The following is a 68,924-nucleotide window of genomic DNA, read 5'->3' on the forward strand; positions in this document are numbered from 1 at the left end:
GTGCCCCCGAAGTTATTTTTGTCTATCACGATCCCGTCGCTATGACCTAGATTTGACATGAGGATCCTTCCTCATCGAGAATAGACTTTTCTCAATCCTGATGGCTCTTGATTAGACTGACGACCATGCCACATAAGTGCAAGTACCATTCTTTGACATTTCGGTCACTCTATCATTTTAGCAGTGGACGTAGTAGGCTGATTGATCTAAACTTGCTCATTTTGTGCCTTAGAGACCGACCAGAGCCGAGCTCGTTGGTGTTTGTGCAATTTCAAGATGATGCAAGTGTGGCTCACTCATTCCGAATCCGGATCGCCTTGCTTGGTAGATGTTCGGAACGCCCAGATCGACCAGCAGCGCTGCAAGTAAACATGATGGATGCGACTGTGTATTTCTTCTCTTCCTCTTCCAATGCAGTCGAGACCACGGTGTTTTCGATGAAAGGGTCGCTGAGTGATTCATTAAGGGAGGAAGCATTGACGCCAGCAGAAATGATATCTACCCTTCGTATTAGAGATAGCTGATTGCAATTTGAATAGTAATTGAAAAATTATATGTGAGCATTATATTTTCTTGTGTGTGATCAAGTGCAGGATTGAACACTGAAAGGTAATGCTGATTTCTATTGAAGATTTACTCGAGGACGAGCAAGGTTTAAGAATTGGGGAATTGTTGATGCTATATTGACATACTTTTACACCTATTTACCTATAATAATGATATTAATTTAATACTTAAACTTTTGATTACACCTAATAAACTGGTCATTTTCACATATGCAACATATTTTTGAGGATGTTCTCTTTCCAGGGAATTCGACCAAAAAGTATATTTTTGGATAAAATACTAAATGAGCATTGAACCAAACAAAGACGGAGGCCAACGGGCCAAGGAAGGGCCCAGGCCGATCGGCCCATAGGACCCCAGGCCGATCGGCCTAGGGTCTTCTGGAGGCTTCCGATGCCCATCTTTGGCAAGCAATCCTTCGAGATGACTTAAGGGTTAAGTTTGTGAAGATATCGTAAGTGATGAGAACATCACATGCTTGGATACAACCATATTGGCAACTTTTGATTCACAGGTGAAATAATTCTTTATCATGATTGTATTTGATACATTTCATGAATTGATGCTGCACCATGATGTGTGTTCATTGTCATTTTCAGAAATACATACGTGGATCAAAAAGAGTGTTAAACATACATGGAAGGTATGGAGGACCAAAGAAGTTGATTGGGGCCTAATTCCAAGTATTCCCAATGTCCTCCATGAGGCCACTACGTCACTTTTGGTCCAAGAAAAGAAAGAGATCAAATCCAACACGTTTTGGGGCTGGATTCGGACTACAGCACTGCGCTAAGTTGTGACAGCCGCCATGACCTCATCCAGACTCCGTTTTGGACGTTCAAGTACTCCTTGAAATTCTTATGAAGTCTATTTTCATATGGATCCATACTCATATACATATCTTCCCTAAGTCAGTTGAATGATCAAATTACTACCAAGAGGTTTTTCTATCAAAGGTGTTGCTTCGCCTTATTTTGGCCCGATGGGTCTTATATCAAGTTGGGTCTGAGAACGGCACCAGGACCCCCCTATTCGTCCTCCTAGGTATTATAAGGATTAGATCCACCACAAATAGATTGGATTTTATTTAGATTAAGTTTAGCTTTTGCTACTTGCTTGTAAGCGCGCGTGCTGGATCAGCTGCCCGTCTTCTTATCTTCGAAACCCCATCATTATTGAGATTGAGTTTGAAACTTTCATCTTCACCTCTTGTTTGGCTTGTTAAGAAGATGTAAGAACTTGAATGAACAGGTTTGAGTGAAAACAACAATCTTCCACCACCTATTTTCTTTAGTTGGTAGGCAACTTCTTGTGAATTTTTCTGCTGTTCGCTAACAATGGTAGACCCGATGATACATGTGGGAGCTGGGAGCCTGCACCATGAGTGTTCACATCCTCGACAATATATGGGAGCAAGGTACATGATGATGTTCTAACTGAGGTCAGTAATACTCTACCTTCTTTTGAGGGAAATTTTGACCCTCGTGCATACATTAATTGGGAGCTTAAGGTAGATGTTGAATTTGATAATTTTGACTTGTCTGAACATCAAATAATTTTAGCTGCTGCAAGTGTTAACGAAATATGCTTTGACTAAATGGAAACATATTTGTAGGCACAACAAAGTTCCACCAACTTGGAAAGATTTTAAAATTCTTTTTTGAGATGAATATATTCCCTCATATTATGTTGATCATTTGCTTAGCAAACTGGACAAACTAAAATAGGGTAGTAAGACTGTGAAAGAATACCACCATGATTTTAATATTTGCATCGTATTTGGTGGATTAGATGATTGCATGGAAGATGTTACGAGTAGGTTCATGAGAGGGCTCAATTCTGAAATTCGAACCTTGTTGATTAGCAAATCGTACAGACATATTAGTCAATTGTTTTGTCTTGCTCTCAAATGTTGAAAAGGATATTCTATTATCTATGAATACTTGCAAGAATGATGTGGCCCATAATCTCCAAAATTTATCCACTCTGCATGCTAATCAAGAGCAACAAATAGCAGAACCCGCTGTTGATTTATCTTTGTCACAAGATGAATTACTTGTTGTTCCTTGTGATAAAGAGGACTTGTGTGCTGATGATTCTTTTACTCCTATGCCATAAGTAGCGAATAAGTGGGATACTTTTGATTTGGAACCATACAAATGTGCTGAAGATAAGCTTTTTCATCCTATTACTTGTGCACAAGATGAACTGACTTTGTTGTCCTCTTTAAATACTTTGGGTTATATTGAATTTGATATTCTGTGTAATCTAAATTGTCTACAAGAGAAATTTAAATTTGATTCTGGTTTGCCCAGTTTTAATCATTGTTCGATTCATGCAATTGGAAAATATGATAGCAAAGGATAATATTTGGTGTATAAAGTTTATATTTGCTCTAATTTGAAATATACTTTTGGACTACAAGATCATGATCAAATAGGGGGGTTGCACTAACACTAATAATATCTTGCAAAGTTATCCTAGTTTTTCCCATATGCAACAGGGTAAGCCCGAAGAAGGGAAGAATTGCTAGTTGTGGCCATGCAGCATAGCCATTGCTCCATATTCCAATATCAAAGCAAGCACGTTTGAATGCCATTGGAGCAAGTCGAGGATGACTTGCAGCCAAGAAGGGGAGAATGATGAGGACATCACCTGCTTGAATACAACCATATTGACATTTTTTGATTCACAGGTGAAACAATTCTTTATCATGATTGTATTTGATACATTTGATGAATTAATGCTGCACCATGATGTGTGTTTATTGTCATTTTCAGAAATACAAACGTGGATCAAAAAGAGTGTTAAACATACATGGAAGGTATGGAGGACCAAAGAAGTTGATTGGGGACCAATTATAAATATTCCCAATGTCCTCCACCAGTCCACCACGTCACTTTTGGTCCAAGTAAAGAAAGAGATCAAATCCAACATGTTTTGGGGCTGGATTCGGACTATAGTACTATGCCAAGTTGCGACGACCGCCATGATCTCATCCGGACTCCATTTTGGGCATTCAAGTACTTCTTGGAATTCTTATGAAGTCTATTTTCATATGGATTTAGACTCATATCCATATCTGAAGCGTCCCCACATAAGTAGAGACTAATATGATCCAATTATCAGTCCCAGGAGGCTGATAACATATTTATTCAACAGATAGTTCAGAAACCGTACAACTCCCGAAGGAGTGGGCGGAGGTCGGAGGTGATGATGGCGGCCGGACTTCCGGCCGGTGGCGTGCCGGAGTGGACGTCCTCGTGGATGGCGTGGTGGCTCGGTCGACGAGGAGCACAGGGAGTCCACCGAGGTGATGGCCGGCGTGACGTGCGGTGGGACGGCGGCGACCGGCGGCCGACGACGCGGCGCGTGCGGCCAGGCGCTAGGCGCCAAAGGCCGGGCGTAAGTGCGCAGGCGGGGCTGGCGAGCGGGCGGGCGCTGGAACGGGCGCTGGGCGAGCGGGCATGCTGGCGCATGCGCTCAGGTGGGCGCGTGCGGCGAGCGGCGGCCTGGCGCAGGGCGGCGAGCGAAGTGCGGGCGGCCTGGTGCGGGCAAGCGGCATGCTATGGTGGAGCGGCGGCAGGAGCCTGTGCGGGCGCTGGCACGAGCGGGCGCGTGCGGGGGGCCAGGGGCGCGCTAGCGCTGGTGCGTGCGTTGGTGGGACCGAGGCCAGGCGCCGGAGGTGACTGAGCGGGCAAGCGCACAGGGCCCGACGCCAGGTGCAATGCTGTCCGCGGTGGAGGATAAGTGCTGTGCGCGTGGGAGCCAGGAACGCTGCATGCAGGGACCAGGCAGGGCCACGTGCAGGCACGTGTGCCAAGGAGAAGCAAGCACTCGGCCAGTAAAAGGAGAGAGAAGCCTGCATGCGGAGCTAAGCGGTGCATGTGGCCAACACCAGGTTCCAAGGGAAAAGTAAAAAAAATGGTGCATGCATGCGTAGGAAAACAATAAGGTGCTGCTGGTGCATGCATGCATAGGAAGAAAAATAAGGTGCTGCTAGTGCGAGAAGCATGCATGCATGCGTAGGAAAAGATTAAGGTGCTGTTGGTGCGAGAAGGAAAAAGGAAGAAAAGAAAGAGAAGGAAAAAGAAAGAAAAAGAAAGAAGGAAAAGAAGGGAAAGAAGGAAAAAGAAATAGATGGCGGCGATTGCGGAAATGGTCGCGGGCACGCGCGGCGGTCTTCCGTCCGGCACGCGGCAAAATTTGCGGGGAACGAAAAAAGAGGGTTGACGACATCGGGTGCCGGGACGGCGGGTCCGACGGGAAGGAAGGGATATTTCGGGAGCTCAACGGTCGGAAAAAAATTTGGAATACATTTTTAACGAGTGATTTAATTTGGTAGATTTTTACGGGCGTTACAAACCTACCCCAATTAAATTGAATCTCGTCCTCGAGATTCGGCTGAATCCTGAAAAGATGGGGAAACTCCTTCTTTAACGCATCCTCGCGTTCCCAAGTAGCTTCTTCTTCACCATGTCTACTCCATTGGACTCTGCAAATCCGCACTACTGAATTCCTTGTCCTTCTGGTGACGGTGTCTAGAATCTTGACGGGTACCTCCTGATATCGCAGATCCTTCTGCAAATCTATGGTTTCCACCGGTACTTGCTCTTCTGGTACTCTCAGGAATTTTCTTAGCTGGGACACATGAAATACCCGGTGGATGTCCGACATTTCTTCGGGCAGCTGAATACGGTATGCTACAGCTCCAACTCTTTTTAACACCTGGTATGGTCCAATATACCGAGGGGCTAATTTTCCTTGCACTTGGAACCTTCGGGTACCTCGAATCGGAGAGACCTTAAGGTACACAAAGTCCCCCTCACTGAAAATCAACTCTCGTCTTCTTTTATCTGAGTAGCTTTTCTGCCTAGACTGTGCTGCTTTCAACTTCTCTCGTATTTCAGCCACTCGTTCTTCTGCTTCTTTAATAAAGGCGGGTCCCACTAGGGTGCGCTCTCCTACTTCCGACCACATCAACGGGGTCCGGCACTTTCTCCCATAGAGAGCCTCAAACGGTGACATGCCTAAGCTGGCTTGGTAACTGTTGTTATATGAGAACTCTGCATATGGTAGACTCTGTTCCCAGTCCTTGCCGTAAGTAAGGACACATGCCCTCAACATGTCTTCCATGATCTAATTTACTCTCTCTGTTTGGCCATCGGTCTGGGGGTGATAAGCTGAACTAAAATCCAGTTTGGTGCCCATAGCCTTATGCAGACTCTTCCAGAATCTAGAGGTAAATTGGGTCCCTCTATCCGAAACAATTCTGCTAGGCACACCATGCAGCTTCACTATGTTGTCCACATAGAGTCGAGCTAGCTTTTCCCCACCATAGGTGGTTCGTACGGGTAGGTAGTGGGCGACTTTAGTGAGTCGGTCCACTATCACCCATATGGAGTCATTCCCTTTTTGAGTCTTGGGCAATCCCACTAAAAAATCCATGCCAATCTCGTCCCATTTCCAAACTGGAATGGGTAGTGGTTGCAGTAAACCGGCTAGCTTCTGATGTTCGGCCTTAACCCTTTGGCAAATATCGCAATGAGCGACGAACTGGGCTATGTCCACTTTCATCCCATTCCACCAGTTTTTCTACTTTAAGTCCATGTACATCTTGGTGGATCCCGGGTGGATGGAATATGCTGAGTTATGGGCCTCATCCATGATGGTTTGCCGGAATTCACCTTCCTTGGGCACACAAATCCTATCCTTGTACCACAAGGTTCCTTTTCCATCCACTCTGAAGTCTGGGGCTTTATTCTCTCCGGTTTGCCTGCGAATCCTCACCAGGTCCTGGTCCGAACCTTGGGCCTCTCGGATCCTTTCTTCCAGGGTAGGCTGAACACTTAGCTTGCGGCTGGTATTCTGAGGGATGATGTGTACATTTAATCGGGCCATTTCCTCTTGCAAGTGGGGGTCCTTAGGTCCGATCTGCCCATAGGATTTCCTGCTTAAAGCATCCTCTACCACATTAGCCTTACCGGGGTGGTAGTGAATTTCCAGATTATAATCCTTGACCAACTCTAACCATCTTCTTTGCCTTAAATTTAGATCTGGTTGGGTGAAGATATATTTTAGGCTCTTGTGGTCTGTGTAGATCTCACACTTGTTCCCGATTAGGTAGTGCCTCCAGATCTTAAGGGCATGCACTGCGGCTGCAAATCCCAAATCATGGGTGGGGTAATTTTGTTCATGGGGCTTAAGTTGCCGGGAGGCATATGCTACTACCTTCCCATCCTGCATCAGGACACACCCTAACCCTTGTCGGGAAGCATCACAATAAATGACGAAGTCCCGTTGGATATCCGGTAGGGTTAATACTGGGGCAGTTGTCAATCTTCTTTTTAGTTCCTGAAAACTCTTCTCACATGACTCTGTCCAGTTAAATTTCTTGTCCTTCCTAAGTAGCTCTGTCATGGGTCGTGCTATCTTAGAAAATCCTTCAATAAACCTCCGATAGTATCCAGCTAACCCAAGAAAACTCCTGATTTCACTAACATTGGTGGGTTGCTGCCAGTTGGAGACGGCTTCAACCTTCTCGGGATCGACTGCCACTCCTTCTGCAGTCAAAATATGACCAAGAAATGCCACCTTCTCGAGTCAGAATTCACATTTACTGAATTTAGCATAGAGTCGGTGGGCTCTCAATTTCTCCAACACCACTCGTAGATGTTGCTCATGTTCTTGGATACTCTTGGAGTAAATAAGTATGTCGTCGATAAAGACCACGACAAACTTGTCTAACTCTTCCATAAACACCTTGTTCATGAGATTCATGAAATAAGCAGGGGCATTGGTCAGTCCAAAGGACATCACTGTAAATTCAAATTGGCCATAACGGGTGACAAAAGCTGTCTTCGGGATATCACTTTCCTTGATCTTGAGCTGGTGGTACCCTGATCTTAAATCTATTTTGGAGAAATACTTGGCTCCTTTCAACTGGTCAAATAGGTCATCTATTCTGGGAAGGGGGTATTTATTTTTGATGGTGACCTCGTTCAACGCGCGATAATCCACGCACATCCTCATGCTTCCGTCTTTCTTCTTGACAAAGAGCACTGGGGCTCCCCACGGGGATGAGCTAGGTCTGATAAAGCCACTCTGTTGCAGTTCACCTAACTGTTTCTTCAGCTCTGCTAACTTAGATGCTGCCATTCTATAGGGCCTCTTGGCTATAGGGGAGGTTCCAGGGATAAGGTCGATCACAAACTCTATATCCCTGTCCGGGGGCATTCCAGGTAGTTCTTCAGGAAAGACATCCGGGTATTCACTAACTACCGGGACTCCTTCTATGGCCTTGGCTTCCATGCTAAAAACCATTGGGTCGGGCCCACTTCCCCGGGTGTGACGGGTCACTTGTACACCATCCTGATTAACCAGGCGTACTACCTTATCAGCACACCCTATGTGTCCATCATGTAGGCTCAGCCAATCCATCCCAAGGATCACATCTATCCCCTTAGACTCAAGTACAACTAAGTTTGCTAGGAATTCTACCCCACTTAAATTGATCCTTACCCGGGAACAACCTAGTCGACACTAGATGTCGGCTCCAGGCGTCCGGGTTATTAGGGGTACCTTTAGTAGTACCGTAGGTATGTGGTGCTTATCCACAAAACTTGATGATATAAATGAATGTGATGCTCCAGAATCGAAGAGTATTGTTGCCAAGACTGAGCTGACTAGAAACTCACCGAGTACCACCCCCTGAGCTTCCTGAGCCTCTTGTGCGCTGATGTGGTTGATGCGGGCTCGTCCGAACGACTGCTGGGGCTGCCTCATCTGCTGGCTGTTGTTGTTGTTGCCGGGGTTGTTGTTGCTACGGACGGGAATACGGTTGGCTCCTGACACTGCTGCCCTTGGCCCAGTCACTGCGTTGGAGAAGGCCGATGCAGCTGGCTTGTTGGCGTAGGGGCAGTTGGCAATGAAATGCCCTGGCTCACGGCAGTTGAAGCATGCCCTGCCGTTGTTGGTGACTTGACTGGCGCTGTTCTGTGGGGCCTTGATATGGTTCTGGCTTCTGAATGGGGCATTGGTCTGATGGGAACCGGAGGCTTGAGACTGGGTCCGGTACTGCATGGGGGCTTGGGACCTGGGCATGGGGTGACCAAAGCTCCTTGGTTTCTGGAACCTGTCCTGCTGGTGGGCCTTGCTATCCAGGAACCGACGCTTGTTGTCCCTCCTTTCATCTGTCTTGGCTCTCTCAGTCAGAATGGCCATGTTCATCAGAGTGTTGAAATCGGGGTAGATCTGAGGAGTAAGCAGGGTCCTCAGTTCTGCAAACAAACCCTTCTTGAACATGTCTTGCTTATTCTCATCCTTGTCTACTTCTTCTGGAGCATAGCGGGCTAGCTCCATGAACTGATAGGTGTACTCTTCCACGGACTTGTTGCCTTGGCGCAGTTCACGGAATTCATCCGCCTTGTGCTTCATGGTAGCCGCAGGAATGTGATAGCGGTGGAACTCTGTCATGAACTCATCCCAGGTGATAGTGGAGGCATCCTGGGCGGCAGTGCAGTAGTTCTCCCACCAAGCTAAAGCAGTCCCAGTGAGCTGATGAGCAGCCAGGAGAACCTTGTCCCTGCTCTCACAGCCGAATGGCTCCAGCTTCCTTTGGATGACCCGCAGCCAGTCATCTGCGTCCAGGGGGTTGATGGACCCGCCAAAAGTGGGTGGCTTGGTCCGGAGGAAGTCTGTCAGTTTCTCATTCATGCCTTGTCCGCGGGGCCTTTGGCGAGTGATGGCATTGGCCAAAGCTTCCAGCAGAAGGGTCTGGTTGTTCATGACTTGTACCAAATCAATGACCGGTGGGGGCGGTGGCTCCTGTGCTCCCACTTGACTCTCCCCCCTGCCCTCGGGCTGGTTCACCTCTTGCTCCTCATGGTGCACTACTGGTGGGGGTCCCTGCCGTTCCAGCTGCCTTTCTGCACTAGGAGTGGCACGTGCTTGACTCGGGGAGGTCCTGGTGGCACGCTTGGGAGGCATCTGCAGATTGAGTGAACTTTCATGAGACTTGGGTTTGGATATTAAGGTGATGTTTAGTTAATTAATTCGAATTTTCGAAGAGACAGAATCCACCTCCTGTCGACAAGCACACAGACTAACAAACAACAAGCACAAATGATTTTATTATTTTGCCGGGGCGGTTACAACACTTGGGGTAGGGTCAAAACACGCACTACACGAACGGTACAACAACACAACTGGGGGTACAAATCTAGACTCGGGACAGCTTCTGGAGTACAACTCTAGGTGGGGCACTCTACTCGCGGGACGAATCTGCACACTGCGCGGAGTGGTCTTCTGGCGAAATAAGGAGGGCCAGCACCTCGTCCCTTAGGGTCCCACCTACGGGAGGGGGTTCCGAGGCTTCTCCATTGGCCACCTCAGAGTCCCTTTTCGAAGGCGGTGGTGCTGGTGGGGCATCGGGGCTCTTCCGCTTCCCGGACCCCTAGGCAACAGGGACTCCATCCAAAACTGGGGCCTCGTCGTCCTCCACGACCCGCATTTTCCTTCTCGTGCGGTTCGAGTGGTGGACTTCCTTCAATGCCCGCACGTGCTGGTCCTCGGCCTCTTTGAGGGCCTCGATGGCGAGGGCCTCATTGCTTTGGGCGGCCGCGGCTCGTGCCTCAGCTGCTGCCAATCTCACCTGGAGTCTCCTCACCATAACCTCGGCGTCCTTGGCTCTATGGATCTGCTGCTTCAAATGGGCGGCCTGCTCATCGCAGAGTTCATCCAAAGTGAGGAGATAGGCAGCCATATGGAGCACGGTGGGGTCATCCTCACGCTGTCCACGTCCTTCCAAGGTCCTCACCCGGGCCAGCCAAACCGGGCGGTTCTTCTTGACAGGCGGGTAAAACCTCATCGGTGTGCGTCCGATGTGTCTCTCATAAATTTGGCACAGGTAGCGAAGGGCTTTCCGAGCTGCCGCCTGGTAAGTGTCTTTCCGCCGGAAACTAGTGGCAGACACATTCCAGGGCTGAATGTCGGGGAAGCGGCTGCTCCTGCCCACATAGATGGTCATCTCGCACCGGAGAGTCCCACGGTCTTCATACTCCCGGCTAGAGTACGCCGGACGCTCGTAAATCCCGAGGCGGTCCATGCAGGCGAACAACAACCTGGGAAAACCGGGCTCCTCCAGGCAATGGCTGTTGATCCAACCTTCTTCGGCCATCTGGAAAGAATCGGGGTGTAAATCAGTTTTGCAATTGAGCAGAGGAAGTAAGAAATTTTGTAAATCATTTAATTTGGTCAAAAACGCTTTTCCGGTCCTAATGGTTACGTCCTACGGCCAACGACGGCTCTGACACCACCTGAAGCGTCCCCACATAAGTAGAGACTAAATGTGATCCAATTATCAATCCCAGGAGGCTGATAACACATTTATTCAACAGATAGTTCAGAAACCGTACAACTCCCGAAGGAGCGGGCGGAGGTCGGAGGTGATGATGGCGGACGGACTTCCAGCCGGTGGCGTGCCGGAGTGGACGTCCTTGTGGATGGTGTGGTGGCTCAGTCGACGAGGAGCACAGGGAGTCCACCGAGGTGATGGCCGGCGTGACGTGCGGTGGGACGACGGCGACCGGCAGCCGGCGACGTGGCGCGTGCGGCAATGCGCTAGGCGCCAAAGGCCGGGTGTGCGGTGCGCAGGCGGGCACTAGCAAGCGGGCGGGCGCGGGGCGAGCAGGCGCGCTAGCGCATGCGCTCGGGCGGGCGCGTGTGGCGAGCGGCGGCCTGGCGCAGGGCGGCGAGCGGAGTGCGGGCGGCCTGGTGCGGGCAAGCGGCGTGCTATGGTGGAGCGGCGGCAGGAGCCTGCGCGGGCGCTTGGACGAGCGGGCGCGTGCAGGGGGCTAGGGGCGCGCTAGCGCTGGTACGTGCGCTGGTGCGTGCGCTGGTGGGACCGAGGCCTCGCGCCGAAGGTGACTGAGCGGGCAGGCGCACAGGGCCCGACGCCAGGTGCAGTGCTGTCCGCGGTGGAGGATAAGTGTTGTGCGCGTGGGAGCCAGGAACGCTGCATGCAGGGACCAGGCAGGGCCACGTGCAGGCACGTGTGCCAAGGAGAAGCAAGCACTCGGCCAGTAAAAGGAGAGAGAAGCCTGCATGCGGAGCTAAGCGGTGCATGCGGCCAGCACCAGGTTCCAAGGGAAAAGTAAAAAAAATGGTGCATGCATGCAAGCATGCATGCGTAGGAAAACAATAAGGTGCTGCTGGTGCATGCATGTGTAGGAAGAAAAATAAGGTGCTGCTGGTGCGAGAAGCATGCATGCATGCGTAGGAAAAGATTAAGGTGCTGCTGGTGCGAGAAGGAAAAAGGAAGAAAAGAAAGAGAAGGACAAAGAAAGAAAAAGAAAGAAGGAAAAGAAGGGAAAGAAGGAAAAAGAAATAGATGGCGGTGATTGCGGAAATGGTTGCGGGCACACGCGGCGGTCTTCCGTCCGGCACGTGGCGAAATTTGCGGGGAACGAAAAAAGAGGGTTGACGACATCGGGTGCCGGGACGGTGGGTCCGACGGGAAGGAAGGGATTTTTCGGGAGCTCAACGGTCGGAAAAAATTTTGGAATACATTTTTAACGAGTGATTTAATTTGGTAGATTTTTACGGGCGTTACAATATCATTCCTGAGTCGGTCGCAATGATCAAATTACTACCAAGAGGTTTTTTCTGTCAAAGGTGTTGTGTCTCCTTATTTTAGCCTGATGGGCCTTGTATCAAGTCGGGTCCAATAAGGACGTGTCCGAGGGTTAGAGCATGACACCAGGACCCTCCTAGTCATCCTCCTAGGTATTAATAAGGATTAGAGACGCCATAAACAGATTGGGTTTTGTTTAGATTAAGTTTAGCTTTTGCTACTTGCTTGTAAGCTTGCGTGCTGGATCAACCATCTGTCTTGTTGTCTTCGGAACCTCATCATTGTTGAGATTGAGTTTGAAACCTTCATCTTCATCTAGTAAATTCAGTACTTGTTATACTTGTTCTTGCTAGTTCGTTCAATTGCTTGCAGGACGAGTGCCCTAGTAGCCGGGTGATGCGCTCCACAAGATAGTGGCAGCCATTGGAGGTGGTGTATCAGTTGCTAAGGCGCAGCATCCTTGGAAGGCTGTAGTTGGGCCGTGAACGTCATCTCCATCCACCAATCGAGTTATCCCATGCCCTCTCATCGAAATATCGGGAATCAACCCTAGCGGGTTCCTATCAGCAAGGATCACATCAAGATCAAAGAGGAATAAAAAAAGATCAAGCGAAGATTTGGAAAGTCATTGAAGATCAATCTCATCCCGAAGCAACCGACGTGACAAGCCCACATGCATGTGAAAATAGGACTTCAAAGCACTGGAGGAGACTTGGAGATAAAGCAAGATGCGAGGGGCCAAAAGGAAGGCCCGAGCCGATCGGCCTGGGGGTCTCCTTTGCCCCCTCGCCATCCAATTTTTGTCACGCACTTTCTGGACTATAAATAGCATGAAAAATCCAACGAGCCCTATATTCAAGATGATGTACTCAACGTGAAGCAGCAGAGAAGCAGAAAGAGTTTGAGGGACACCTCTCCGGAGAGTCGAGGGCCATGCAGTTGTCGGAGGTTAGCGTAGGCGGACCTTTGCCGGCGTGATCACCCTGCGAGGAAGATCACAGTGGAGTTCAGGAGCTAGGGGTCATCAAGATCAAGGTAGGATCTCGGTGGTGATCTTGTGATGTACAATCATTCATGGTAAAGTAATAGATGTATCTCCTTTGATGGTTTTATGCCTTATCGGGTTTGCTTGCTTTTCAATCTATGAATCGATGATAGATGCCTAGGGTGTTTTTGTGGTCGTGGTGATCAGATTTGCATTCTTGATCTACCGATGAGTATGACATGTTCTTATGATCATGCCCTTAACCTGCTTGCGCTGATAGAGGTGATCATGACAAGATCTTTCTTGTGTAAGGTGGGGGTTTTGGGATCCAGACCAGACGTGTGGATTTAAAGATACTTTTTACTAAGATCATATATGTGTTGCTTTGCTATCCATGCTCAGAATTACAACATATGCATAGTCTAGGTTTCTCTATCTATTATTTGTCCATACATGCTTAGTAAAATGGATCTAATCTCTTACAAACACCAAGTTAATACTAACATTGCTAGTTGAAATAGATCTTTTGCTATAAGTTCCACAGATTGATAAACCTTGGGGGAATACTTTGACAGAAGAGCTACAACTGATCCGTACGCTTGTGATTCACAACTTGGTGTGCTAGCAGCCGTCAACACCCTCGTATTGCTAGCCATCGAATGCTTAACATCATAACGCTACTGTCGAGAGCCGATGCATCGACTGAGTATCATCTATATCTTACAAAAGCGTGATGACATCATTGAGCCGATAGGTACACATACGAGGTCTTGCTGTCGCAAGCCTATCTGTTAAGTTAATGGGTCAAAGTTAATGTGCTCTCATTTGTGTTACCTTGTCTAAGTTCAATACACTTATCATGATATTGATTAGATCTGTTAGCTTAATCATCTTGTAAGTGGTAGGCAAGAGGTCCTTATTGTTGTGTTCTAATCTTTTAGGTTAATAGATTGATGTCAATACCCTCTCATTCATGTTACCTTGTTTAAGTTCAATTATACTTATCAAGACATTGACTAGATCTATTAGTCTATCTGATGTGCGCATGGTTAGTAAGGGCTCCCTTTATGGCTTTTGTTTTACATTGCTTCATCTTAGCCCATCAGCTCATATAGCTGATGGCACATGCCATTAATACTTTATTTATTCACACTGCAGGATTACATTGAATACCTGTCTGTTGTGGTGTTTATTCCAAGAACACCTACCCATAAGTTTGAAAGGCTTCGTCACTGATCAGCTCAACAATTTAATGTTTACCTTATCAATTTTCAGGTCAAATTGACTAGCACGCCTTGCACCACTCGCGAGCCAATTTGGAGCCTGCACTGAAGTTAAGTAGATCTCCCAGGTCCTCCATGTTGTTCAACGTAGAAGCCTGAAGTCTAGTTTTTGCGTCAACACAACTTTGTTTCCTTGGATTTGGAGCTTATAAGAGGTAAGTTGATGCTAATTCCTTGTCTTTTTGAACCTTATTGCATAGGTTTTAGGCTCAAATGTAGTTCCATATACCTCTAGACAGATCTAAATCTCCAAGGTCTGGATTAGCCATTTGAAGTTCCATTTACCTCAAACTTTTGTATGAAGTTAGGTTATTTAGGTAGGAGAACAAGATTATATAATCATTTGTACTCAACTTTGATGTTTTAGCCTTATTCATGAATGATAAATTTACTAGATAACCATGGAGGAGAGAGAAGAAGATTTGTTTTTCCTATATTGACACATGCATGATGTAATTTTCATTTTTTCCAAGATTTTGTGGGACAAAACAAGTTGACATGGATGATGAATAATTGTTTTTCATTTTTTCCAAGATTTCTATATTTTCATTTGTTTATTAGAAAATACTACATGTGTAATTATATATTTAGTACTTGTTTGTTTAACATTTATGATATTTTTAATCAAGTTAACATGGATGATATTTTCATTAGGAAATAGTACATGTGTGTAATTATATGTATATATTGTTTTTATTAGGATAAAACAAGTTAACATGGATGATATTTTCATTTTGTGTAATTTTTTTCTGTTCAGAGAGATGGGTAGGACATGATGTACCAAGGACGAAGAACAGATGCCTATTCCCATGGAGAACTTAACAAATTCATTAAAGCTATGGAGAATAATGCAATGGTCGAGAAGATAAAGATGGTGGCTTGTCCATGCAAAACCTGCAATAACATGTGAATATTTAACGAGATAACTACAATAAGATCACATGTGATGGTTTGAGGTTTCATTGAAGACTACATGATCTGGACATATCATGATGAGAAAGCACCCCCTCAGAATCCGCTCGACGAAATCATGGAAGATGTCGAGTTTGAAAAAATGTTTGATGCTTACGATTCTTTTGATGAGGGTGGAGGGGATGATGATGGTGGTGGCTCCGATGGTGATGATGGTGTTGTCGAGGGAGGCGATGGTGGTGGTGATGACAATGGTAGTTATGATAGTAGTGGTGACGACGAACTTGACGACAACAGTGATTTCCTAAGCCAGTTGTTATGTCACACCAAGCAGAACTATTGATTGGAAGCGCAAAGGGGTTAGCAAACTTTGAGATGGTGAAGAAATTAGCGGAGGAGCATGTGTACGAGCGTTCAAAGGGATGTCCAAAATACTGGACCGTGCTTCGTTTCATACTTGAGCTATTGATTTTAAAGGCTAAGCACGGCTGGTTCGACGGTAGTTTCAATGATCTGCTATATATCTTAGCTTGGTTGCTTCCAAAACCAAGTGGACGGCTATAGGCTCACAATTGTTGACTTCAACAATGTTGATTACAAAGATGACCCTTAGGTACTTGCTTCGCAGGTCGTCCAGGTTATGTATGTTATTGATCCTGCAAAAAAGACAAAACACATTGTAGTCTCTGAAAAATAAGAATATAATCAGTACAATGAAATGAATCTCTTCATAGACCTACCCCAAAAGATGATGATTTTAGAAGAAGCATAAAGAAAGATGAAATGCTCTGAGCACGCAAGGACGGATAATCAAGAATTATTACAGCATAATATATAGCTAGTTTGAGTCAATTTATCTCATGTAATATGTAGTTTGAATCAATTACCTCATATAGTTTGAATCAATTATATCATGTAACTAAATCAATTACCTAACACTTTTGAAGTTGGCATGTTTTTCATTTGAGATTGTTTAATACTTGAAAATGTTATTATAAATTCTCTAGTTTTGAAATCTACAAATTTTAAATTCTTCAAAGGACTTCGGTTATAGATAAGCACTATACGAAAATTGTAACACTCAACGAGGTCTAAATGTATATGATTATATTTAAATAAATGAGCATATGTGTGAGTACATGTTAATGTGTTTAGTGGATGTATTTTTTGAATACAAACTTTTCATGTCATCTCGGATGAATACAAACTTTATACCAAAATTGTAGAGCTCAATGAGACATTAAACTTTGTAGTTAACAACTTTTGCATTTAAGATCATTTCAGAGCTCAAAAATATATTTTAGAAAAAACAAAAATGGAGAAATGATTTCCAGGGACGGGTGTGCTAATACCACCCTATATATTGTGACTCCCACGAGGACTTGGCCAAATTTTTGGAGAAGCCCGCAGGACGCTGTCAGGCTGCCAAAATTTCCCCTTCCCTTCCCCGCTCTGGTGCCGCTCCCTTCCCGCGCGAACTCTACCACCGCAGCACCTGCCCGTGCTGCCTCCACCGCCAAGCCGCAACGCCGCGCCTCCTACCCTCCCCCATGCCGCCTTTCCCGTAGCGGCTTCTCCCTGCGCCGCCTCTCCACCGCTAGGCCCCAGCACGGGTCGCGCCTCCTCCCCACCTCCCGCGGTGCCCCACCATGCCGCCGCCACCGCTAGGGTCGGGCAGCCTCCTCCCCGAGCGCCACCTCCTCCCCACCGGGCCGCCTCCTCTCCGACGGTTGGTTTTTATTTTTCTTTTTTTTCATTTTATTTCAAGTAAATTCATTGAGGATATAAATGTTATCATATATATCATTTTTTGCTCAATGATATAAATGTTATATGATAGGGATTGTGGTAGAAATTTAAGATTGTTACCTTTCTCCATTTTTATTCCATGCAATTGCAATATGATAATAAATATGTATTGAGTTGCATGCACCAACTAGTTCATCCCAAAAGCTTAAGCTGGTAGGGAAAGGTAGGCAATTCACTTATACTCCAACACTCCCCCTCACGTGCAGGCTCCCTTAGGCCGCATGTGGAAATTGGAGTGGGCTGCAATTTTTTTATTTAATCGTGCCCGCCAGGATTCGAACTCGAGACCTTTGGTCCTGATACCATATTGAGTTGCATGCACCAATCATTTCAACCCAAAAGCTTAAGCTGATAGGAAAAGGTAGACAATTTACTTATACTCCAACAATATATTTTCATTAGTTATCGCAACGTACATGTGATCTAAACCAACAATTGTAAATTTCTTCCATTATTTTGGGTAATTTTTTATTCTTAGCATTTCGTGAATTATGATGTTTTACGGTGTAATTACTATTGAACTTGGTGGAATAATGTGTCTTATTACAATTTTATTTGGATAGTTTGGGCTAACTATGGCAAGTAGAAGTTCTTTTCGCCGTGGTGGCGGCGGAAGTAGAGGTGGCTGCCGTGGTGGTGGCAGCCGTGGAGACTACATGTTTGAGGAGCTAGTGTCTCGTCGTCCAGGAATTCACTTCCCTACTAGCATCTTTGACTTGCCACAAGGCGATCAAAGCAAAGGATCAGTTCCAAACATAGTAATATTCTTTCCTTCTTGTAATTGATTTTTTACTACACATGAATAATTTCTAAATTTACTTACATACAATGTAGCTTATCAATCTTATTAGATGGCTCAAAGATGTTGTCGAAGATATAGGTGGTACTTCTCCTTTAGTGCAAACTGAGATTGTTGGTGAACTTCATTTTCAAAGTGTACATATCTCTTTTCATGTACCTGCTCGAGAAACAGATTTCACATCGATGTCACCAGGAGATGCCATCCTGATGGTTTCAATTGCTGCATGGGGTCAAATAGCACCAAATAGGATAACTTTTGAGAAGACCGCCGTGAAGGCCTGCCTAGAGCAGCTTAAAGATCATGGTTACTTTATGCCAGACTTGTCATATTTTCGAATAAAGCAGCTCGAGGAGGGATAAAGCAATGTGATTGTCACTCCTGAGAGGCTTTGTCGGCTTAATCAACATGATATGGTATGGAACATTCTTTTAACTTTAGTTATGTTACATCTTTTAACTTTTGTCATGTTATTATCATCTTTTAGGATCTCTTTGGTACTACCAATGTGGCAATGAACTTTCGTGTGATTCTAGCTCAAGTCTTGAATGTGTTGGATTTGACTTACATGGGTGGAAACCCGATATTCACCAGAGATTGGAAGTTCCAGGCTCATCTCACACATTAGTTGACCTCTCCATTGTTCGAAATTTATGGTAGTTTATGTGACTGTACATCTGAACCAAAGGAGAGTGCACTTATCCATGCTCTAACTTTTTTTATGAAGTTCTAGGCTGGACGATTCGAGATCTTAACTATGTTCCATATTTAAGAAAGGGAGCTAGAGTAGTATGAAATATGTAACATGCATGGATGTACCCCTACCCTTTTCTTATGGATTTGAACTTGTTCTCTCTAAGACCTTAAGTAATGATGTACGAACTCTTGCACTTTTGTCAGAACTGGTTATATTGTATTGTGGCGTGGATGTACCCCTACTCTTTCCTTATTGATATAGGAACTGGTTATATATATTATATTGCATATACAGTGTTCTTTGAGTGTTGGATCTGAATGGGTTGATTGAGAACCAAATTTTAAAAATTTAGCACGAAATTGGTATAAAATTTTGGCAAAAACGACATTTCCAAGGGTAGGTGAAAATATTTTGCAGGGGCGGGTGATGAGGGCGGACCTTTTACCCGCTCATGCAAACAACTATTTGTAGCTGCGAAAGTCAGGAGCGGGTAGCGCGCCCGCCCTGAAAATGCTATTTCAACCGCCCCTGCAAACCGTTTTTTCAGGAGTGTAACTCGATCGAGACACAAAGCTCACCTTGGCGGCCGGGGGAACTAATGGACCAAATTCCCAATTGTTGGTGGCCGGTGTAGCCGTCAAAGCCTTCATCCACAACTGCAAAAACCGCAGGATAGTAGAAATGTGTTGGAGTTCAAAACTCTCAAGAAAATAGCTAAAACTGCCGCGAAAATGATCAATGACGTCCCACCGTCATGAAATTGTCGACCGACAGGATCTTGTTTCATAACAACACCAGGGAAAGTGCATCACAGAAAAATTTCCTAGCTGTCAATAACCCTTAACGAAAGTTAACTTTTTCGAATCCTTGTATTAAAGGCAACTGGGAAGATACATGCATGCTGCCACAAAAATACTGCTGATGAGCCAAGGGTAAAATGCTACTTTCATGAGAGTTCATGTCACAAAAAATAGAATGAGCACTAATCATCAAATCGACGTCGAATAGAAATACATGATAGGCGTAACTACACTACAAGAATACCCTTGACTAGTGGAATTCGTTTGCATTATATATCACGCAATATTTGTCACAAACCATGATTTTTTTAACTCTCAGAAGATGAATAATGCTCATCACTAATTAATCATCTTTAATCATATTGTGAATGAGAAAATCTAACATGATAGTTGTGACGAATTATTTCATCATAAAATATTTATAGGCTTAATTTTTGTTTGGCCCAGCCTATCTTTCCCCATCTTGGGTTGGGCCCTTTTGGCACAATTTATGTTTAGCAGAACTATTTTGGGCCCAATTGTACGTAGGCCAAGTGAATAAATTGTAATCCTTTATATTACATACAAATTATTTTTGGGTGAAGCCCATTTCAATAGGTAGTGCATTTTATTGTCCTATTACACAGATACAAATAAAAATAGATAGCCAAGCATATAGTTCGTATTGGTCATTATCAAATACCATCTCCTCAAACCAAATGCTACCATATATTGTTCATCACAAATTACAACTTCCTACACGCAAAGAACAAGCTGAATAAAGCTATAGGCATGATATGAGCATATGCTTGAAACTTTTTGGGTTATAGAATTGAAGCCTGACTGAAGGTTAGCATCAGTATACAACTTTTCCAAACTATGAATCTCATAAAACTTATTTTCAGTGTTGTTTATTATTCTTGTGCCTGCTTCTTCAAATTATCCAACTGTTGCCGTTGATCAACAATTGGTCTTTAGGGTATCCAAGTTTGCTGATAATCAACAATTTGTTGTCGAAGTTATGCTGCTCCTTATTCCCTAATCTCAAGTTCGTAGCTCTTCTAAGGAAACACGCCTCTTGAGCTCTTCTTGGAGGCTGACTACAGAACCAACTTCAACACCGGACTTTGGTTCCTGCCAATCTGGTATTGGTTAAGCCATGATTGCTTGAACAATTTCAGCCTAGTAATATAAGGATTACATCTCAGACTTGTATCTTGTACTTTCAAATTCTAGCATATTCTTTCAAATTCTAACATATTACTATACCTATCTCTCCTTATCTTGTGTTTCTTTAAAGGTGTTCTCAACTCTTACGATAATCGCAACAAGAAAAAAAGGAAATTGTGCTTATTCGCCTAATGAATGATCATAACTTACAACATTGTTTCAAGAAAGAACATGTTAAAGTAACACCAGTTTCAAGAAAGAACATGTTAAAGTAACACCATTATCATTTTATCATTCTATGTAACTACATCTTTTGCTAAATTGGCACTACATTTTACCTCGAGGTCATGCCATAGATTAGTATTCTTTCACTAAATCATTAAATTGGATAGGAAATTAACAAAATGTACCACGACAAGATTAATCAACCAAACTCAGGTGCTCTCAGGAAGCAGGAAACAAGTGATGGTGAGAGCAGTGAGAAAACAAAGAGTTCTTACTTGTTGCTCAGAAACAGTATGAAGTGGCTCATATTTTGGAGGAGCAACAAGTGCTTGTCCAATCTATCTTCTTCATGCTTGTGCAAGCATGCCGGCAGTACGCGCTTCCACCATAGCTGTGGACCAATCCTTGCTGCCCATTGTGCTTGACGCCTCCAGCCCTCCACTGAGGTCGACATCCACACAGCGTGCTTGACCTCGTCACAAAGGTCATTATAACTAGTTGAGACGGGCATGATTTTGCGGGGAAAACATGGCAGGATGTGGGTGTGATAGCTGATTTGGGATTAGAACTGAGAATTTTAAGCCCGGCCTAGCCCACGGGCCTAGCCCGAGCGATGGGTTTTTGGCCCGCCCACGCTCACTGTCGGGCCGGGCGTGGTCAGCGAAAACCAAGCCCGAAAAAATTTGGACCAGCCCGAGCCACCCCCAACACCCAAACAATTAATTTAATTTATTTTTTATAAAAAAAAAAAGAATGGGCAGCCTGAGCCAGCTGACCCGACAACGCCCATGGGATGAACGTTGGCACGAATTTTCGACCTGAAATGAACCGGGTCCTTTTTCAACCCGCCCGCAAAATGTTGTGGTGTATTTGGGATGGAGCTACCATCTTGAAATGATTTGGGGGAGGAGGGGCTAGCGCTATTATGGGACTTTGGCACATGATGTTTGTCAGCAAAGATATATGTGCCACCTAATTTAATAAAACTGTCACCTATAAGATGCCCTATATGGCGATTTGTTGATGAATTTTCTCAGCCTCTTGTATGACTGACCTAGCTTGGGCCAGTTTGCTACCTAGTTTAAGGCTGTTTAACACGTTTAAAGTTTGTCATATTTGGTTCTAAGCCTGAATATCACATTTTTCCACACAAACAATGCATTAAACATGTGCCACAATTTAGCATGCCGGATATTGGGGTTTTTTAATTATGTGTGGTGCATAAGAGTCCAGCTGTTAAAAAAAGAATCTCAGGAAATATAATTTTTTAAAGGATCTCCATGCAAGAAAGCTGGTAGAGAAACAATATACAGGTGCCGAAATTCACCCGTTTTGCATCATTTTTCGTTCCGGAACCGAATGCTCAAAAACACTCCCAAACATGTTCTGAAAATAGCTAGGCTCTACCTGTTTTGGGATCTCTGGATTATAAGGTGGCGGAGAGTTGATTGTGTCTATACTCTTAGAATAGTAAGGTAGAATCTAGATGGTTGGATTTTATAATTTGTATCAAGTTTCTAGAAAAATAAATTGATATCTACAGTATCTAATAAATGCACTATCAAGATATATATATATATATTTTAGAGTGTATATTTGTGCATTTTTTTTACTTGGTCAAAGTTGAATAAGTTTAACTTAAGATAAAGGTAAAATGATTTATAATTTTAAACGACAGGAGTTGTGTGATATCTAACAATCATTTTATTATGTGTAGTTAGTAGTTACTCCCTTTGTTCCAAAATGTAGCAAAATTTATATATTTAGAAAATTTAAAATGACCGATATTTTGGAGAGTACTAACTAATTTCTGTCCCTGTATATTAGGATATCAAATGGTATTGACCGAGGATGGCGTCTTATGGAATAACCGAAAATGCAATCGAGACAAGCCGCAGACACCGGCGGCCAACAAGAACCCCGGCACCCCGCCGACCCACCCCCCGAATCGACCATGCCACCACGTCCCGGTGACCCTTGCAGCTGCAGGGTTGGTCCGCCGAACAACGCTCCCTCCGGCCTAGAGCACTCCGGTCAGCTACTCTGTTTCTCTTCCACCTATGTGTGACGCACCACGCCGTGCCAGCCACGCACCGCCGCCCGGAAGGTGTTCGACGAAATGCTTGTTAGTCCTCATTGGAGTTGTTTGAACTTTTCAGGTTGCAGGTTGAGCGGGCGTTTGCTTTCCATTGTGGTGGGTGACTAAGCAAGCAATGCGAGGATGAGCCTTGAAACTGCCAAGTTGAATTCACAGGCTAGCGTGGTTGTTGGGCTTAGCTTTGCGGTGTTGCGTTGAACCCCAACAGACCTCTGCGCAAATTGCTGGTGGTGCCCAAATTTCTATGATTGCTGGCTCCTTGAATTATCACCGAGGTGTCAATCTGGTCTGCTAGTATTTGTTATAGCTATGAAGATTCGGCATTCTGGCATTTCTGTGGACGATTAAGTGGTCCCAACCTGATGACCACCTAAACGCACAAATTATGGTTATAAAGTACCTTGCTCTGAGGAAGTGACTTCATTCACCAATTAGATGATCATCTCAGAGGAAGCTGGATAGTCCATAGGCCAATGGGGTGCTTTGCCAGTGCTGCATTTGCGTGCTTGCTAACAGAAACTAATAAAATCAAGTGCGCCATACATGCTAAAATGTCATTGCCAGTTTGACACTACCACTGGGGACTAATATAATTTGTTTTACGGTTATGCTAAAGATTGTGCTTATGGAAGAAATCTGGACCTCAAGTTATACGAGGCAACTTCTTCCCTAGAGAAGATTTATTGGATACAGTAATATACTGCTCATGTAAGTACAGTTCTACACTTTTACCATGGTAGCTACAATGCATATTTGCATTACTATTTTTCACTGATTACTTATCATGCAAGTTCAAATTTATATGTGAATTTCTGAAATTATAGAAAATGGAACGTTCAATGCCTTTGTTTTCCAGTTGTAGAGTTACAGCTTCACTGGAAAATGTAACATATATCTTGCATTAAAGTTATTCTTCTGATGTCCTCTAAAACATACATCCAAATTATAAATAAGATAAGGTAAAAAAGCAATTACAAAGCCCAAGTGTGTAATATGGATTTTTTTCTGCTCATTACCGACACATTTCATCTTGGACCAGATAAGACTGATGCTGGTGGTGGAGCTGAATATATTGAATTCTTACCTTCAATAGACAATACTGGATCTGCACTGAAGAAACTGTAATCTATGCAAGCTTCTACAGTCATTGTACCTTCCAGTACCTTGACCACCGTTGACATCAAAGGTCTTCGACTGCTATCATTTTGCAAGCACCACATTGCAAGCTTCATCATTTGAATAACTTCCTCCTGGTGTACAACCATGTCATCACTTTGCTTGTCAATCATATCAATCAGCTGGTTGTTTTGAGCCTTTTCTTGTAACAACTTGATCAGCTGGATGCTTTCCTCAGGCTGAGAATTATCGATATTTTTTCTTCCACATATCACTTCCATTACAACGACCCCAAAGCTGTAGATATCAACTTTTTCAGTGATTTGTGATGTTAACCATTCAGGTGCCAGATACCCAGGTGTGCCTCTCATCACAGTCATTACCTTGCTTTGATCCCTATCTATTAGCTTGGATAGTCCAAAATCAGCCAATTTAGCATTGAAGTTCTCATCTAAGAGAATGTTTTGTGGTTTGATGTCCAAATGAGCAATTTTCCGCCGGCACTCCTCATGAAGATAGCATAGCCCCTTGGCAATATCCAGAATGATCCTACATCTGGTACCCCAATCAAGAGGTGCATTATTATGGCGATAATAGATCCACCGATCAAGGGAACCTCTAGGCATATATTCATATACTAGAAGTCTATGTGATTTCTCTGCACAGAATCCTACCAGTCTGACAAGATTAATGTGCTCAATGCTACCAATAGTCTCAACCTCTGCAAAGAATTCTTTCTTCCCTTGTCTAGCGCTTTCCAAGCGTTTTACTGCAATCCTCTCCTCATCTAGTTTTCCTTCAAAAACTGATCCAAATCCACCTTCTCCGAGCTTTTTACTGAAGTCTTCAGTGTATTCTCTCAACTTTTCATAAGAAAACCTCATTGGCATGCCCGGTAATTGATCAAAATCAAATTCTTCTTCTATCTCTTGATACTTCGCCCTCCTTCGTACATATAGAGTCACAGCAATGACAATCAATACAATAGCAATAATACTTGCAATTGTAGCGCCTATAATAACCTTCTTTGCGTTTGCAGCAGATGCAGGAGGGGAGGGGCTAAGCTGCACCTTGAGGTAAGCAGAGGAGTTGTAATGAACAATCTGAGGTTGTATTGATTGCATGGAGAAGACCTTCGTCACCCACTGGCAGTCGCCATAGGACTCGTTATCGCCATAATGCCTGAACATCACGGCTTTGCAGGAACAGTTTTTCAGGCATGCTTGCTTACAGGCATCTCTGTTTCCTGCATTTACAATGGTGTGGCTTGTATCAAAGTATGAAACATCAGTTAGTGTCAAGAGCTCATGGTGTTGCATTTCTTGACAGGAGATTGGTGTCAATGGCGTGCAACCAACATTTGGCTTCCATCCATCGATAAGCTTGAAGTAGCTTGAAGTAGAGTTACTCTGAAAAGGACAGCTGCATTGCGCTCCTCCGCATACCCCGTACTCCCCACAGAAAGTTGGGAAAGCACAGTTGTAATTGTAAGGAAATATCTTGATGACATCATCCACCACAGCCCACTTTGATTCGGACCATTCATACAGCCTCAGGTGTCCGTCAGATTCAAATCTCATGTACTGGGTCGACTTGGCTGGTGGCAATCTGATGCCTGAATCTGAATTTGTCTGCATGGACTCTACAAAGATGCTGAGGCTGCCATTCATAAAGGTAATCTGTGTTGGATGGTTTCCTGTCTTGTTTTTGTTCACCAATTGTGAGAAGTAGGGCTGTGGTGGTGTGGATTCAACATAGGCATACAATCCATTGGGTTCAACAGTCATGTACAGCTGATTCTGAGTCCAGTTTGTTGCAGATGTATTTGCAGTGAGCCTCATGCCTTCCCGCAGTGACTGACCAGGGACCAATGCATCAGTCGGATGATCAAACGACTGCCACACTGTTGCATTCTTCCGATCAGACAGCACCAGGTTGCCAAGCTCTGTGATCGCCATGCCAGCAATTGACCTGCCTGCAGTGCCGCTCGACCAGACAAGACTGCCATCAGCATCACGGAGGATCAGGTTGCCATCCCCGCTAAGCTCGACGGTGGCATTCTGCTTCACAGGGTGGAGTCGGTTGGCGGACCAAACCACCTGAGGAAGACCATTGGTTGGCATGGTGATCTTGCCACCGCTGTTGGTGTAGAGGATGAAAACGGCAAAGAGGAAAGTGCCGGAATCGCAGGGTGCAGTGGCGCAGAAGAACCCTGCGGCAAAGGACGGGCCGTAGAATGTTTTCGGTGACCGGAGGACAATGGCCCGCACGACTGAGCCGTCGTTATAGGTGACGCTGTTCTCGAGGGAGGTGTTGTTGTTGGTCCACAGGGTGGAGAGGTTAGCCGTCGGGTAGTCAAAAGGCTGCCCGGTGATCAACGGAGTTGCAGTTGCAAGCAGGAGGAAGAGGAGGAGATTGGAAGGAGCCATGGCACAGCCGCTATAATTGAAAGGAAAATGGAGAAGGTAAGAGTGAGTTGTTATCTTGACGTGAGGCCAGAAGAAGCTGGGGGCTGGGTGTTGCAGAGATGAGCTTACAGCGAAGAACTCACCTGACCACGGGCACCATAGGGCGGCTGTGGCCGCCGGAATTGCCGCTGGCAAGTGCCTGGCCCGGCCGCTGGGGCTAGCAGTCAACCAGTCTCCGTCTTCCTCTGCCTCTTCTCCGAATCAAAAAGCTGAGCGACATTGCACGCCCACGCGGTGTTTTGGTAGCTGGATCGGTTTGACTAGTTCAAAAAGGCAACACTGGCTGGCTGTGCAGGCCGAAGACTTGGTGGTGTGGCTGTACGTGGAGTCAACGTCGTCAACCAACTCCTTCCTTGATGGTTTCTTGGTGGTCGCTGAGATGCTGACCCATTGTTTTCTGTACGGTGTATATAGTTTTTGGCGTTCCGCTCGCTGTTTTGGACATATTTTAGGCCATTAGCACATTACTGTAACACTAGTCCAAGTTGTGCATCTGCATGTATACATCAAGACAAGTGTTACAAGTTGATAAAAAAAATTGATTGTGCATTTTTAAATTTTAAAAATGTGAAAATACTATACTAGTCAGTTGGAACTATGAGAAATCTGACGGATTGCATCCTTGTATGGAGGACTATATAGTTCATTGAATTCTTTTTACGGGACAATTAGTGTTATGCCCAAGTTTTACATGTTTCTTAGATAATGGAATAGAAACATTCCAGGCATAGTTTTACTTGTAGTTTATGGAGAGTGCTTCAACAATCTAAAGCATGATTCCAACTGTAGTCTCTCTCATTTTCTTAGTCTGCGACTAATGAGTTACATAGACTCTTTTTTTGTCGAAACAGACTCAATTCTTCTTCTTGGCAAGCAACACATTGAAATTCTCCTATAGTCATATTTTCCCCCGCCACAGGTTGCTATCTTTTACGCTGTCACGAATGTAGCACGATGCCGTAAGCAATAAAATATTCCTTAATTACAATTATGGTTTGTTAATTACAAGTAATTTCCACCGGAAACACGAAAAAAAAACAGCGGGCCAGTTGGGCCTTGTGTTGTGTGCTGCTGCGTGCGCTGAGGCCCATCCTTCCCTCCCCTCCCTACCCATCCGATAGAAAATCTCTCCTCCCCATTTGCTGCCGCTGCGCTCTCTGCGGCGGAGAACGGCGGCCGACGCCCCAACCGCACCCACCCGCGCCTCCGGGATGCTGGCCGCGGCGAGAATGGCGTTCGCCTCCTGCGCCCGCCTGCTCCCATCCTCTCCCTCTACGCTCACCTCCGTGAGGGCCCGCGCCGGCGCCGTCTCGTTCCTGGTTCCCCCGCCGGCGCCGTCGGCGGCCGCAAGATCCTCCCGGAACCTCGCGCTCTGCTGCTCTTCCTCGTCGCCTCCGCCGGCGGACGCCGCCGTAGCGCCGCCTCCCACGCAGACCGCGGCGGAGGAGGCGAAGCCGGCGGCGCCGGGCGGGGACGAGAAGGCGGAGCCTACCGTGGAGGAGCTGGCGGGGCTGCTGGACATCCGTGTGGGGCGGGTGGTGAAGGCGTGGAGACACCCGGAGGCCGACACTCTCTACGTCGAGGAGGTGGACGTAGGCGAGGCGGAGCCGCGCACCATCTGCAGCGGCCTCGTCAACTTCCTCCCCATTGAAGAGCTCCAGGTACAATGCGATGCGAAATGCTTCCACGTCACAGAATCTGTTTATGCTTGATTGTTATATATGTTGCTTATTATTGAGAGTGGACATTAGAGGGGAGATGGAAAACTTAGCCCAAAAATCCTGACGGCTCACGCTAGATTCGAACTCGATTATCGCAAGTTCAGACTGATCCCTCAACATTTGTCGAATTTGGGGATCAAGTTAACTTGCTCTAGCAATTAGAGCATGTAGAGTTTTTCTTGGTTACATCAATGTTATAACGTAACTTGTAATTATTACTTTTTTCATGGTGCTTAAGCCACGGCATATGATCCGTGCAGGACAGCAGTGTGATTGTTCTTGCTAACCTCAAACCAAGGAACATGCGTGGCATCAAGTCAAATGGCATGCTCATGGCAGCTTCTGATGCTTCGCATGAGAATGTCGAGCTGCTTACCCCTCCGGAAGGATCTGTTCCTGGTGAAAGAGTATGGTTTGGTTCAGAAGAAGAAAAGGATCGTCAATCAGAACCTGCATCGCCAAATCAGGTATCTCTTGATAACACAGATTTAAGTTGTTTGTCTGGGCAATTGCGTTGATGCTTCTACAAGATATGCATACTTGCACTTGATTTCATGTGGTCGTCCTTGTGCATTATTGAACTGTTCTATAGTTCTAGTAACTGTTTGTGGTGGCACTTTCTCTCCCTCCCTTAATATACTTTATATTAATTCCTTTGAAGATAACAATGTTAGCATGAAGATATTCACTGTGTGGAATTAATTCTATTAAGGGTGCGTTTGGCAGAGCTCCCAGAGCTGATTCTCTTCTGATTCTAGCAGGAGCTCCATCAAACAGTGATTCAGAGAGAAGTGATTCTCTGCTGATTCTGTGAAGTGATTCTCTGAAATGAACTAAGAGACCGGGAGCTTGAAAAAAGTAGCTTCTCCTGATTCTGTGATGTGATTCTCCATCCTGATTTTAAGAGTTTATGCTAGAGAATTAAAGAGAATCACTTTGAGTCACAGAATCACTTCTCTCAAAGAATAACTCCTATTGAGAATTAGAATCAGATGGAGCTCTACCAAACAGACCCTAAGAAATTGGATTCTTACTGCTGGAATAAATTGTGTGCAATGCAGCTAATTGCATCATTTTGGTTTGTTCAGATACAAAAGAAGAAGATTTGGGAATCTGTGCAGCCACATCTTAAAACAACGGATAACTGTGTAGCAGTTCTCGGTGAGCATCCAATGCGTACCTCTGCAGGGTCGGTTTTCTGCAAATCACTTCAGGGTGCTAGAGTGTCATAAATCTTTATCGATGGCCTTTTTGTTTCGCTGGACCTTATGCTGTGTACCATCCCTAAAAATAATTACACCAGTAGAGCAACTGTCAAAGAATTTTGTTTCCAAATTCCAAGTTTTGAGGATGATCTCATATTCAGAATTTTGAATGTTCAGCATTTTCTATAATGGAGCTATGTGGTAGTTGCGTTCTGTTGGGTGTAATCATCAGGCATTCCTTTTTGCTGAAGGATCGAGGACAGCTATGCTACGGAGCTGCTGTTGCACCATGTCTATGTGAACTGCGATGAATAACTCGGTTATCGTCTCAACAAACCAAGAGCATCTTCCAAGCTTCTAGAGGCGAGGCGAGTAGAGCTAAATCTAAAATTTAATGCCGCCATCGTAGGATCAAAGAATTGTGCGTTTGTGCCCAGCGAATCACACCAAAAAAAAAAGGTAACAAAAAAATGAGTCACTTAAAAGATAAACAGAGTCGTAGGCATTCAAAAGTCAAGATGGCCAATTTAGCTGCCAATGTGTAACTTTTGATCATTTGGGTGTCAACCAAATGGTAATCAAATTTAGACTAAATTCAGTAAATTGTGCTATCTAGCAAGACAAGCTCTTTCTCCAATGGACATCGCAGCGAACAAATCCAAACTTTCTGTACCGACCATCACATAGCTGGAGCGACATGGCTCTACAACGGATGACAGTGACTGATCCACCGGTCTACCCACAATCCTTAACAATATTTGCCTCATATCCCGAACCAGTAAGCGCTCAAGACGATACAACCTACATCCAGCGCAGCATTATGCAGCTACACAATGGTCAGATTGACAATCTTTGGTCCCAGATAGTCTTTTAATACGTGCATCAATGTCATACGGACCAAACTAAAATTTCCAATTGGCCCTAGAATGGAACTATCGACAATTTTGTACCAGCTCCCGATGCACTAACACTCAGCAAATCACCGATTCTGACATAATTAACTGGGGATGCGTTCTCATGGTCCACCACCATAAGCTACTAAGATCTTCGCGACTTGAAAATGTTCTCCTTGTAGTATTGTAGCTCCTTGATGCTTTCTCTGATATCATCCAACGCTCTATGGTTTTTCTCCTTTCTTGGAGCAGCTTTCCTTTCTGTATGCAGCCAAACATCAGCAACGTCATGTCATGTGGAATTTTGTGTTTGTGTATAATAATCAAAACTGAATTATTGGTTATGATATTGAAGAGTATATGCCCTTGGACATTTGGTGCAAAATACCAACATCTATCTAGGCTAACAACAGAGGATACGGTACTATAATCACAACACTATTCAATGATGCTTCACCAATTCATACCATGTTGTAGAAAATTGAGTTGCAGCAGATCTGAAGATGAGATGCTAATTTGAAACAATTTCACCCTCTAATGAACAGTACTATACTACTCATGCATCAGAATTCTTCTAAAAGGACAATGAATTTTTGGTCCATTCATTCCTTTTTTTCCTATTTTACTTCCATAGCACCCATCCCAATTTAAGCATTGGTTCCCAGCAGCAGAGAAAACCTTCCAACCTATACTAAATCATATTACATACCCAATTGTTTGGCAATGTTCCAAAGGCTCACCTATACTCTCCAAATGGGCAAGATGTGTTTCAAACTAAAGCCAACCACTACTTTAAAAAAAGTTGGCATATAAAGCCAGAAGCTACCACATTATCCTTAAATTAAATGCAAATAAACAAATAAAAGATACTTCAGTAAAATTGCAGTAAAGTGCTGAAGATAATTATGACTTGTTTCAGGACATTGATCGCTGCATTTTAAACTAGTGAGCGTTTTTAACTAAGTTCAAGTCATTTATAAAACATTCTTATTCAACTATATGACTCGCTACTGGACACCTAAAACGTGTCAATTTTGCTAAAAGGCACCCAAAAAAACTGATCTTTGCTGCTGGAAACTATAAGTTTGTGTATATTTGCTGCTACACATGGTTTTATCCTCCAGCAGATGTACCAAAATATTGGTCTTTGCTAGACATTCGCTCCGTGTCTAGCATCAAATATGAACACTTTTCTAGTGTCCAGAAAAAGATTAGTTTTTTTGGTGTCTTCGCTTCAGCAAAATTAACACATTTTGAGTGTCCTGTGGCAGAATTTGAATTTCCCATGATTTCATATTTTCATTATGCACACTTTATGCTAATATCTTGTGGACAGCAGTAGACTTGAAATGGGTGGAGTGCACTAAACAGTTTGCAAAATCTGGCATGCCACAGAGAAAATAAACAGCAACCTTACGTAGCCTTGCTATTGCCTTTTGGATTGTGTAAATCGCCTAATGGATTATGTAAGGAAGTAAAAACCTTTCTAGTGGAGAAGAGCCAATTTGTTCTCCTTCAGGCAAGGAAATCCTTACTCACTTTGCCCAAAAACAAGTCTAGACTACTGAAAGAAGCATGCATGCTTATCAAGTCTAGAGTCTAGACCAACGCTAGCCTTGATTGGAAGTTTAGGCGAAGAATCCAAAAGTGAAATAGGACTGATAAAGATAAGCATAGGAAGCAAACGAGAACTCGGCAATATTGTATTAGTAACGAGAAAAGTTACCTTTTGGGAACCAGCGGCTGCACAAAGCTGTTATACTGCTCACATCAACTATCACATGAGAGAATATGCCTGCAAGTTGTGGCATATACTTCTGGAAGGGTAAAAAAGAGAGAAATGTCAGGCAAAAGGACGGTAAATAAATGATGCTACTTATTCTATAATCCTATGTACTAAAGGATATACCGATGCACTAACAGTAAGAAACTGACTAGTGGATAAGCTAGTGGAAAATTATCTACTTTTTCTAACAAAACTATGCATTGTAATGAGACCTACATTATAACAGGATAGGCAGTGTGTCAGGTATTTCAGGATTCCTTCTCAGACAAATAATTTTATCAATTTCACTATCTGGACAAGATCACCTTTGTCTGTCAAACGTTATTTTTTGTACACAATATTCTCAATTGAATCACCTTCTACTTAATAATAAGCTATATACATGTATAGAAACTCTGATATTCTCATTGACAAAGAGACATTGAATAAACCAACAGAATTTTGTGCATATCAAATGGAGACACTTAAATATCTTCAAAAGAATGACTAAGTGAACAGTGGTATTAGTGCTCAGGCAGTCAGGCTGAATGAGATCCACTACACTTATGATGTATAAATATGCAAGCAATGGAAAATCAGACAGTGTTAGGACAACTCAAATGTTCAGCATATGTTTATTTATTTTTCCCAGTTTTATCTTGCATGATTTTCATTTCCTCATTCTTTTCTGATAAAATGACATCAAAATGGAAAGCACTATATTGTCTCAATCCAGATATCACCGGAACAGTTAACATAGGCTGCCAAATGCAGAGTAAAATCCCAGCTTACACGTGCCCATGGATTGCAGTACGCCTCAAATCAAATCATATAAGGTCATTTAAGATTCAGCAGAAAGATAACCGAATCTGTTCTCTTACTAACCTTCAAAAATAGTAAATCCATATAGACAGAATTCCCAGCTATCAATGGAGCTGCAGAACCTATATACTTCCTAATAAATTCTAACACCTGAAAATAGTTAACACAAGGAACCCTGTTAGGAGATGACCATTAGATAGTTGAACACCGAAGAAATCAGAACACGCATAGGATATTTCTCAGGAACATAATATTGACGGTCATAAAAAGAGAATAGCAAAAGGACCTTCAATTATCACAAATTCAAAATACTAATGTAGAACAACCATTAGCATCACAAAAGTGTTCCTGCATAGGCACATACAGGCATATATGCACAGGAAAGCACAAGCACCAGGATAGGTTTTGGCACATAAAAATGTACTCAATATAACATGCAATCCAAGCAAACAATAAAGATTTCAAGTGACCAACATGGTGTGAAAAATAGAAACAACAAAACACGCTTTAATGTTTAAGCTAATTTAATAATAGAGACCTTCAGAGAATTCAGACTATAGAGCTAACAAAAAGATAAGAGTAACATACTTGTTTCTCTGCATCGTGCTCAGAAATCTCACTCTTTAGTACTTGTTCCGCCAGTCCTGAATTGGAAACATCAACATATTTAAGCATTCCACTTGCCACATGATGGATTTTTACAACAGATATACATGCCACTTTCAGAATGAAAGATATTTACCACTTGCCACATGATGGACTTGACACCATTCATTCATGCCATCCAAGCATTCCTTACTCTGTCTTATAACCAAATCTGGACCCTACAAAAAAACAATGTCACATTAGCTATGTTGATATGCCTGGAGATGAGGTGCCAACAGAAGATAACCATATGATTGGCAACAAGTAAATGATGAAGCAACACTACATTCATAGCCATAAATAAACACATAGCTTAAATTAAATAGTATTCCATCATAATCTAATTGTCTTTTTTTTCCTTTTCACAAACTTTTAATCAAATACTTTTTGTAAGAAAAATATTAGTTTAACAATCATAGAGCCCTGATGGACTTTCTGGAAATCTAATTTTACTGGTTTGAGCTAGTTCAATGGCCATGAGCTTAGTTTCGTATAAGCTGTTATGAGTCAACAATAATTCTGCATGCTGATAAGGAGACAAATCAGACTGCTGATTAAGGATTACAGGTTGTGCTCCTTCAACCAATCAGCATTAAAGACAGATTAGACATCATATCCTAAGGTACTCACCCCAAAACTTAAAACCAAGAACTACATACAACCAAAACGATGTTTCTGAGTGCCACCCAAAAAAAAAAAAAATTATAACATCCAAACCAACTGAAATACTTCGTTTCAATAGCAACCTCTATTCGTTTGGTAAGTTTACCATCTGTTATAATGCAAGCAATCTCCAGTATGCGATCTTTAGTGATGTCCAAACCTAAACAATCAAAAACCAGTATTGTGGCCCATTAGTCATTATTTTAACATAGTGTAAAATCGAAGCTTACAAAGAAGCAGCATAAGTATGGTTTTGACGTATCTTTAAATCAATATAGAGAACAGCAGCAGCAACAATGAGTGAATTCCCACAAGCCAAGGTCCACATGGGAACATAAAAAAAAAACTGTTTTCTTTGCTAATTATACCACCTTACTAAGGAAATCAGTAATTGGTATACTCCCTTCAATTCCAGATGTAGGTCGTTTTAGGATTCTAGTCACTTAGTCAAAGTTCTTTAACTTGAACCACTAATATAGAAAAAGTTACATGCATTGACAACACATGGTGTTCATAGAACTAGATACTTTTATGGTATCTAACTTTCTCTATTTAAAATAGCATATTTTTACCCCAAAAAAATTGTAAGTCAAAGTGTCATATTATTGACTGCCAATGTCCTAAACAACTTACATTTGGAATCAGAGGGAGGATTGTTTAGGTAGAGTAGATATCATACATTGTAACAATATGACTCTGTACCAACTATGTTGTAGAAGTGCAGCAGCTAAAGTGTCATTTCTTTTTCTTTAGAATGGTAGCATATGTGGATGCAACATGCTCAGTTTTACTCTCAGTTTCTCACAAATGAAATGAAGTAAATTAATATGTAATTGACACTGTTAAGAGGCAAGCACATTGCACACATGCCATTAGCATTCTCTGATCTTGTACATTTGCAGTTGAATTCAAGAAAAAACATGAGGTGTACTGCAAACATCGCAAATAGGGATTATCTTCTACTCTGACAAGGATCAAACAATTTCAACTGTGGTGAATGATCATTCTTCTCCTATAAAGAATTAGAGACAAAATGAATATCCGTGTTGTAGCATTTCACAGGAATTTGGGGAGTAGTGACAAGACCCGCACAGCAAGCGGCTAAAATAAGCTCCAGCCTCCAGCCAACATGTGTTTTATAAAAGACGGGATGAAAAACTCACCAGTCATTTCCAAGTCTATCCACACCAATGGCATCCTGTAATCACTTGATGATGGAGCAAGGTTTTCCCCATCATAATTTACAATCATTTCTTTGTTCTGGCTGCTTTTTTCTGAAAAGTGGAATTGATTATTGAATCTAATCAAGCGAACAGTAAAGCAAGTCCATTTAGAAAAGAAGGAAATAATTACACTTTTTAGTTCTGATTTAAAGTGGAACACAGCAGAAGTTTATTTAGAGTATTACATTGTTAAATTATTTAGTAACTAAAGGACAGAGTCACTTGGACTTTCATGATTCCATTACTGACCCAATATATCAGGATAGAGACTACTAGTTGTGAGGGTATAACTACGGCTAATTCTCCTCAAACTCAAACCAGATTTGACGATGTTGTTTTGACTGGTTTGGTTACATTAAATTTCTATACCAAACTTCATAAGCAGATTATATTTCTCCTCAAGGCTTAGCCTATCACTACCAGAAGGATGGTGGCTTAAGGCAAACACTAATCGCTGACGAAATAATGGTGAAGCTAAACAGATGTAGTGAAGCGATCAGGATCAGGATTCTGTAACATTATGGACTACTTCATTCACAAATTGCGAAACTTGATGAAGAGCAGCAAGGTCCCCGAAGCTATACGTACTTATGCTCGATAAAGTCCTTGTCAGGAGCATGCTATCATCCTCTGGCTGGGAAAGGGGGAAAGGGCGCTCTTACCAGGCTTTCTGGGAGCAGCATCAGCTTCAGGTTTGCTGGATGTTGGCTTCTCCGCTTCCTCCCGGTCGTCCTCGGCGTCCAGATTCAGGACCGCAAACATGTTGGCGAGGTTACTCATTTATCCCGAATCGAGATGAACTATCAGAAAGAGCAGATTAATCAGACGGAGATGGTGGTGTGGAATTAATAGATGGGGGAGAGCATTTCTTGATTTCCCTACCGGCAGGTAGTAGGACGTTGTCGACGAGGTCCGCCAACCGCTGATTCCGGCCCGGGCCCTCCAGAGGCGGCCGCTGCTGCCTGCCTCCGTGGAAGGGAGGGGCGGAGGGGGAGGGCGGGCGGTTGGCGGCGGCGGCGGCGAGCTGTGTAGGCTTGAGCCGGCGTGACAAGCACCCGCTATGCAGATATTTTCGTCACGGGCCCGCTCATCCCACGCAAGCGGGCAAAGAAAAAAAATAAAAGAAACTGGGCCTTACCTCTACCACGCGAGTTACTGTGTAAGAAAAGTACGGCAGATGAGTCTCATCATAATCAAACCAGGTAAATGCGATACAGTATGATAGCTAGATGGCAGGAGGTAGCTACTAAAATCAGTTTGTGCTTCCAAAAGAAAGAAACAGCAGTTGTGCTTGTGCATCATCTATAAAAATTTCAGTTTGTAGCTTTAGACTCAAGCGGTATATCTTTGAAAAAAAATATTACATGTTTTTAAATGTTTGAGATTAGTGTGTCATCTCTACGTCGTCGGATTTTACCGCTTCTTCTCCGCAGCGGACAGCAATCGAGCGGGAAAGAACTTGTGCCTTTAGAAAAAGGATGGTGGACATGTGTTGCTCGATTGTCATTTTTACGGGCTCCCTCCCAAACTCATCAACTCCACCAAAACTATAGCTAAGAGCATCTCCATCAGTCTCCATTTCCCCAATAAACTACTAGTATTGGGAAGTAGGTGTTGGAAGTAGGTGCTTCAGCAATTTCCTGATAAATTGGTGGAGCTAACTCTTTAGTAAAGTGTAGTGAAGTTGACAAATTTAGGACCTTAGAGATTTTTTCTAAAGTTCTTATATGCTTTCTAAAAATTAACAAACCGAGTAAAATTCATAGTGTGTGTTATATATAGATTTAGAGACATGGGACAAGAGAGGATTAAATAAATCAAGTGAACGTGGTTAGGTTTTTACGGTGGAATTCATTCACCTAGAGTCCTTTTCTCTGGTAACGAGTGCATGTAATGGCTTTGCCAATCTTAAAATTTATCGGTCGAGTTTCTAAGCTTATAAGAGTTTGTATGCGTGTAACCATAAAGGTAAGGGTAGTGGTGGATCCAGGAATCTTGAGGGCTGAGCTAGTATATGGCACAACGCTAGGGGATCGGAAGAAGCGAATATTGTCGTGCTGCTTCCTGAGCTGAAACATCTGTGCCTTTGCCTCGCCTGATTTGCCTTCGCTTTTGCCTTGTGCCAAGATAGGAGTACCTAGGGTTTTCGCTCTGGACTGTCCTATTTGTTTGAGCTTTAGCTTTCCAAACTTTTCAGAAAGTTGGCTTTTGGCTTTTGGTCCCTAGAAGAGTAGCTTTCCGAAAGTTGGCTTTTGAAAAACTAACACTATTTGCTAACCTAACTTTTGGAATGGTGGGATGGAGTTTATGTTATATGGGGTCCACATGTCAGGTTTTTCTTCAACCTTGGATGCCGATCGGATTTGGTGGCGGGCGAGATTTGGCGGGGAGGAGGGGTGTTGCGTGGGTGGGGCTGATTTGGAGTGGAGGAGCTCTCTTGCGGCGGCTTCCCAAGCCCACCGGATCTGGGCTCCTCGGTGGCGGTGGAGGTGAGGCTGGGGGAGACGCCGGAGGGGATGGCGAGCGAGGCGAGCGGCGCGGTGAGGGGGGCTGCTGCTGCTGCTATGACGGCGGCTCGGAGGAGAGGTCGAGGCGCTGGAGCAGAAGGCGGTGGTGGGGCGGGTCGGCGACGAGGTGGGGCGGGGCGGGACAAGATAGAGAAGGGGCGGGTCGGCAATGAGGTGGGGCGGGTCGGCAGCGGGGTGGGTCGGCGACAATGCGGGGTGGGGCGGGGCGAGACGAGATGGAGATGGAGCTGAGGAAAGAAAAATGACCGGTTCGCAACATAAACGATGGTAGGTGGGTAATTTTCATGACCTTGACGTAGAAAGCTACGGAAAGCTCACATTTCACTGCTTCTAGGCTTTCCATATAATCATAACTTATGTGGGCTTTTGGCTTTCGGAAAGCTCAGCCCAGAAGCTAGCCGTTTGTTCGAGCTTTCGGCTGGAAAGTCCAAACAAACAGGACCTCAGGCTGCAGCCCACCTTTGCCTGTATCCTGGATCCACCCTGCATAAGGGTGAGTGTGCGTGCATATGTATGAGCATTTGCATGCGTAATATGTTTAAAATCTGTCCAGGATGCCCATATGGATAGGATTGTGTGCGCACATTCATAGGATAAGTGGTTGCCCCTTATATTTGTGCATTCATAGGATAACTGTGACAAATTTAATAGGTTAGGTGGATTTCATGCATAAAAGGGAGAAAAGTAAAATTTGTCAAACATATAATAATAGTTTGTCCCCCAAAACAAAGCAGAAATTCAGGAAAAAGATGGTATTACAAGAGTACAACCCATCCTCTCCATTATGGCCTTCACAGTCTAAAAGTTCGAAATAATGGTAGAATATGGCAGATTGCTCCAACTCAAACCACCGCCTTCACGCGGATCTCAAGCCTGTGGAGAACTACCTATGCACGCTCCAATATCAAAGAACGAGGGGAGCACATTTCATGCAATTTGGGAAGCATTTCCCTTGTACTGAGAGACGGCAATATGTTACACGAAGAATACTCCCAGCTGTTTTTGACTATATTTCTAGCGTACATGATCCTCTATTTTCATGATGAGGGAAAAAAGACAGGGACAATCAGTCGACTGGAAAACCAAGAAATCTGTTGATCAGTGTGACAACTTGATTTGCATCTCCTGGCATGTAAGGCTGGAAATTATTCAGGTCCATTGCTCTGACAGTCTCCTGCAGTGTTTGTGGACGGGCACAGAGAAGGTGCTTCCTGTCAGCAAGTTCTTCCGCTAATTCGCTCTGGTGATTATCCATGAGATCTTCATTCACAACCACAATTAGAGGTTTGCCCAGTCGTAGTGTCTCAAAATATGCTTCCCGAACCTGTCAGGATAAAGCTTGTTAGTTGTTACCATTGACCTGACTAGATAGCTACATACATCTGCTTCAATATTCTTAGAACAACCAATATCAATAGGTCCAGAATTCACAATAAAATAATACATAAATATGCTAAGAATTTACAACCATTATATAATTTGATTATCACCTGCATGACTGATGATTAGGGATGCTTCTCTTATGTAGTCAGCAATGCTTGGTGAAAAGGTGAAATAATCAACTTGAAGAGTTGGATTTCCTGATACCTATATTATAAGAAGAAATTTATTACTTTTACACTGCCAAATAAAGTAAGATGAAGTCACCAAAAGGTTAAAGGTAAGCAGTACTAAAAATTAAAATATTGTAAAAACACAAAATGTATGGGTTCTCAAATATAAAGGCCCAATTTGACAAAAAATACAAACAATTGTCAGTTTCATTACAAGGGGCACATACTGGTTTACAATACCAGAGTAGTTACAATAGCATGGGAAATTAGCACATAGTTGCTTTTTTAGCATTTTTTTTATTTATGAATGTTCATCGTACAATGCTGAGAAACTTAATTGAGAATGATTAGTTACAACAGCAGGGCACTTAACACTAAGGCGTTGGTTTTAGCATTTTTTATTTGTGAATGTTTACCGTAGTATGTACAATGCTGATGCAATATAACTGTGAATGTCCCTAAGGTGCTGGTTTTAGCATCCTTTTAGTTGTGAATGTTTATGCTATAATGCCGAGACCCGAGAGAGCTCATAGAAGCTCCTCAGATGTTCAAACAAAGCCACTTCTATGAACAATACAACTTACAATGGATTAGCAAAGATCATGCAGCCATTGCAACTTACAATCAGATAAGTATGCCTTATGCTGATTTCTTAACAATAATAAAAATGTTGTTACTATTGTAAGCTAATGCTATGGGCATAAAGGAACAATGACGCCTGGGAAGTTTGAATACGCAATGTAAACACTATAAGAGTGAGTCACAGAGTAATTTATCTTTACCAGAACAGTCCAAAGAATCCGGTAGATATATTCTTTCATGTCCTAAGGCTATGTTACAGGTATCCATGTATCATATTGTAATTATGCCAATCCAGCTAAATCAATGCAACATAGTCAAAGTCTGGATATTTCCACTTGCACTTTCATACCAATGCATTTATTTTCTTTCTCCACCTCATTTTCTCCTCACATTCCATAATTTTCATTAAAATGTCCTAAAGCAATTTGTTTCCACGGGTGAAGAACAAGTACCATCTAGGGTATCATCTACAAGACCTCTAGTCTCATTTAAACTGCTACAAATGTGATATGTTAGTTGATCAGTATTCCTTAGATCCGGGAACTTGTCAAGAGTACTGAGAAAAATGTTACCTTGGATGGCATGTATGTGCCTCGACCCATTTGGATCAGGAGATCAGTGTAACCCTTCTGCAGTAAGGCTTCTTTAACTTCATCGGAATCTACTGCCTTGACAAGAGCATCGAAACATGTAGTTCCTACGGTGACAAACACCGTTCGCCTTTCTCTGCTTCCCATTTCTTCTCCAGTACTCACTAAATTCTGTAAAACTATCTGTGATAATGTACGCATAATTATCACTATAATGCAATGTGACTTAGAGCGACTCCAAGAGTCTAAAAAAAATCTCTCTCAAAACTATCTATTAGGGGCTCTACTAAAAAAAATTTCTCCCAAAATCATGTCATACCATAGCAATTGGTAACAGAGTCGATGGGCCTTGTAAGTGAAGCATTTTTGGGCTGGACTGGGCCTCTCGTCACTCGTGCCTAGCCGGCTTATTGCAGGCATCAATGGAGACCTAGTAGAAGAAGACGACGAGAACTGTCTTCTCTTCTCAGTTCTCACTCCGCCTGTTCAAGCATCCTAAGGTCTCAAGGTCAAGGATTATCTTCCTCTCAAAAATTAATAAAGGGCTCAGAGTTTATATTGTCAGTATTAGTTTAATTAAGGCAAAATAGGCATTTTGGTTCCTGAACTTCGCACGGAGGATCAACTTCGTCCCTCAACTTTCAGATTAGCTAATTTAGTCCCTTAACTTTCATTTTTGGGTCAAAATCATCCTTACGTTGATGTGGTGCTCTATGTTAGTATGAAACTAATGCAAAAAGTTCATTTTGCCTTTGGCTCGGTCATGTAATGCCCATACTCCCTTAATACATATACATAACAATATATTTTTTTAAACTAATGCAAAATATGATTTCTAAAAAGTGTATCTACTCATACATCAATCATGCATGTATTCATACAAATTTGATAGGCAAAGTATATGTACTCAAATAAGTATTTACTCATATTCTTTTGGTATATATACAACTCAATATGCGTAGGCATGTTTTAAAATCAACACGTGCTCACGTACTCGTGGTATGTTATACATGCTCCATGTATGTATTCATACTCCCTCAGGCTCCATGTATGTATTCATACTCCCTCGGCAAACATATGTATCCTCGTATTTATTTTGGATCATATGTTATTGTAATTGTAATTCTAAAGGTCAAAATTGAAGAGAGAAAAGAAATGAATCTTTTATATTAGTTTCATATCAATATGGAGTCACATATCAACATAAGGACGAGTTTGACCCAAAACCGAAAGTTGAGGAACTAAATTGGCCAATCTGAAAGTTGAGGGATGAAGTTGACCCTCTGGGTAAAGCTCAGGGACCAAGATGTCTATACCTTTAAGTAAATTCTTTCAGTTTCGGAGGAATAATGCAGTGTACGCAAGTGTCACAAGAGCATTTCTCCAGACAAATGACATTTAGGATCACTAAAAGTTTGCTTTCCTACAGTTTCGAAGGTGCAAATCTTGAGTCTCTGCTTGGTTCTTCCCCCTTTCACCCCTGGCAAAAAAAAAAAACGTCCAGGACATACACAACCACATCTGGAGAGCACGAGTTGAAGTTGACCAAAACCCAACTGTTTCGACCTTTGAACGAGCATAAACTATCTGCATGGCATGACCATTTCAACTTCATTAGCTCTGGCGCATTTGTTTGTCCTCGACACCCGTATATGGTACATTGACGTCATGTAGAACTGCCATTTCCCAAAGCTGGGCTGAACAAGTCTGACTCTTCGCAATTCCTAGTGTTTCCTGTCAGCATAGCTTAGTCACGAATCACCAGACCTGCATACAGCACGCAACCAGCACATTAAGTCAGAGCCAAAACATAAGGTTAATATCTCAGGCCGAGCATGACCATGCACTATTTGCAATGACACAATACATTTGCCGGCAAACAGTCTGTCAGGTCTAACTCAAGGGAACAGCAAAAGCTCAGGGCAATGACTTGATGAGTTACATGGCGTGTTTGGTTCCCCGCCTCAGCTCGCTAGCGCTACAGTACTGCGCGCCACGCTACAGTACCGCAACAGCACAGTACACAGTTTTTGCGGTGGTTGCTGTGGTGCCGATTTTGGCGCGCCACAGCTTGGCGTGGCAATCGGCGGCCAGCAAGTAAGCACCCCCACAATCTTGCAATGCAGTGACATATGCAGGTGCAAAATAGAACTTGTTTACTGGGGCTAAAGGTGAGATTACAGGAAGGAACATATAATCTGCTGTTTTACATATGGAAGATTTAACCAAGAAATATATATTATTTGAACTGTATGTATTTGACTAGATGGAGCTACTAAAGCAAGCTAAATATGAAAGTATAGTGTGTAAAAAGAATAAGCAGAAGAACAGAATGACACAAACAGCGTCTTAAAGAGTATCTTAACATTAGGGACTTATTGTCTAAGTGGTTCTCAATCCTGACATGCAAGATGAACACCGATGGAAATTCACTCATCTTCTGGCCAATAGCCTAATACTCAGCTAGTTTGAGGCTTTCCTTATAGGAGCCATTCCCTTTGAGCCTTGGCGACTGATCACGAAGTCTTAGGCACCTAAAAACTGCCAATTCTTCCTTTGACCTGCAGTCTATAATAGATGTTGGACAGCAGATCATCTATCGTGGAGAGGCATGCCACATAGAAAAATGTCCATTATGAGATCAGGAAGAAGAAAATATTCAACACATCCACACCACTTGTGTCCTCTCTTGACAGATTTATTCTACGTGTTTCAAGTTGGTCTCTATAATTTTTCACCCAGCACTGAGGATACCATGTTCAGGGAGTGGTTGCCTGGTTGGTTAAAGTTGACAATTTGTGCTGCAATTAGCTAGAGAGAAAGCACAACTGTGAGGGCTGGCTGGCACCAGAGGCCTCACATGCCTGCGTGCGTGTCATTTTACTAATTTTCAGTGCCGCGAATGTAACTCAAATAATATGTGGGTTGTATTCCAAAACATTATTTTCCTTAATGAAATGATGGCAGCTCTCCTACATATTCAAGAAAAAAAACAGCTTCTCAATATGGTTGAACAAGAAAATTAGAAGCCAAGACTTTCGTGGACCTATGCTCTAGTGTAATTAATTACTATGTACAACTATTAAGCACATCCGAACATATAATCAGCTTATGTAAATATATGAATGCACATAATAAAATAGCAATGAGGAGACAGACAAACCTAGAGGATTCACCCACTAAATTTTCCGAACAAAAATTTTTCTCATCCGACGAAGATTGCTGTGCCTTTTGGCTTGTTGGGTGTCCCAGAGCAATATTTTCATCAATACTGTGGAGCTTTGCTTCAAGAAGGGCAAGAGATGAGTCCAGTTTCACTATCTTCCTGGAAAAGACAAGTCCTATTTTTATCAGCATAGGCATGAGAAATAATTAGGATTTAGGATATGTATTGTGGCTGACATGTTTGGGTAATAATCAAGCAAGAAAGAAGTTTAGGCAAAAAAATTGCAATATCAGGTTATATCACTGCATCATAAATAAGCCGTTACCTACAAAACCAACATATCTTGTATTATCTAAAAAGTCCATGGCAATGAAAAACGAAATTCATATTTTATCACCATCAAATAAATTGCCATATGTGAACAAGAACTTAGCATTCACTAGCCTGTGACTCTAATCAAGTCATGTAAACCCTTGAACAAGATGTCACTAAACTATGTTGTTTTTGTAAGAAAGAGAACATCTACAGCATGAGTTCTCTAATGTCTGGCAGAAATTCATCAGCATATGTACAAGTAGTGAATTGAACTTTCTCACTTCCAATCAACACCAGTAAGAAAACTTTCCAACGCATAGCATAAAACGAGCTGAGAATTGTGACTCCACAGGGACTGCGACAGTTCTACTCCCCTCGATTCAGAAAATTATCAGCACCACTACGAGAGATTATATTCCCCCTAAATATGTTCTCTAAATAGCATTCCATTCTCCAAAACAGCATTCCAAGACCATGGTCCAGATTCTACCAAATGAAATTCAGTGATTCGGCTAATGCTCCTAAGAACCAAGTTGATCTAGCGACATCAATTCCACTCCGAAGAGAGAAGTCAAATACTCATAGAAACTTCAGGATTCTCTTACCTGTGGAGTAGCGCGAGCTTGTCGTCGCAGGTCGCAGCGAACGAGTTGAGAAACTCCACCGTGTTCGCTATGAACATGTTCACCTGCAAGCAGAGCAGTCAGACGCCGCCCAAAGAACAAGTGGCCTCGGTTTTGGGGGGGAGGCAACCGCTAGATGGGGAGGGATGCTGGGGAGGAAGGGGAAGGGAGAGACGGACCAGATAGATGGTCCTCTGGTCGGAGACGGCGACAGCCCTCACACTCTCCTCATCGTCTTCCGGCGGCGCGGGCAAGCGGCCGGGAGAGCTCGCCGCGGCCGATCTGAGGTGATGCAGCATGGCTTCTTGCGCCGCGGCCTGGAGCAAGCGAGGGAAGGAGTGGAAGGAGGACGGCGGCGCGGAAAACGGGGAAGGGGGTTCGACGGCTTCAGAAACGGGGAAGGGGTTCGACGGGGAAAAAAGATCAAATCTGATCTCAACAAACGAAAAACACTCAAATTAAAGAATTTTCATGAAAAGCAAAATTAACGGCAGGACACTATTCAAAGTTATCTTTTGCCACAGACAACTTTAAAAAATATGTATTTGCCATAAGACAATTTTCAACAGTACTAATTTGCACGAAAACATTAGGAGAAATTTCAAAAGTATTGCGGACACCAAGTGTTTGGAGTTTTCGGTAGAAAACAATGGAAAATTTCCAATTTCGAATTTTCTATTTACGGGAAAAGGGAGAAAGGAAAGGAAAGAAAATAAAAGCATATGTTGGATGGCCCACCTGTCATGTGAATAGGAGACCTGTTCAACGCCCCTCTTGCATTCCGCTCACCGTCGATCCGATTGTGGCGGTTCATGGGTACTCCAGCTCCCCAATTTCTAATCTAACTAAATTCCCTAATTTCTAATCCAACTAAATTCTTCAATTTCTAATCCAACTAAATTTTCCAATTTATAATCCAACTACCGTATTATAAGAGTTGGTAAAAAATAGTGTTCCTGCAGACTTCCTTTACATTTCCCTTTTCCTAGTCCATCAACCCGTGCTCCCACACGATAATATTTTTAAAATGTACTGAAAATTATTTAGAAATTAGACTCCTAGCTAATAATAAAAATTATTTACCCTTACTACTCTCTCATTTATTAATACTCTAACACAATACTCATATAAGGGGGTGTTTGGCAGGGAGGGGCTAAATTTTAGCCCCTGTCACATCGGATGTTTGGACACTAATTAGGAGTATTAAACATAGTCTAATTACAAAACTAATTGCACAACCCCTAGGCTAAATCGCGAGACGAATCTATTAAGCCTAAATAGTCCATGATTTGACAATGTGGTGCTACAGTAACCATTCGCTAATGATGGATTAATTAGGCTTAATAGATTCGTCTCGCGATTTAGCCTATGGGTTCTGCTATTAGTTTTTTAATTAGCTCATATTTAGTCCTCCTAATTAGCATCTGAACGTGTGATGTGACAGGGCTAAAGTTTAGCCCCTGACATCCAAACGCCCCCTAAATATGTATTTATCTTTATCTAGTTGTGATTGATTTTTAATTAGTAATTACTCTATACACTTTTTCATCCACATTAATATTTTTTTTCATTTTGTATCATACCTTCATACATCGTGTTTAGCATAAAAATTAATATTTTTTTATTGCTTCCTCACGTACATTAAAAATGGTCTATATGGTGACACCATCATGTGCATATACCTTAATTTAGTATTTCTATATTAACAATGACATAAATAGATAATTTAGAATCGTATATTAGTTTACATGTGAATATTTATGTACGATGAATATGAAAATAATTATATTAAGATTTACGTATTTACTTTAGGTTATTTTTAATCAAGACATATGTTAATAACTTAGATACAAATCTATAATGATATTTTAAGTTATGTTTTGCAATGACATGCATCAGTAAATTTGATGAAGATTATAAGGTTATTTTAGATTATTTTTTATAATTTATATATAGATTTAGGGTTTTACTTTAAAATATTTTTATAATGACAGTGTTGAGTAAAATTTTAGAAAATATAATGGACCAATGATTATGATTATTAGAGTTACATGATTGATGTTTGATGTTTCAGAATTTCTAAAATTTATCTTTTTTCTAACGTGTCTTGCGTTCCATTAAAAAAATGAGGTCATATTACTACAAGACGGTTACCTCGAGGCTTGAACTACCTCTCATTTGCTAAATATTCTAACACAATATTTATGTAGATATATACTTATTATTTTCATCCAATTGTGATAGATTTTAGTTAGTAATTACTCCGTAACGTTTCATCAACATTTATAATCTTTAACTTTTCATTTTGCATCGTAGGTATGCTTTTGAATTTGTTTAATAAACTCTAAGTTTGAGCTATAATTTTAACATAGAAATTATATTCTCATCACTTTCTCAACGTATATAATGGTAACACACATCATGCGTATATACCTTAATTATTATATTATATACTAATAGTGTAAAAAATAAACACTCCTAGAATGATGTACATTGGGGTATATTTTAGTGAAGATGATTTGGATTTAAATTTAGAGTACCTCATGTTATTTTTAATAATGACATATATCGGTAATATATGTGCTAATTTAAGGGTTAATTTATTTGTAATGTATCATTGGTGGGCAATTTATATTAGTTGCAAATTTAGGGGTTTATTTTAAATTATTTTTTATAATAGCATAGGTGGGTAATTTAGATGAAGATTAGGGAGTTACTTTACTTTATTTATATAATGGCAGAGGTGGGTAATTTAGATATAAATTTAGGGGTTACTTTAAGCTATTTTGATAATAGCATAGGTGGGTAACTTTTAGAAAACATAAGAGATCTAATGGACATGGTGACTGATGTTTTACTTTTTTTGAGAATTTTTAGAATTTCTCTCTTTTTTTACAGTGTACACTTAGGATCCTAGGTGGCTTCACTTGGAGGCTTTCAAAAGGAGCCTCCAATTAGTAATTGTTTCATGAGAATTTATTGGATTTTTCTCTATTTTTCTAGAGTTTCCACCTAGGATTCTTGTCTCCAACTAGTAATAGTAGGATTATTGGGACAATCTAATAATTCATCACAACTCTCCCAATACAATAGTCGGATTGGGATGAGATTATTGTGCAAAAGTAACTCTTCCAATAACAATAAAATAGATATTGGGATATCCCGTTAACTAATTATTAGCATACCGGTTACCGTTACCGGTGCTCATCTTCTTCCTTGTGTACGCGCAGAGTCTACTCCACAGTTCCCACCAGTAAAGCTTTGGACTCGACGGTCGCTCCGGCGAGGCCATTATTGCTTGTGCTGAGGATTGGTTTTTGGTCTCCACGAGAAATCTCCTCCGAGTTTCTGAACTGCTCCTCCCCAGCCTCAATCCGTCGATCGCCGGAGTGGTGTGGTATTTCTGAGGGAAGACGCAAGCACACCGAGGCGTAGTCTGGGCGTTAGTTCTCTGTGGGACAGCGTCATTTATACGTGCTTCACCACACATCTCCTACACCGGTCGTCGATTTGTGAGAAAGCTTTCCACCCTCTTCTCTGTACCTTTACAAGCTAATATCTGTGCTAGTTCTGATGGTCGTAGTTTCAGTAAGAAGTGTTCAGTTCTAGCATGGTACAGAGTTATTGTCAAGTGCAATCGTGAATATCCAAGAGATTAGGTTTGTTTTGTTTTTGGCAAGGACTTCCTGTTTTTCCTGTGTAGAGGTGTCTTTATCCTTGCCGTGTATATTTGGTTGAGGTTTTATATCACTAGAATAGCTAGTCGATCAGACCTTCTGTTGGAGGGTTCAGACCTGATAGTCTAGGGGTATTCAGTTCATGTGTTCTTTTATCTTTTCCTATGGAAGGTTTTTGGTAGGCTGGGCACTTATGTTTCATGTATGGATTTACATTGCTTTGTGCCTTGTATATCAGTCTGTGAACTTGAGTTTCAGTACATCGTTGTGGTTGTTGTAATGTTGGCGTAAATAGTAACGTTCAGAGGTTCTTTGTTCCTTTCTCAGTAAAGTTTGCTAATTGCTTGCTTGTTGAATTGAAAATTATGCGTTTTAGACTAATTTACTTTGCAATTACTTCCAACAATCCAGAGAGAACTAATAGGCTAAAATGGCTGCAAATGGAGCTGATGTGATGAAGCCTGATCGTTTTGGTGGGTCAAACTTCCGCCGCTGGCAGTCGAGGGCCAAGTTGTGGCTTACTTACCTGAGGGTGTTCTGGGTTATTACATCTTCCCGTCCACTTCCAGTGGAGAGTGAGGACGCTGTCAGCAGGTGGGAAGATGCTAATACGTCTGCACTGGGCAGGCTGTTAGCAGTACTGTCAGACACCTTGTTTGATTACTAACGGAACTTTGGAACGGCTAGAGAGCTGTGGAAGGAATTGGAGACAAAATATGCTGCTGCTGATTATGGAAATGAATCTTTCCTGGTGGAGAAGTACATGAACTTCAAGCTGGTGGAGACACGCTCTGTTGTGTAGTAGGTCCATGAGATGATTCAGCTCATGGTGAAGGACCTGGGACAGTATGACACTCATCTGCCTGAGAAGTTCCAAGCCAATATGATCTTGGCAAAACTTCCCACCTCTTGGAGTGTCTTTGGGATAGTCCTGAGGCACAGAAGAGGAAGTGATTACCATCACTAAATTGCTCTCCCAGATCAATGTTGAGGAGCAGTCCCGCAATGCAGCAGCAGCAGCAGCTACTCCTCCATGCAAGCTGATGCGAACATGGCTGATGGCCGAGATACAAAACAGAAGTATGTTGCAAAGAGCAACTACTACAACAGTCCTAAAAAGACCACTCAGTTCAAGAAGACAAACTTGGCAGATCTTGAGTGCTATGACTGCGGTAAAAAAAGGTCATAAGGCCAAATTTTGCCGTGACAGAAAGGGAAGAGCACATGATGGGGGTCAGCGTGGCCATGGTCAGCAGGCAGCGGCCAATGTTGTCATTGGTGAGAATGAGGCTCCAGGGTATGTTGTTGAACCTGGTGCCTTAATGGCATGTCAATCTTGAGTATACACATTTTTTTTGTTTGATTGACATGATAACAAATGACACATTTATGCTGATCCTTTATGTATATCTTTTTGACAGGTATCTTGAACACGATGCAGTTTAATAATCCCAGCTGGATTACATAGAACTATAGAAGCTCTTTGATAAGAACCTCGAATGCAGTTTTCTTCCTCGAGGCTAATAGTTTCTTTATCAAAATCTTAGTCAAGTTCAAGGATACCAGGCTAACTTGATTTGTCTGACCCAGCCGCCTATTATAAACTACCCTTCATGATAGATATAATGTATGCCATTCCATGCTTGATCATATATGAATATTAAACAATTAATGTCTCTGATCGGTTGATATCTTCTGCTTTTGACTAGGAACGAGATCAATGGAAATTGACAGGCCAACCATACACCCGGTCGGTGACTTTCAAGCTAAAAAAGGAACTGCGTGCTATGAACCAACCTATGAGGCTGAAATTCTGACATCGGCATCAAGAGGGGGAGGAAGACGAAAACCTTAAGGTTGCCCTGCTCACTACCCGTTGGTGAGTTGAGTGATCAGGTGAGGTCGTCGTCTTCTTCTCTCTGCAGATTCATCTCGATACACCGTACCACCGACTTGCTGTTGCCTTTTTCTTAGATAATGGACCATAAAATTTATCATCTTGCTGTTCCTGATTCCGGATTATTATCATCTCCGCTTTCCACTGCAGCATCATGGGCCCTGTCCTCCTCCTCCTACTCGTAACGGCTGTCCGCTTGACCGCTGGGCAGGGCGTCGATCGCCCAACGGCCAACCTCTCGAGTATATGGACAAACAACGCCTCCTTCTTCTTCGACAAAGTCATCTACACTGCAGGCACCGGTCCAGACTTTCGCCCTATTGTACTCCGCGTTCGCCATATCGTACTCCGGTCCCCGGAAACCTCCAAGGGGCCTTCCTTGGGAGCGGGGTTCATCTGCAGGTCCCCTTCTTCCGACGAGGCTGATGACACAGCGTGCCACTTTGCTGTCTTTATGCTCATCAACAGCAGTGACATCATCTGGAGCTCGCCGCAGGTGGTCTGGTCTGCGAACCCGAACCACCCTATCAAGGAGAATGCCACCCTGGAGTTCACCTCGGATGGTAACTTAATCCTCCATGACGCTGATGGCAGCCTCGTCTGGTCAAGCGGCACCGAGGGCCGGTCTGTAGCAGGCATGGAGCTTACCGAGAATGGCAACCTGGTGCTGTTTGATCGGATGAAAGCGACGGTGTGGCAATCATTTGATCATCCTACAAACGTATCGGTACCTGGGCAATCGCTGCTGGAAGGCATGAGGCTCACTGCCCACACTTCTGGGACAAACTGGACTACTCAGTATCAGATGTACATGGCAGTCCTCTCATATGGATTGTATGCTTATGTTGAATCCACACCGCCACAGCTCTACTTCTCGCGATGGGCTGCCGAAAAGAAGGTAACCTTCACGAATGGCAGCCTCGGAAGTATCACGTTGCCAGCGGCAAATCACACCCAGTTCTTGAGGTTTGAGTCTGATGGGCACCTGAGGCTGTACGAATGGTCTGCTAACGTAAGGGAGGAGTGGGTCATGGTGTCTGACGTCATGAGGATGTATCTTGATGACTGTTCTTTCCCGACGGTCTGCGGCGACTATGGGGTATGCACCGGCAGGAAATGCATCTGCCCGTCGCCGAGTGATTCGGGTACGCGATACTTCGAGCCAATGGATGGGAAGAAAGCGAATCAAAATCAAGGTTGCTTGCCAAATACTCCAGTTTCCTGTCAAGAAATGCAACACCATCAGCTCTTGACCCTACCAGATGTTTCCTACTTCGATACCAGCAATATTATTAGAGATGCAAGAAGCAGAGATGACTGTATGCAAGCATGCCTGAATAATTGCTCCTGCAAAGCAGTTATATTCAGATATGGCCCGAATGATTCCTACGGCAAATGTTCATGGCTGACGGATGTCTTCACGTTGCAGCAGATAAACCCTGATACTGTTCAATATAACTCTTCTGCTTACATCAAGGTGCAGCTTAGCCCCTCTCCTACCAACAAAAGGATGATTTTAGGTGCTACTTTTGCATGTATTGGTATTATTATAATGGCTACCATTGCCGTCACTCTTTATGTACAAAGGAGGAGGAAGAAGCTGTTGGCACAAAAGTGTGCCACATTCGAGTGCCAATGGAATCAAGACATAGATGGAGATTTCGATTTTGATCAATTGCCTGGCATGCCTATAAGGTTTTCTTATGAAAAGATGAGAGAGTGCACAGAAGACTTCAGTAAAAAGCTCGGAGAAGGTGGGTTTGGATCAGTTTTTCAAGGGAAATTAGATGGAGAGACAGTTGCCGTGAAACGCTTGGAAAGTGCTATGCAAGGTAAGAAAGAATTATTGGCAGAGGTTGAGACTATTGGCAGCATTGAACACATCAATCTTGTCTGATTGATCGGCTTTTGTGCAGAGAAATCACATAGGCTTTTAGTATATGAATATATGCCAAGAGGTTCACTTGATAGGTGGATCTATTACCGCCACAATAATGCCCCTCTTGATTGGGGCACCCGGTATAGGATCATTCTGGATATTGCCAAGGGCCTATGCTATCTCCACGAGGAGTGTAGGAGGAAAATTGCTCATTTGGACATCAAACCACAAAATATTCTCTTAGATGAGAAGTACAATGCCAAATTGGCTGATTTTGGACTGTCTAAGCTAATAGATAGGGATCAAAGCAGGGTAATGACTGTGATGAGGGGCACACCTGGGTATCTAGCTCCTGAATGGCTAACATCACGAATCACAGAAAAAGTTGATATCTACAGCTTCGGAGTTGTTATCATGGAGATAGTAAGTGGCAGAACATGTATTGATCATTCTGAGCATGCGGAGAGAATTCAGCTGATCAATTTGTTGCGAGAAAAGGCTCAAAACAACAACCTGCAAGATATGATTGACAAGAGAAGTCCCGACATGGTCTCAAACCTAGAGGAAGTGATCCAAATGATGAAGCTTGCAATGTGGTGCTTACAAAGCGATAGCAGTCGACGACCTTCCATGTCAACAGTGGTCAAGGTACTGGAAGGTGCAATGACTGTAGAAACTTGTGCATATTACAACTTTTTTAATGCAGATTCAGTAATTCCTGTTCAAGATAATGCATCCATACATTCAGCTACGCCGGGAGATTACATCTTTTTCAATGGACATCCAGTAATGCCTATTGAACATAATGTATCCGCATATTCAGCTCCGCCTCAGGCATCAATCTTATCTGGCCCAAGGTGAACTTGAAGAACAATAAGCAGAAAGGAAACCCCTAATTCCATATCCTACACGTTGTCTTTGTAAATAGTTATGTATCCTGCGCTATTTCTAGTTTGGAAGTGAGTTTTAAAATGGCTTTAAAATAGTACTTGTACGATGAAGTTGGAACTCTACAAATTGCAACTAAATGAGAACATTAATTTGCTTGGAATGGAAGGTAACTACAATGAAACACAACAATATTTTGCTTGCTTGCTGTGCTTCAGTTATGATGAAAATGACTGGCGAAACTGAATGGCAATTGCCTTAGCCTGACAAACAGCTGGCTGTTCGGCAGCTGAAGCGCAGCGCGCAGCCTGAGGGAGGGAGCCAGCCAGTGGGGGCAAGCGCAACCCGTTCTTCTCCCTGTCCGCACCTCCCCCCGTCGGCCGCGCGTCACCTGCAGCCCTGCGGATGCCTCCACGACGAGCACAACTTCCTGCTTGGTCAATGGATGGAACTACTCCTGGAGCTCGATCTACTTGGCCATGGCCGACTTGCTATGCTGCGTGAGATGGAGAGGGACTGAGGGAGAAGCTAGCTTGCGCTTGAATTCTTCAGTGGAGGCCCGTGCTTAGGCTGCTTGATTTGGGGAAGGCACGCTGATTTGTTTCGCTCTGCTCGTTGAGGCGTTTGGCTGAATTGGAGGATGGAGGCCGGTGGGTTGCTATTGCTTGCATCTCGCAACGTCAACTTGGGAGGTGGCGGCTTGGATTGGGTGGATGTAGACTTAGATTGGAGAGGGAAACATGAGAAATTTGAGCTGTTTGTTTCGGTTGTCCTTCAGCAAGCGAGAAAAGAGGTGGGGAGAAGATAGAACACAGGACGAGGAGAGAGTCCGAGCTTCTCCAGGCTGAGCTCCGGTGAGGGCCGTCCCTCAGCTCCTGCTCCGGTGGGAAGAAAGGAGAAATGAACTCACGAGGAGAAATTTCGACATTTGACACTGAATTTCTTTTAATCCTCAATTCACATGCCTTTCAAAATATAACCCTGACTACAGAATTTGCTGAAAGAATTTTACGAAAGCATAAGACTAACTCATTATTGTTGAATCATTCATAACGGATATAAAACTTGTCTCTTATAGGATGACCCCAAGAAACGATTTCTAGACTTAAGGAACATTAGCCTAATACATAGGCACTGTCCCGTACCCGTTCGTTCAAAAAAATAACCCTGACTACGAATTCTTTTGATACGAGAGATTCTCTCCCCTTTTCTATATTTCACTCCCCTTTTTTATTCTTTTTATTTCACAGCCCTACTGCAATGATCGTTTTGCCCCCTTTGCCTTACCTCCTCATTGAACCGAGCGACACTCCTCGCTCCGCCCAACGATGCCGCCGCCGCCTGAAACGCCGGCGAGGCCCCTCCGCTATGCCTGAGCCTTGCCCCTTCCATTTTCCCTTGTTACCGCTCTGCTGTCGTCGCACTCCGCTGCTGTCCGGCGGCTGCTCCGCTGCTGTCTAGCACGGCCTCCTGCGGGTCCGTTTGGTTCCCTTTGCTTATTTTTAAGCAAGTGTCACATCTGTCGTTGTCAAGATCAGCGGATCAGGACTTAGACTAGTAAATTTCTTTTATGCGCGTGAGCCTCAGATGGTTGCACGGGAGACACGGATTAGACTGGTTCGGGCAAAGGGAGCCCTACGTCCAGTATCGGGGATGTTCGTGTTGCCCGCGCGGGGATTCTGTAGTAGGGGGTTACAGACAGGCGAGAGAGGGACTGGTCCCAGGTCTCTTTTTCTCTTTCGTGTTCTAAGGAGAAGTGTTGATCTCTTCGTCTGCCGATCGATCGATCGATCCCCCTTCCCCGGCTCTAGGTTCCGCCTTTTATATCGCAAGGGGCCGGCCGGAGTTACAATTGGGAACCGGGTAAAAGGTAAAGAGTGAGATGGTAAAAAGGTCTGGCGGAAAGGGGCAGAGACCCCTGGCGCCCGACGTCCTGCCGACCCTGAACGCGTGCCGTCGTGCATGTCCGAAGGGGTGGCCGCCGGATGCCAAGTGTTGCAGCTCTCCGCAGGTAGCTGTTTCGACGTTCGTAGGTATCAGGATAGATCATGATGAGGGGGTTTCGTCGTCACCCTGCCGTCCGTTATGGAGGACGGTGGATACCGCCGCTCTGGCGATAGCTTGTAGAGAGGGGGAGCTTCACGCCTGTACTGCCGTTCGCGCGGGGCCCGAGGACGTGCGGGACCCGAGGACGGGGCTGCTCCTAGCTTGCCTCCGGTCGCCGCAGGTCATGAGTGCTTTGTGACGAATAGGAGCTGGCCGCCAATACTGTAGCTCGTACAGGATGGCCGTGCGCGGGTACTTGCGCCGGGTTGCGTGGGGGGCGCGGTCGCCCTGCGCCCTGCCTTCTCTGCGGCACATTTATGGAGAGTCCGACGGGAGGCCCCACCGGATTTGTCTTGTCTATGCGGAACGTATCCGAGGAGGATTCTGACCCGTGGGCCTCAACGTGCCCGACTCCTTCGCTCGGGGTCGGGCGAGGTGGAACCTTCGCGATACAGGGTCGGGGGCTCCCGACCCTGGGGGCGCGGTCGGGCAAGGCGGAGACCTTGCGGAGGGAGGTCGGGCGCTCCCGATCCTGACGCTGGGGTCGGGCGAGGCGGAGACTTGACCACACTTCGGTGGGCCTGGGCCTTCATGTTTGTTTCTTTAAGCTGCGCGTTTAGGGGGTCGTTAATATTTCCCCCCAACAGTAGCCCCCGAGCCTGTGGTGGAGCGGGAGTGCTCCTCCGGAGGCTCCTTTCGCTTGTTTGCCGTTGGTTCCTGTATCATGGCGTGCTTGTTTCATTATTCGCCATGCTCGAGAGAACCTGTCAATTTGTGACCACACGTGTGGTAGTTTTTTGCGAGGCTAGCCCCCGAGCTCCTGCTCGTTGCAGGAAACCGATCGGTAGGCCAGGTCGACTTTTTGATCGTTGCCCCTCAAGCGTCCGTTTGCTAGGACGGAGGGGTTGAGCCGGGCCACGTTATCCGCGTAGGACGAACCGTGGTGCTCGTTTGAGCTGCAAACGGGTAAGTTCGAGTGGAGTCCCGGTCCCCTTTCGGGGGGGTCCGGCTCGGGCCAAGCTGGTGGCGTACTCCAATTTCCCGCCAGTCAGTTCATATAGTTCTCGGATCCGTTCGATTGGATCTGAGGGCTCGTTGCCTTTCCCCGTGGAAAAACCATGAACTTTATACTGAGCGGGACTCGAACGTGAGGTTGGGGCGCCCTTGGCGTTTGCTTGCCTGGGTGTTGGCCGCTAGCGGGCCCGTCCCTTCTCACCCCTTGCTCGGGGATGTCCTGGGGCAACTGTCGAACCCGTGTTGGGCCAGTTTTTGAACCCCTGGACCGTATCGGGCCGTAGGGGCGTTTTCAGCCCCGTATCCCTTTCTTACCTCCCTGTGGGTGTTGGGCCGGAGCGGAGCGGTTGATGTGCCAGGCCGGTCGTGCGGAGCGTTGTGGGCGCGAAGCCCGGGGAGTGGAGTTATGGAAGCGCCGTCCCGCGGATCGAGGAAGATAGGATGTTTTTTCGCGGCCGATCGTGCGCGCGATTTTCGAAAGGAAACGGGCGTGGCAGGGGCGTACCTGGCGCCGCATTTATGGCGGCCGGGGCGTCGGTTTGGCTTCCCCGGTACTCTTCCTATAAAAGCTGGAACACGCCGCTCTGGTTCCTCTCCTTTCGCGCTCAAGCCTTCTTGCCTTCCTAGCTCTCCTGTGCTCGCTTTGTTCTCCTTGTTCCCGTTGCCATTCGTCGCGCTTTTCATCTTCGTCTTCGTCGGTCTTCTTCCTTCTTTGGTGATGGCTTCCTGGGGAGTCTCCCACTTCACCGCCAAGCGCGCCAAAGGTCTGGTGCGGAAGGGGCTCCTCTGCGAGAGGACGGCGGCGGACGAGTGGAGGCTACCGGAGACGGAGCAGGTTCCGTCGCCGCCCGCCGGCTACGTCGTCTCCTTCGCCCATTTCCACGAGCGGGGATTCGCCTCCCCTCCAAGCCGTTTCTTCCGCGGGCTGCTCCACTACTACGGGCTCGAGCTCCAGCACCTCAACCCCAACGGGATCCAGCACATTGCGGCGTTCGTCGCGTTGTGCGAGGGATTCCTGGGGATCGAGCCCCACTTCGAGCTGTGGAAGTACTTCTTCACGGTGAGCCTCTACCAGAAGACCGGGAAGGCCGGAAGCCAGCAACAGTCACCTCCGGTGCCGATTGGGTGTGCTGGCATCCACCTCCGTCATACTCGCTCCAAGGAGTATATGACGGTGAAGACCTCTGTGTCCCATAAGGGGTGGCACAACCAGTGGTTTTACGTGAAGAACTACCCGAACTCCCCCCTGCCGACGTTCTCCGGCCGCACTATCGACGCGGCGCCCGACGTGTGGGTGTACGGGCCGGTGGAGAAGGAGAAGAAGAAAATCTCCGACCTCCTGCAGGCCATCGGGCAATTGAAGCGGGAGGGACTCACTGGTGCCGGTGTCATCGGCGCATACCACGCCCGGCGGGTGGCGCCGCTGATGCTCCGGATCCGGCCCCTTGGCGTCATGACCCCTGACATGCCGCCCGAGGGTACCATCCTGGCGATAGGTGCGCTCGCCGCCTCCGAGATCCAGCAACGGCTCCGGGAGGCGCTGGAGGACAAGGATGTCGAGTACCCGGTCCCCGGGCACCCGCCGATGCGCCCGGAGCAGGGCTTCGTGGACCTGGTAAGGCGTCTGGGTCACTACTTCTCCCCCCTGATGTTCTGCCGTCTCGTTGTTCCGATGTGGATCCTCTTTTTCGCCTCACAGGGCTCGCTGACCCGGGTTAAGGACTCTCTCCCGCCAGTGCCGGAGGATGCCGCACGGAGGGCTCTCAACCGTTTCCAGGCGGAGAAGGACAAAGGCCGCAAGGACAAGGAGACGGAGAAGCAGCGGCAGAGGGCCGCCAAGGAGTACCGACGGCGGCGGAGAGGGGCGGTCGTGTCTGACGACGACGACGACGATGAAGAAGAAGAGGAAGAAGAAGAAGAGGAGGAGGAGGAGGAAGTGGAATTGTTTGCCCCCCGTTCGGGGGCTTTAGTGATTCGCGACGCACCCCCGCAGACGACGGCAGGGGGTGTGGCGGCGGGAGCGCCCGTGCGGGATCCGGCTCCCCCCGGTCCTGGGGCCGTGCCTCAGGGGCCGGCGCAGCGCGTGCTCCAGTAGCCTGCGCGGACCGCTCCCCAGAGAGGGACGCGGGGCGCCCCTTCAGGGTCGTCCCAGGGCACCCCCCAGGAGCAGGCGCGGGGTGCTCCTTTGGTGCTGGCGAGGGATGTCGCCCCGGCGCCGAGCCGGAGCATCCCTCAGGGGCCTTCAGAGCCCGCCCCTACCGCAGTCTCGGGTCCGGCGCGGGGCGCCCCCCAGGAGTCCGCTCGGGGGGCTCCTCGGGGATCCGTGGGGGCTGCCCCCGCCGCCGTGCCTGCTGGCGGGGGGCAATGGGGCGGCGACAAGCGGCCACTGCCAGACGCCCCGGGGTCGGCGTCTGGCTCCGAGTCGAAGCGCGCACGCCGTCCCTGCGCTTCGAGGGCGTAAGTTGACTCTCTCCGCACGTCATCTTTTCTTTCTCCTTTCATATGTTTCTGTTTGACGCCTATCCGTCGACGTTGCAGCGCTTCTCCCCGTGGCGTCAGCCCGCGGCTGGCGCCCAAGAAGATGCTGCGGTCGTCGTCCTCCTCCGGGGGACGGGCCGCCACCCCGCCAGCGGCGACTGGCGGGGTTCCTGGCGTAGCCGCAGGTCCCCCGGCGGAGGTGGCCGCTGAGGAGCCGGTCGTCGGGACGGCGGCGGGGTCAACCGCAGGAGGGGGAGCGGACCCCACTCCGCCTGCGGCCCCACCGGTCGTTCTTCCGGCTCGGGCCGCGATTCCTCCGGGCCCACAAGCCGGGGAGGTGATTGACCTCGACGCCGACGAGGCGAAGGAGGCGGAGACGGCGGTGGGCAGGGCGGATGCCCTCGCTGCCGTGGCGAGGTCGGAGGCAGAGGGGGCACTGGCTCCCGAGGGTGCGGCGGCGGTGAAGGCACCGGTGTCGGAGGCCGAGGTCTCCGTCCCGGTTGCTCCCACGGGGGTTCTTCCGGCGGCTGAGATGGAGGTGCCCACAGAGGTGCCGTCGGCGGCCGTGGTGGCGACGGGTGTGCAGGTGCCGGAACCGCCGGCGGATCTGGGGTTTTCTGGCGTCGTACTGTCGTCGTCGACGACGACGTCAGAGTCGGGCCTTGTTCCGCCCTCAGCCTCCTCCGTCCCCGGGGCGTGGAGAGGGCACATCCTCCGCTGGACGTCCCGCGACGACCCGCCGCGGCGCCTCTACGCGCTGGATGATGCCACCGAGTGGCATAAGTGGCAGGTGGTGCATGGCGGCGTCGCCCGGGCTCAGGCGACGCTGACCTCGGCGTTGGGAGCTTTGGCCGACACCGTAGTCCCTGGCAACCAGGTATGTTCGTTTTTGCCGCTCGGTGATGAGCTCTTTTCTTTTTACTTTTTTGTCTTACCGTCATGTTGCTTTGCAGGCTCTTCAGGAGGCCAGCCTGGAGAAATCCGACTTCCTCCGACAGCAGCGGAACCTCTGGGAGCACTACAACACCGAGAGGGAGCGTTCCAGGGGTCTGGCCCTGCAGCTCGGTGCTGCCCAGGGGGCCGTTCGCGACCTGGAGGGGCGCGAGCAGGCGGCGCTAGAGGGGGCGCGGCGTGCCGAGGCCAAGCTCCAGGCTGTCGCGGAGAAGGCCCGCCTCGACTTTGAGGAATTCCAGGCTGCTATGGAAAAGGCGCGCCATGACGCCGAGGGGCTAAGAGCAGCTGCTACCGAGCGGGCCCGCCGGGACGCCGAGGAACTGGCGCGGCTGAGGGGGGAGAATGCAGCCCTTCGAGCGGAACGCGACCAATTCCGTTTGCAGGTGGACGGGCTCCAGACTGCCGTGTCCCTCAGTGTTGCCCGGGAACACGAGCTGAAGGCCAAGGCCGACGGTAAGGCTCTTTCTGCTTCTGTATTTCCGTGCTGTTGGTGTTTCGTTTCCTTTAACTTGGTGAGGTTTCTTGATCGGCTCCTGCAGAGGACCTTGCCAGGTTGCGGGTTTTGCTCGACGAGGAGCGCGGTGAGCATGGCGCCTTGCGGGATGCGGTCCGCGCCGTCTGCGAGGACTTCGGTGTTGCTCCGGAAGAAGGGTCGAGCTCGCTACCGGCCCGTGTTCTTGAAGTGCGCCGTCGCCGTCGTGAGATTGCCGTGGACGCGCTTCACCTCGGTGTGCGGCGCGCCTTCGGGGTCTTCGGCTCTCACTATGCCGACATTAACTTTGTCGGGATGAGTGAGGGGTACTGCGTCGGCTACACCGACGCCGAGCTGGACGAGATTGACTCCGCGGTGACTGCGCCGGCGGAGGCCCTCGCGAAGCTTCTGGAGGATGAGGCCGTCCCCCCTGCCGACCCTGAAGCTGCTCCTGCCGGTCCCGAGGCCTCTGTCGCCGCCGACCCTGAAGCCGCCGCTCCTGTTGGCCCTGAAGCCGCCGCTTCAGCCGACCCCGGGACTACTGCTCCAGCCGACCCTCCTGTCAATTAGCTGTACCGGGCTTGTGCCCAAAAAACGTTTGTATTTAAGTCAGTCGTTTTGAACTTGTTTGCGCTGGCCATACGGGCCTGTTCTTATAACTTTTTATTCTGTGCTAAGGAAACCGTTTCCCTTTGTTATTCCTTTGGTTTTTTGAAAGCGTTTGGATGCGTTGCCGGGTGCGTCAGTAAGTTTTCGATGAGCGAAGGTACCGTAGCTGCTGGGGCGTAGGCTTTTTCGCAGTCCGATCGTGACTTGGCTGAGTACCGTTCACGCATCCTTATCTTTCTGCATCCAAAGGTTTTTCGAAAGGGAGTGGCCGGTTTTCCGAAAGAAGGAAAAAAAACGTTTTCCTTTTGGCGGTGCCCAACGGCTGGGGTCGGAGCCCCCGATAGCCCCCGAGGGGTGTTCGATCCTGGAGCCAAGCCAGGGTTGGATACCCCTGAGCTTAAAAGAAAAGGCCTTCTTGTTTCGTGAAGGTCAAAACTGGTAGCCCCCGAGGGGTATGCGACCTTGGAACGAGGCCAGGGTCGGATACCCCTGAGCTTAAACGAAAAGGCCTTCTTGTTTCATGAAGGTCAAAACTGGTAGCCCCCGAGGGGTATGCGACCTTGGAACGAGGCCAGGGTCGGATACCCCTGAGCTTAAACGAAAAGACCTGAGCCAAGGTGGCTCAGGGTTTCTTTTTAGCAGAAGAACAAAACTGGTAGCCCCCGAGGGGTATGCGACCGCGGAATGAGGCCAGGGTCGGATACCCCTGAACTTAAACGAAAACGGGGGCAAAGCTATGTATAACTTATAAACAAGAGCTATGGGTAGAAGCGCCTTAGCTGTTCTATGTTCCAGGCGTTGCTGAAGATTTGCCCGTCGGGAGTTGCCAGCTTGTAGGTGCCTGGCCGTAGCACCTGTGCGACCATGAACGGGCCTTCCCATGGGGGAGTCAACTTGTGCCGACCCCTGTTGTCTTGGACGAGGCGGAGCACTAGATCTCCAACGTTGAAGGCGCGGCCTTGTATCCTGCGGCTGTGGTAACGCCGTAGGGCCTGCTGGTACTTAGCCGAGTGCAGGAGGGCTACGTCTCGCGCCTCGTCGAGTTGGTCTTGTGCATCCTCAAGCGACGCCTGGTTTCCCTGTTCGTCGTATGCTTTGACCCTTGGTGATCCGTACTCCAAGTCGGTGGGCAGGATGGCCTCGGACCCGTAAACCATGAAGAACGGGGTGAATCCTGTCGCCCGGCTGGGAGTCGTCCTCAGGCTCCAGAGGACTGCTGGGAGTTCCGCAACCCATCGTCCGCCGAACTTTTTAAGGCGGTCGAAGATCCGTGGCTTGAGACCTTGGAGTATCATGCCATTGGCTCATTCGACTTGCCCGTTCGTGCAGGGGTGCGCAACTGCCGCCCAATCCACTCGAATGTGGTGGTCATCGCAGAACTGGAGGAATCTCTTTCCGGTGAACTGCGTACCGTTGTCGGTTATGATGGAGTTCGGGATCCCGAAGCGGTGGATGATGTCGGTGAAGAATTGTACCGCCTGCTCGGACTTGATCTGCGCCATAGGCCTTGCTTCGATCCATTTGGAAAACTTGTCGACAGCGACGAGTAGGTGGGTGAAGTCCCCGGGCGCCCCTTTGAAGGGTCCAACGAGATCCAACCCCCAGACCGCGAACGGCCACGTGATGGGGATGGTTTGCAACGCCTGTGCGGGCAGATAGGTTCGGCGGGCAAAGAATTGGCATCCTTCGCAAGTGCGGACTACCTTGGTAGCATCCGCGACCGCGGTTGGCCAGTAGAAACCTTGCCGGAAGGCATTGCCCACCAGTGTCCTTGGCGCAGCGTGGTGACCGCAGGCCCCGGCGTGGATGTCCTGGATCAGCGCCCTTCCCTGCTCGATCGAGATGCAGCGCTGGAGGATCCCCGTGTGGCTTCGCTTGTAAAGCTCTTGGTTGATGATGGCGAAGGATTTCGCTCGGCGCGTGATCCTGCGAGCTTCGGTCTTGTCAGTTGGGAGCGCGTCGTGGATAAGGTACTCGAGGTACGGGGCTCTCCAATCGGTCGGGGGGTCGGCCCCCGCCGCGGGACCCGTCTCGATTTCCATAACCGCGAGGTCGGAGGGCTTGGCTTCCGCGGCCGGGTCGGGTGGGGCGACGTTGTTTCCCTCGGGATTGGTGTTCGGGTCCAGGATAGGTGGCGTATTGCCGACCTCTCCTGGCTCGGATCCCGACGCCGAGGCTGGGCATGCCTCGCCGACCCCTGCTGGCTCCGGGTAGCGGATCGAAGGCTTCAGCTGGTCGCTAACGAAGACGCCGTCGGGGACGGGCGTCCGGCCAGACGCCGCCTTTGCGAGCTCGTCGGCGGCTTCGTTGAAGCGCCTTGCGACGTGGTTGAGCTCCAACCCGTCGAACTTGTCCTCGAGCTTACGTACCTCGTTGCAGTAGGCGGCCATTTTTGGGTCATGGCAGCTCCATTCTTTCATGACTTGTTCGACGACCAACTGGGAATCGCCTCGGACGTCCAGTCGACGGATGCCCAGCTCGATGGCGATGCGAAGCCCGTTGAGGAGGGCTTCATACTCAGCGACATTGTTGGATGCAGGAAAATGGAGGCGAATCATGTACCTTATGCGTACGCCCAGCGGAGAGACGAAAACGAGGCCCGCTCCGGCGCGAGCCCTCATCAGCGACCCATCGAAGTATAGCGTCCAAAACTCCTGCTCTTCTACCACCGGCGGCGTTTGTACCTCCGTCCACTCGGCCACGAAATCGGCAAGTACCTGGGATTTGATGGCGGTGTGGGGGACGTAGGTGATACCCTGGTCCATAAGCTCAACCGCCCACTTCGCGATCCTCCCTGTTGCATTTGGGTTCCGGATTACCTCACCAAGCGGGAATGAAGAGACGACCGTTACCGGATGGGAGGTGAAGTAGTGACGCAGCTTCCTCTTCGTTATGAGGACGGCGTAGACGAGCTTCTGGATCTGCGGATATCGTGACTTGGATTCGGACAACACCTCGCTGATGAAGTATACCGGGCGTTGCACCTTGAGAGCGTGCCCCTCCTCCTCCCGCTCCACCACTAGGGCCGCGCTGACCACCTGGGTGGTCGCCGCGACGTAGAGTAGGAGGGCCTCGCCGTCGGCCGGCGGAACCAGGATTGGGGCCTTCGTCAGGAGGTCCTTGAACCGGTCAAGCGCCTCCTGCGCCTCGCTGGTCCACTCGAAGCGGTCGGATTTCTTCAGGAGCCGATAGAGGGGGAGTCTTCGCTCGCCGAGGCGCGAGATGAAGCGGCTTAGGGATGCTAAGCATCCCATGACGCGCTGCACTCCCTTCATGTTCCGGATCGGCCCCATGCCGTTGATGGCCGCTATCTTCTCCGGGTTCGCCTCGATGCCGCGTACGGAGACGATGAAGCCTAGCAGCATGCCCCTTGGGACACCGAACACGCATTTCTCTGGGTTAAGCTTGATATGCTTATCCCTTAGCCTTTCGAAGGCTAGCTCCAGGTCGGGGACAAGCTGATTGCTCTTCCTGGATTTGACCACGATGTCGTCGACATAAGCCTCAACGGTTCGCCCGATGAGATCTCCAAAGCACTTAAGCATACATCGCTGGAAGGTAGCCCCCGCGTTTTTGAGGCCGAATGGCATCTTAACGTAGCAGTAGGGGCCAAAGGGGGTGATGAAGGAGGTGGCGAGCTGGTCGGCCTCTTTCATCGCGATCTGGTGGTAGCCGGAGTATGCATCGAGGAAGCTGAGTGTTTCGCACCCGGCTGTCGAGTCGACTATTTGATCTATACGCGGCAAAGGGAACGGATCCTTTGGACACGCTTTGTTGAGACCGGTATAATCGACGCACATTCTCCATTTCCCATTCTTTTTCGGTACAAGATCAGGATTGGCCAACCACTCGGGGTGGTGTACTTCCTTGATGAAGCCGGCCGCCAGGAGCTTTTCGAGTTCTTCACCAATGGCCCTGCGCCTTTCTTCGTCGAAACGGCGCAGGCCCTGCTTCACCGGTTTAGAGCCGGCCCTGATGTTCAGGGAATGCTCGGCGACTTCCCTCAGGATGCCTGGCATGTCCGAGGGCTTCCACGCAAAGACATCGCTGTTTGCGCGGAGGAAGCCGACGAGCGCGCTTTCCTATTTGGGGGATAGGGCTGCGCTGATTCGCACCACCCCTCCGCTGGAACAACCGGGATTGAGGGGGACTTCTTTGATACCTTCGGTGGGCTCGAAGGGGGTTCCCGACTGCTTGGCGTCGGACCGGTCCTCACCGGTTTCCTCAAGCTGGGCCACCATGTCGCCCGAGACGGTGGTAGCCGCGGCGTACTCGCAGCACTCGACGTCACACTCGTATGCCTTCTGGAAGGTCGTGCCGACGGTGATGACTCCGTTGGGTCCCGGCAGCTTGAGCTTGAGGTAGGTGTAGTTGGGGATTGCCATGAACTTCGCGTAGCATGGGCGGCCCAAGATGGCGTGGTAGGTTCCGCGAAAGCCCACCACCTCGAAGGTGAGGACCTCCTTTCTGTAATTGGAAGGGGTCCCAAACGTGACGGGCAGGTCGATCTGCCCGAGGGGCGTCGCCTGCTTCCCTGGCACAACGCCATGGAAGGGGGCCTTGCTAGGACGGAGACGGGAGCGGTCGATCCCCATGGCGTCGAGGGTCTCAGCGTAGAGGAGGTTGAGGCCGCTTCCCCCATCCATGAGTACCTTGGTGAGACGCGTCGTGCCGATGATGGGGTCGACGACGAGAGGATAGCGCCCTGGGTGCCGGACGCGTCCAGGGTGGTCGGATCTGTCGAAGGTGATGGCCGGCGCGGACCAATCGAGGAAAGTCGGGGTCGCAGGCTCGGCGGCGTAAACCTCCCGACGCTCTAGCTTGTGCTGGCGCCTGGTGTCGTACGCGGCGGGGCCCCCGAAGATCATGAAGCAGCCGTCCATTTTAGGAAAGCCGTCTTCCTTCTCCTCGTCGCCCTTCTTTTCCTCATCGGGCTTCCGTTTCCGATCACCCTTCACCGGGTTGCCCACGAAGAACCTCTTCATGAGGTTGCAGTCTTTGTAGGCGTGTTTGACGGGGAACTCGTGGTTCGGGCACGGTCCCTCGAGCAGCTTGTCGAAGAAGCCGGGTGCGCCCTCGGGGGGCGGCTGCCCTCGCTTGCGTTCGACTGCGGCCACGAGGGGGGCCTCGCGCCGCTGCTTGCTCTTCTTCTTCTGTTGCTGGCGGTTGGAGGTGCCTTCGCCGGCGTCCTCCTCCCGCTTCGCCTTGCCTTTGGAACGATCAAAGATCGCTCCGACAGCCTCTTCGCCAGAGGCATAGCTAGTGGCGATGTTGAGGAGCTCCTCCGTGGTTCGTGGACCTCGGCGCCCTAGTTCGTGGACGAGGGGCCGGCAAGAGGTCCCTGCTAGGAAAGCTCCTATGACGTCGGCGTCGGCGACATTGGAGAGCTCGGTGCGCTTTCTGGAGAAGCGCCGGATGTAATCCCGGAGGGACTCTTCCGCCCCCTGGCGGCAGCTCCGGAGATCCCAGGAGTTGCCAGGGCGAGTGTATGTCCCTTGGAAGTTTCCTACGAAAACCTCCTTTAGGTCGTTCCAGTTACGAATGCGTCCTGAAGGGATGTGCTCTAGCCAGGCTCTCGTGGAGTCTGCCAGAAACAGGGGTAAGTTGCGGATGATGAACAGGTCATCGTCCGCCCCGCCGGCCTGACATGCGAGCCGGTAATCGCTGAGCCATACTCCAGGGTTGGTCTCCCCCGAGTATTTGGCCACACTCGTAGGTTGCCGGAAGCGCGGCGGGAAGGGCGCATTCAGAATGCGCGCAAAGAAGGCCCGAGGTCCAGCTGCTCCAGGGCTCGGACTGCGGTCCTCCCCGCTGTCGTAGCGTCCGCCACGGTGGACGTGGTAGCCTCGGTCCGCCCCGTCCGCCCTGTCCGCGCGGGAACGTCTCCGTGCGTTCAGTGTATCGCGGGCGTCGCGAACGGGACCGACGCGTTGGTGGATGGATCGGGCCTCGCCTATCGCGAGTGGCGGTGCTCGCTGGGCGGTCGCAGCTGGATTCGCCTCCGGAAGGGGTTGATGGACAGATTCCCCCCGCCGCTCCGGGGGGGCGCCCTGCGTTGCCCTACTGGCGTTCTGGCCGCGTCGTCGAGACGCCGAACTTTCCGCCTACTGGATGGCGGCGCACTCGAGTAGGTTACGCATCTCTTGGCGCGCCCGTCGCTCCTCAGGCGTTGCTGGCTCGGGGAGCTGTCGGAGCAGCACCGCCGCGGCGGCGACATTCTGGCTGGCGCGGGCAAAGAGCGGTGGACATTCTCCATCCGCACAGATGCGTTCCTGGACGTCGCGCGCTCGTTGTCGTGCTCCCCCCTCGTGGCGGGGGTGCTCTGCTTCTTGGCGTGCGCCCATGTGCGCTTCCGGTTGCAGAGAGCCCTCTGGTGCCCTGGGTAGGGCCCCAGTCGTAGCTGCGGCGCGCGAGGGGGGAGCCCGTTGCCTCCCCTCGGCACCATCGCCATTGGACCCCTCGGAGTGCGCGTCAGCCATGAAGCACTCGCGCGAGGGACATGGATCCTCGTTACTGGAGCCAGCGTCGGAGACCGTCCTTGCCATGCCCGCGAGCTCGTTGCTCGCGGGTGACGTGGTGAAGGACCGTGCTAGGGGGCGGCCGTAAGCACCCGTGGCGTTGCGTAGCCCGAAGGGCCATCCTTCTGGCGAAGCCCTTCCGGCTGGCGTCCGGCCGCTCGTCGTCATCCTGGCAGTGGTGCCGAGGGCAGCAGGACGAGCGGGCAGGACGTGGACAGGGATCAGCTCGATCCCATTTCCGGTGGCCAGAAAGTCCTGGCTCCCGAAGCGAATCAGGGAGCCCGGAGCGAAGCTGTTATCGTGACTGGCCATCTGAGACTTGGAGATGTACGCGCAAAGGTCCCCTACCTGGCGCGCCAACTGTCGTTGTCAAGATCAGCGGATCAGGACTTAGACTAGTAAATTTCTTTTATGCGCGTGAGCCTCAGATGGTTGCACGGGAGACACGGATTAGACTGGTTCGGGCAAAGGGAGCCCTACGTCCAGTATCGGGGATGTTCGTGTTGCCCGCGCGGGGATTCTGTAGTAGGGGGTTACAGACAGGCGAGAGAGGGACTGGTCCCAGGTCTCTTTTTCTCTTTCGTGTTCTAAGGAGAAGTGTTGATCTCTTCGTCTGCCGATCGATCGATCGATCCCCCTTCCCCGGCTCTAGGTTCCGCCTTTTATATCGCAAGGGGCCGGCCGGAGTTACAATTGGGAACCGGGTAAAAGGTAAAGAGTGAGATGGTAAAAAGGTCTGGCGGAAAGGGGCAGAGGCCCCTGGCGCCCGACGTCCTGCCGACCCTGAACGCGTGCCGTCGTGCATGTCCGAAGGGGTGGCCGCCGGATGCCAAGTGTTGCAGCTCTCCGCAGGTAGCTGTTTCGACGTTCGTAGGTATCAGGATAGATCATGATGAGGGGGTTTCGTCGTCACCCTGCCGTCCGTTATGGAGGACGGTGGATACCGCCGCTCTGGCGATAGCTTGTAGAGAGGGGGAACTTCACGCCTGTACTGCCGTTCGCGCGGGGCCCGAGGATGTGCGGGACCCGAGGACGGGGCTGCTCCTAGCTTGCCTCCGGTCGCCGCAGGTCATGAGTGCTTTGTGACGAATAGGAGCTGGCCGCCAATACTGTAGCTCGTACAGGATGGCCGTGCGCGGGTACTTGCGCCGGGTTGCGTGGGGGGCGCGGTCGCCCTGCGCCCTGCCTTCTCTGCGGCGCATTTATGGAGAGTCCGACGGGGGGCCCCACCGGATTTGTCTTGTCTATGCGGAACGTATCCGAGGAGGATTCTGACCCATGGGCCTCAACGTGCCCGACTCCTTCGCTCGGGGTCGGGCGAGGCGGAACCTTCGCGATACAGGGTCGGGGGCTCCCGACCCTGGGGGCGCGGTCGGGCGAGGCGGAGACCTTGCGGAGGGAGGTCGGGCGCTCCCGATCCTGACGCTGGGGTCGGGCGAGGTGGAGACTTGACCACACTTCGGTGGGCCTGGGCCTTCATGTTTGTTTCTTTAAGCTGCGCGTTTAGGGGGTCGTTAATATTTCCCCCCAACAACATCAATATTTAGATACTAAATTAGGAGTATTAAACGTAGACGATTTACGGAGGTCATTACATACGTGGGTGGCGTAACAGCGATGATCTATGCTATCAGGGACTCCGGTAAAAGATTAACTAG

The 68,924-nt window shown here is 47.0% G+C and overlaps 4 protein-coding genes, 1 long non-coding RNA gene and 2 pseudogenes across 6 annotated transcripts; 3 read left to right on the forward strand and 4 right to left on the reverse strand.

Annotated features, from left to right (window-relative positions):
* Nucleotides 1-22,267: 22,267 nt before the first annotated feature.
* On the forward strand, nt 22,268-24,128 carry LOC111258012. The gene is made up of 3 exons (XR_002678643.1): nt 22,268-22,891; nt 23,018-23,664; nt 23,996-24,128. It is a non-coding gene; the product is annotated as an uncharacterized LOC111258012 (long non-coding RNA).
* On the reverse strand, nt 23,762-27,089 carry LOC101768851 (G-type lectin S-receptor-like serine/threonine-protein kinase SD2-5). 2 transcript variants are annotated; one of them, XM_004975182.2, is made up of 2 exons: nt 26,624-27,089; nt 23,762-26,511 (listed from the first exon to the last, which is right to left on the reverse strand). In XM_004975182.2, the coding sequence occupies exons 1-2, from the start codon at nt 26,638-26,640 to the stop codon at nt 23,982-23,984; spliced, it is 2,547 nt and encodes an 848-aa protein (XP_004975239.1). In that variant the 5' UTR covers nt 26,641-27,089; the 3' UTR covers nt 23,762-23,981. The 2 variants fall into 2 exon arrangements, with proteins under 2 accessions (XP_004975239.1, XP_022684439.1); XM_022828704.1 differs by having other exon boundaries at nt 26,610-27,089.
* Nucleotides 27,090-27,657: 568 nt separating this feature from the next.
* Nucleotides 27,658-29,679, forward strand: LOC101769269 (tyrosine--tRNA ligase, cytoplasmic). Its single transcript, XM_004975183.4, has 3 exons — nt 27,658-28,201; nt 28,522-28,728; nt 29,350-29,679. The coding sequence occupies exons 1-3, from the start codon at nt 27,752-27,754 to the stop codon at nt 29,491-29,493; spliced, it is 801 nt and encodes a 266-aa protein (XP_004975240.1). The 5' UTR covers nt 27,658-27,751; the 3' UTR covers nt 29,494-29,679.
* Nucleotides 29,680-29,950: 271 nt separating this feature from the next.
* On the reverse strand, nt 29,951-36,559 carry LOC101769673 (oligoribonuclease). Its single transcript, XM_004975184.4, has 9 exons — nt 36,360-36,559; nt 36,140-36,277; nt 35,418-35,528; nt 34,338-34,414; nt 33,689-33,770; nt 33,535-33,590; nt 33,010-33,096; nt 32,086-32,176; nt 29,951-30,620 (listed from the first exon to the last, which is right to left on the reverse strand). The coding sequence occupies exons 2-9, from the start codon at nt 36,255-36,257 to the stop codon at nt 30,505-30,507; spliced, it is 738 nt and encodes a 245-aa protein (XP_004975241.1). The 5' UTR covers nt 36,258-36,277; nt 36,360-36,559; the 3' UTR covers nt 29,951-30,504.
* Nucleotides 36,560-39,071: 2,512 nt separating this feature from the next.
* On the reverse strand, nt 39,072-40,877 carry LOC101770079 (annotated as a pseudogene).
* A 991-nt stretch (nt 40,878-41,868) lies between these two features.
* On the reverse strand, nt 41,869-45,232 carry LOC101770477 (WASH complex subunit 3). Its single transcript, XM_004975185.3, has 4 exons — nt 45,014-45,232; nt 44,817-44,899; nt 43,894-44,055; nt 41,869-42,497 (listed from the first exon to the last, which is right to left on the reverse strand). The coding sequence occupies exons 1-4, from the start codon at nt 45,131-45,133 to the stop codon at nt 42,482-42,484; spliced, it is 381 nt and encodes a 126-aa protein (XP_004975242.1). The 5' UTR covers nt 45,134-45,232; the 3' UTR covers nt 41,869-42,481.
* Nucleotides 45,233-49,562: 4,330 nt separating this feature from the next.
* Nucleotides 49,563-54,131, forward strand: LOC101785863 (annotated as a pseudogene).
* Nucleotides 54,132-68,924: the final 14,793 nt, after the last annotated feature.

This window comes from Setaria italica, chromosome VII (assembly GCF_000263155.2).
Source record: "Setaria italica strain Yugu1 chromosome VII, Setaria_italica_v2.0, whole genome shotgun sequence".
NCBI lineage: Eukaryota > Viridiplantae > Streptophyta > Magnoliopsida > Poales > Poaceae > Setaria > Setaria italica.

Excerpts from the sequence above, each read along its gene's own strand:
- LOC101769269 (XM_004975183.4), top strand. The coding sequence starts at position 27,752 with ATGCTGGCCGCGGCGAGAATGGCGTTCGCCTCCTGCGCCCGCCTGCTC. Across the intron at positions 28,202-28,521 it reads TCCCCATTGAAGAGCTCCAG|GACAGCAGTGTGATTGTTCT; the intron begins GTACAATGCGAT and ends TGATCCGTGCAG. Across the intron at positions 28,729-29,349 it reads AACCTGCATCGCCAAATCAG|ATACAAAAGAAGAAGATTTG; the intron begins GTATCTCTTGAT and ends TGGTTTGTTCAG.
- LOC101770477 (XM_004975185.3), bottom strand. The coding sequence starts at position 45,133 with ATGCTGCATCACCTCAGATCGGCCGCGGCGAGCTCTCCCGGCCGCTTG. Across the intron at positions 44,900-45,013 it reads ACCAGAGGACCATCTATCTG|GTGAACATGTTCATAGCGAA; the intron begins GTCCGTCTCTCC and ends CTCTGCTTGCAG. Across the intron at positions 44,056-44,816 it reads AAGCTCGCGCTACTCCACAG|GAAGATAGTGAAACTGGACT; the intron begins GTAAGAGAATCC and ends TGTCTTTTCCAG.
- LOC101769673 (XM_004975184.4), bottom strand. The coding sequence starts at position 36,257 with ATGAGTAACCTCGCCAACATGTTTGCGGTCCTGAATCTGGACGCCGAG. Across the intron at positions 33,591-33,688 it reads AGTCCATCATGTGGCAAGTG|GACTGGCGGAACAAGTACTA; the intron begins GTAAATATCTTT and ends TTTCCAATTCAG. Across the intron at positions 32,177-33,009 it reads TGGATTTACTATTTTTGAAG|AAGTATATGCCACAACTTGC; the intron begins GTTAGTAAGAGA and ends TTACCCTTCCAG.